Raw genomic sequence first — 72,089 nt, forward strand, 5'->3', positions numbered from 1 at the left:
GTATTTTTAAATGTCCTCAGGTAAGCTGGGCTCCAACTCAGCATCTCCAGAGCAAGTTTTTGGAGGAAATATTGGATTTCCATGAGCTGACCTGCCCAAAGCCACTCACCAAGGGTCCCATTCCAACGTCCCCTTGCCCCATGGGTGCAGCCAGTGGGGACGTGCCACTGCACCACACACATCTTCTCACAGGGTGGTTATCCTCCTGCCTAAACAATCTTCTCCTTCTCCTGGTTCCTCACAGCCTGGATGATCCTGGGGGAAATAAAAGGGGAAGGGATCAGGGCTTGGGAAGTGAGTTTTATTGTCCTGGGGTGGGGAGAGAGATATTGCAATGCAAATGGATGCAAGAGGTTTGGGTGAATCCAAGGTGGGGCAGGGAGCTGGTTTTCATTGAAATCTCATAAATTTCAAGGGGACCAGTTTCCTTCCTCACCAGAACTAATGGATAATTAAGAAAAAAGAAAATAAATTTTGGCCTTTTTTTTTTTTTCCAAAAAATTTGAATTTCTTCCCAAAATTCCCCCTTTTCAGGGCTGAACTGCTCTGCAAAGCCTCCCCATCCCATGCCAGCCAGCATCACGGGCAACTTTCCCCACTCCAACCCTCCTTGCTCTTCCTTCCCCCATCCTGGGCAGAGGAAGCCATAGCCACTTCCACTTGGGGGGTGTGTGTGTGGGAAACAAGGGTGGGTGTTTGTGGGATTTGGCAGATCCACTGATTTTCCAGCTTCTAAAGGTCCATAAATGTTCCCGCAAATTCCTGTTGTTGGCTTCTTCCCATCCCTGCCACTGAGATCTCCTGTTTGTCCTCACCCAGAGCTCTCCTGCTCCTCTAAATCCCTTTTCCCATCGAATCCCTGCAACGTTCCTGTTTACCCCAGAGCTTCATCCTGGGCTTGAAGGGCAGCAGAGCTGCTCTCGGGCTCTGTTTATAGGAAGGAAAACCCATCCTATAAACGATATCGCTTCCCCTGCCCTGGGTAAAATAAATCACCCTCCAGACAATTTTGGATTTCCATGGGGGAGCTGATCCTGGCTTCATCCCAAAGCTCCATCCCAAAGCATCCGACATGGGCTGGGATTTCCTCCAGCATCTCTTGCCATGCCCATGCTGAAGCCATCTCCTCCCCAGAGGAGAAGAAAAGCCACCTTTGCCAGTGCTGGAGCACTATCCTAAGCATTTATGAAGTTATATTAAAAATAAATATGTCATCTTATGGAGCAGAAAGTTCAGGGGGAGGATGGGGACGGGCAGATGTGCCTCGAAAAGTCTTTGCTCTCCACTGTGCTGCTGAGAAGACCACAGAGGCAGCAACATCTCACAGCGTGAATGAGAACAACGTGTGGTTTGGCATGATGTTTTGAAAACCTACCTACATCTGGGAAAAAAAAAGCCCCAACCAGCCCATCTCTGGTGAGAGCCACCAGCCCGGACCAGAAACACAGAATTAAGGTGGCTTTCTGAACTAAATTTGGAAGATTAAGGCAAGTTTTTCAGGCCATGGAGCGTCATTGTTTCTCTCGTCATACCTTGCCTCAGTTTCCCCATCTGTAGAATGGGTGGGTTTAGGTGGGCAGTGTCATGTCGTGCGGGCTCCACGAATCCAGCTGTGGCTTGGGGAGGTTTTTTTAGGTCTGGTGCCATCTCCTTCCTTCCAGCCTGCCTGCACAACAAAGCAGCCTGTGTCTCCTCTCCCCCGTACCCCTCGCTGGGGCCCGGGCTCTGATAAAAGCTGCTGAGTTTACAAACAGGGAGGCTCTGGTTTCCTGAGTCACAGCCGCGAGGCGAGGGGAACGCGTGGGAGGCTGCGACGTGGCTTTGTGCAGACGCCGGGATGTGCAGCGAGACCGACCTGGAAGACACAGGGTCTCCCATGGGCTTTGGCTGATCCGAGAGGAATTGAACCCCACGGCTGTTATGGGTGTAGAGCTGAGATTTATTTCTTCATCATCTCAGGAGAGGCTCTGGAGAAATTAAGCTTGCATGCCCCAGTCGTTTTGTCCCCCAGGTGGCTCAAACCCCGCTCACTCAGCGTGGTGAGGACGTGGCACGTGGGACGAACTCCACCCAACAGCCACTTTTGCAGTTGCAGAGCCCTTTGAAATTGCTCCCGTAGTTTCAAGGGGCTGATTTCAGAGACCTGCACCCATGTTCCCACAAAGTCCAGGGCATTTGGAGACGTCTCAATGCAGGGTGACCTGTACCAAGCAAGGTGGGTCCCACCTTTAGCAAACAAACATGACTGCACACCTCGCCGAGTCCAGCCTTTCACCCAGAAGAGCAGGAGATAAAGAAACCCACAACTTGCAGTGTTTCTTTCCAATGACCTGAATATAAATAAAGTGAAATTTCACTTCCCGTACCTGCAGCCTTGGTGCCTCCACTAACCAGTCAGTTAAAGAAAGAGATTTTCCTTTCCAATCACTTTATTTCAGGTCTTTTTAGATGTTTAATATGGATCCAGCTGGGCTTGATGTCCTGTGGTGTATGAAGGCTTTGGGAAGTCTCCTTTGGACATGGAAGAACTGCAGGTTTTTTTAATTACACCATCAATGCGTGACCCTCTCTGCTTCTCCTTATTAATTAGGGATGGAGTTTAGGGAGTGTAGGTTTCAGATCCAGGTAGGAACTATATTTTTCCTCCAAATGAGGGAGAGATCAGAAAGTGATGGGGTGATCTCTGGAGACCTCATCAACAGCACCAGGACCATTGATAAAGTCAAGGACTTGTGTAAGGACTCAACCAGGACAGCCCAAAGGAATAATTAATGCAGGGAGGAAATACTTGGGGTAAACCCATGGTAGGATCTCAGAACTCTTTCAGAAGCATCCTGGCTACCATCTGAAGGAAGGTGGGTCTCCAACCTCAGCTACACCAGCTGTAATTTCCCTGCTTATTTGAGGAGTGTCACAAGCACCACCTTTTCTTTTTGTCCTGAAAAAAATGCACATTTCCCAGCTGTAAATTCTCATATCACACAACCCCCTTGTTCCTTGACAGACAATTTCTTTCACCCAAAAGTGTCACCTGGCTTGCAAGGAATTGCTTTCCTTCCCCAGCTGCTGCTTGTTCACAGGAGGAGTTTTGGGGAGCTGAAGGTGATACAGGATGGGATTTACACCAGCAGATGGATGCACAGTGTTAAAGGAAAGCTGATTTTGCACTGACGTTTAGCTGATGAGTAAATAGTCACAGCACCAAGAAACCTCAGCCTACGCTGGCAGCAGGACCTTCTGCCAGGACGTGGGTGGGATGCTTTGCAACTGGTTCACCAGCTCCACCTCAGAGATGGTGACATCCAGAGGAGGGCTTTCCATGGAAAACGCACACACTATTTTCCTTTAGAATTAAAACAAAATTCAAAATGAAAGCTAAAGTCTAGTTTTTTAAAAAATTTTCTCATGACATCTGGTTTTGCCCAAACCAATACATTAAAAATCATACTGGGAGCTGCTTCAGTCCCTTTCCTACCAGTGATTGGTGAAACCTGTGGAGTGTATGGGCAAGCCTTTAGCTGGGTTTCCCCTGTGCTACGATCCTCAGCAAAGGAAATTCATTTTTTTCACGAAGACCAGCTGTGATCAACACAGCCGTGATACGGTGACATTTCTGCTGACTCCTGTACAGGGGATTATTCCTGTTTTCCATCCCTCTCCCCTGCCCTGAACACCACAAATAGTGATATCAATGACTTAAGAAGAAAGCATGTGAGATTTTATTTTGATATTAAATATTGATTAATAAGTTCTCTATGGAATTCTTGGGTTTTGGCTTGGTTTTTTTTATTTTTTTGATGAGAAAAATCAATGTTTGCAGGTGGCTGCTCCCTCCACCCCAGCCCGGCTGAGTGGGCAGCCAGTGCTGAAAAATCTGAAAACCTTGGGCTGGGCTCTGGGGTAGGAAACATCTGGAAATATATTTGTTTCGCCTGTCATAGCCAGATAAAGAATAAGTGTTAAGTGACAGCCCATGGGCTCTGCACATCTGACAGCCCAACCGGGGCTCCAGGTGGGATTTTGGGGGGTAATTCTCCATCAGGACCGGGAAAAAAACCACAAATATTGGAGCTTCGTGAGCCACGGCAGCGGGACCAAGGGTGACGCAAGGCTATTGTTTGCACACTGCTGTTTGCACGTCGGAGGGGGAAAAAACTACTCGTGTTCCTCCAGCGATGAGTAGACGCGGGGATTGACGTCCCCACCTGGACCCAGAGGTTGAAGGCTGGGGAACCGGCAGCAAAGATAATTATTTATACAGCGTTTTTGACTAATGAATGGCTTTGAATGGGGGTTTCCTGCAGCCCTCGCTCCACCCAGCTTTTGCAAGGGTTAGATTAACGCTGGGAGGGTTCTTGTTTGCCTTTGTTTAATTTTTGCTGCTGGGGCTGTACAGGGAGGTTTGGGGCTGCGGGAGGGGGACCGTGCTGGCGAGGATGTTTGATGGGGAACGGAGTCTGGCCCTGTGGGTAACCTCTGCAAACTATGGCATTAGCAATGTCTCCCTTGAGGCAAAAAAAGTGGGAAAATTGGGGATAAAATCCCCCTGCGCAGAGCAGGGAGGACGAGGGTGGGGACGGACTACCCTTCTGCCCAATCTGCTGATCATAAGTTATTCAGGGTAAACCCAAGGGCTTGTTTTCCTCCTTTTTGCAATTTTATCCTCTTTCTGGCACGAGTAAAATGCCCTTTTCCCTGTGCCTTGGCTTTTTGCAGGGATGTGCCTCCCACAGCACCGTGGTGACAGCTGGGGTACCCTCACGCTCATCCCCCCACCCAAGGAAAAGCAGCTGAAATTGGGGTCCGGCGCTCACATTTTCTCCACACACCTTTTCTCATTAAACATCAAATTTTTTTTTTCAGCCTGAAGTGAATCCCTTCAGCAGAGAGAAGCCCAAACCCCATCCTGTTTTGGCCCAGCTCTGTCGCAGAGGTCACTGGCCAGGGGGGAACGCCTGTGAGGTCCTTTGCCAGCGTTGTTAATCTACCTCCCCCAACAATAAAAGATATTTGGGCAAAAGGTCTCTTTTTGCTGTAATAAACTGTTTCACACGCGGTACCAGGGCAGAGTGTAGATATTTTTTTCCCCTTTCCTAACACAGCATACATACAAGACTTGTCTGTGCCAGGGCAGGGCCACGGTCATGAATGACTGAAGAAGGAGAGAAGAAAAAGCCCATTTGGGGCTCAAATCTGAGCCTGGATGTTGTTTTGGTGCTACACAACATTTCAAGGAGGTTAAAGGACTTGAGATAGCCTATATCTCATTGCTTGGGGCAAAACACACCTGTCCTGGAGGAAGCAATGAGCGCAGAGAGGGTTTGATCCTACAGACGGACAAACATCATGGGAGCTGCTCTCCCATGGACAGCATCCATTTTTCCTCTGCAATGGGTGATCAGTCTCAGAACAAACCCATCAGGGTTTGCAAGCTGGTGGCATGCATGACCTGTTTGCAACGGCAATAGGATGTCTTACAGTGCATCCTGGCCTAACCTCTCTTTTTTCCCAAATTTCGGGGGCTTTATGGATTCGCTGGGCCCATCCCAAGCCGCCCTCCCTCTCTCCGCTGGAAGGATAAATAGGATTTTACGGAGGTCTCCGAGGAATGGCTGCGACCGGCTCCTCCTGAGCCCCGTAAACAGGAAAAGGAGGAAGTGAGGAGTCGAGGCCTGGCTCATCCAGGACGCGGGGTGCGCGCCGGGGCTGCCGGCACACAATGCCGTGCCGGAAAAGGGGGGTTATAAATACCTGGGGTCAGGGCCGGGCTCCGGCAAACAATAGGGAGCGGGAGGATGGAAAAGGCTGGTGAGGACGAGCCGTTCGCGCCGCAAGGCCAAGGCCGCCGTGTTGAGCAATGCAGCTCAGCTCCTGGGGGTTTGGGGTTGCAACCAGCCACTGTGGGGTGGGGAGCGTTCCCTGAGATGCACTGTGACACCCCCCCATCGGCAGAGTTGTGCTGGGTTTTGTTGTAGGGTTGGGTAGTTTGGTGTGGGGTGGTCTCTGAGGGTTTTTGGTTTGGCAGTTGGAGCTCCCCGTTGCTGGCTCTGGGGTTTCCATGTCCCAAAATGGGGTGCAGGCACCTCCATGGATGCTGGCTTGCCATGGCAATGGACACAACACCCTGCTGATGTTGGACAGGATGATTTAGATGAGATCTCAGGAAGAAATTTTTCACTCCGAGGGTGGTGAGAGCCTGGCCCAGGTTGCGCAGAGAAGCTGTGGCTGCTCCATCCCTGGAGGGGTTCAAGGCCAGGTTGGATGGGGCTTGGAGCAACCTGGTCTGGTGGGAGGTGTCCCTGCCCAGGGCAGGGGAGCTGGAACTGGGTGGTCTCCAAGGTCCCTTCCAACCTAAACCGTTCTATGATTCTATGATCTGAGACACCACCACTGTTTCACTCTGAGCATCCCAACAGCCTGGAGAGGAGTAACACCTCCTGTTCCACACCAAGGCTTGTAGGACTTTGCAAGGACACCCTAAATCTATCCAGGACCTTACATAAATGCCATTTTAAATAGAGGCATCTGGTAGCGAAGGAGCTGCTCATGAACGTTGTGAGCATCTTAGGTTGCTCTTCCAGCACTGGCTGGAGGCTTTGCCACCCTGTTCCAGCATCTCATGGGTTGTCTATGCACCTTCCTGCAATTCTTGAGGAGGCAGGAGGCTGGGATGCTCCCCAGCTGTATAGTCCACCCCACAAAGCCACCTCAGCTCCATCCTAATCGAAAGACGTCAAAGGAAGCAAGACCCATGGGCAGATAAAACAGCATAAAGGGGGATGCTGCAGCCCGGCTCGACTTCAGCAGGGAAGGTCAGTGAGTGCTGAGCATCAGGACCTCACTCGATAACGAAAACCAGGTCAGGGCCGGCAAGAATTGCAGGAAACATCTTGGCCGCTCATGACCCCTGGCCAGAGCGTCGTGTTGGCGCTGGAGGGGGAGCCCAGCCCCTTCCTGCCCCCCAGACGCGGCATGGTCCCCCGGCGCGGGGATGCTGAGGAAGCTGCTCCGCTGGGAGCTGCCTCCAAGACATCAGCCTATCCTTCAAATATCTTCACAGACATCGATTTTCCATGCTGGCCCTTCAGAGATGCTCTCTGGGCATTGCGACCTCCTCTGGGGCTTGTACTCCTGCCTGAAAGGGCTTTTTAACCACTGAGTGTGAAAGTGGCTGAGCACCACAGAGATCTCAATCAATTTAGCCCTGGAAATCCCCTAATTTAGGTCAGAAGCTGGGCTGGGGTGATTGCCCGGGTCTCTGGACCGTGCAACTTGAGGTCTCCTGCAAGAGCATCTCTCCCCTCATCCCCTCCCCTATTAAATATTGCATTTCCCATTTCTCCTTCTTAATGGTGTCCCCAAGGAGGTGCCGCTTGCTCTTAATGACTTTGCCTCCCCCCTTCCCCGGGAATTAGCTGAAACCACAGGGTTAATTCGGGATGCTGGAGGTGCAGATATCTATTAGTGATGACAGATGGGAATGGCTGGGGATAACGTGTCCCGACATCCCCGCGTTGGAGGCATTCCTTTGGGTCCTTGTGGCAGGAACACCCAAAATACCCCAAAGTGGGCTCCTGTGGGGTCTACACCTTTATATTTTGCAAGTTGAAACCCAAATATCACAAGGGAAGAATGGCAGGAGCAGCAGTTCCCTTTTTCACTTCATCGCGGGATGTGGAAAAGCGATTTCAAAACCCCAAGAGAAATAACCATCAATTTTCAGGCGCAGCCGCCTGGAGCCGAGGGGGTCCCACAGCCCGTGGGCAATAGCCGTGGAAGGAGGGTCAGTGTGGGGCTGAATTCCACCCCTGAGAAGGGGGATTACATCCAGGCAAAGTATATTGATTAAAAAAAAAACTTTCCACAGGTACAAATATACCGAAAATACAGATTATAAATACAGATAAACATAGTGGCAACCGTAATGGGGTCTGAGATAATGCTGTTGTGGGAAACTTGGAGGAGTCTCTATGGCAAAATCCTTTGAAATTACCACTGGTACCGATATAATTTCAGGTCTTTGTTTTTTTTTAAACTATGATTTTTTTTCTGTAGGGGTTGGGCGATGCACAAACGGCCCTGCCGTTTTTAAGGCACCAGCATCACTTGAAACACTTTTTGGGCCCTCTAGTGGTGTTGGCTGCGCTGAGGGTCAGCTCTGCTTCCAAGAAAACCACCACAAAAAAAAGCAATTTTAATATTTTCCCTATTATTTTTCCGTAAAAGAAGAGAAAAAGCCCCAATCCTTAGGGTTTGTGTTTTTTTTTATTTATTTTATTTTACATTTAATTTTCTTAAATCACACCTGTGGAAAGAGCTGTGAATCCGACCGGTTGAGACCTTTCTCTCTGCACCTTTTGAACCAACGAACAGCGGGCGAACACTCATTTCAAAACTGAAAAAAAGCCCTTTCGAAAAGCTAAAGAAGGAGCGATGCAGCGGGAGGAGAAACAGTCCTATGTGGGGACCGGGCTTTTTTTCTAACCTTTACTTTTCCCCCTCTCCGTTTCCAAAGCAAATGACTTTACAGGGATCTTTGGGAGATGACAGGGACGGTGGATTTATGAAGAGCTTACGTGTCCCTTTCCAAGCTGTGTTTCTAAAATAAATAAATGTTTATTTTGGTTGCAAAGGGAAAAAAAAACAACTATTTGAATTAGATTTCCTGGCTGGAAGCTGCAACTTTTTTAACAAAGGGGAGAATGGGAAAAGCATCCCATTTGAAAAGCATCTTCCTTGGATACTGGGGGTTTATTTATTAAATAAACCATAGATAATAACATAATCCCCAAAGCCACCCTGTCCTTCATGTCCTATCCCAGTTTTCCATAGGAAACATGAAGATTTATCTTCTGCCCATACAGTAAGGACCCACCCCCTACCCCCCACCCCCCGATATTTGTGCTGTAGTTTTGTCAGTTTAGGGGTATGATTTTTTTTGGCCAGAAATAGCTGTTTCTAGGGGTGGAGGTGGGCGTAGGGAGAGGCAGTTTTTTTAATCTGGGCTGTGAAAGGTTTTTAGGGTGGATTTCTGCTGTCTGCTACCCAAAAATCCCTCTCCAGGGGCAGACAGGCTTGGGCAGGAACCTGAAAAAAAAGGATGGAGGGGGGATTTTGGTGGGGATCCAGGGGGAATAAACCAGGTGGAGACTCATAGCCTGTGCTCAGAGTGGCTTTTAGAAAAATCTCCCATGTTCATATTGAGTTATCAGCCTAAAAATGTCTCTCCCATCCCTTCTGATGCGAAGGGGCTGGGTGGTGCGTGCCACGAGTTGGGTTGGTCCTCGGTAGCCTGGCAGCCTCTGTGGGTGTTTTCTTGATGCCAAAAGCCACAGTTTTCCCCCCACGTAGGGGTTGCAAAGGTCTGGAGGCATCACCTAACGCTTGCTCAGGCTGGGGCACAGATAAGATCAGGTCACAGGGAGGGTGGAGCAGAGGTGCGGGGGACCGGGACGGGGCTGGGGGAGGTGGTACCCTAGGCTGGGCAAGATTTCCAAAGTCAAGGTCGTTCTTAGGTTATTTTGGGGAGATATCTAAGCTGCAGAGTTGATGGACTTGTGTGAGTTTGGCTTCAAAATGTACTTTTCTGGTGCAATTTAGTGTGTGAGCATCGGTGGAGTGTTCTGCATGAGGGACCCCAAGTTCAGCATCCTTCAACTCCCCACCTTGAACCCCAGCCTGCCCTTCTTACTGGTTTGCAAGACCAACAGCACCACTCCAATGGTCCCTGGGGCTTCATGCCCACGTCCTGATGGTGCTCACAAGGTTTGGATGCTGGATTTTGAGAAGGCCACGCTTAAAATAATGCAGCAAGACCTCAATGTGTGAGGATGGAGGGATGCCTTCCTCTCCTTTATTACATTATGGGTGATAATAATATTAATACTGATGATTTGTACGGATGAATGCAGAGGTGGTGGGGCTGTGCTGAGCACCATGTAGACCAGATGAGTGATGGTGCTCAGCGTGAGGCAGAGATGGTGAGAGACGAAGGACACGGCGATGCCAAAGGGCATCCTTCTTTTTATAGCTTTTTCTCTTTTCTGGAGGAGAAGGCAGGTGGGTGGGGAGGGGGAAGGCGACACCAAGGCCTAGGGTGAGCAAAATGGAAAGAGAAGATAAGGGAGATGGGGTGCTGAAAAGCATGAGCCGGAGGGGGAAAGCAGATTTGCCAACACACCCACTTCTTTGGGAGGAGAAGGTGGTTTTGCTTCATTACTGGCTGAGGCAGAGCTCCAGAGATGAGTGGACCTGGTAACCTGCAGCTCCTTCACGGCAGGGTTTGGTGGGACCTCATGCCTGCACAGGTACCTGCTGGGCTCTGAAACACAGCAAGTTTAATAAAAGTTGAAAAAAACATTAGGAAAAGTACTATTTTAAGTGCATATAATCCACCTTGTGTTGGAATAGAACAACGTTTCACTGGATTCATCATTATCAGGTGAATTATCAGCATCTGCCTGCACATCTGGATGTGGGTCAGGCTCTGAGCTGTTGGCCACAGGGTGAAATAAAAGCAAACAAGACATTATGCTTTTCCCCTCCTTTTTTTACAAGGAAAATGCTGCCCAGCTCAGGTTCCCTTTCACTAGGGTGAATCCATAGGGTTGTGCTGCTGGCCCAGCATCAACCCTGAAGCACAACTTTTTTGGGGGAATAATCCAGATACAGATGTTGCCAAGATCTCTATGGGGCCAAAGCTAGTTTAAGATGCTCCCATCCTCATCCACTTCATTTTTTAATAACCAAGGGTTTCTTTAAGTATGTAACCCTCAGGAACAGAGCCTTGGGGATAAATGTACAAATATATATATATAAATCTTCCTCACAAACCTGTGCAATGCTGGGCCTGCACCACAGGATGGGTGTTTTGGTGCAGGGCTTTACTGTCCATCTCCATTTCTCCTGCTCTCCTGCCACATTGTTATTTTTGGATTGCATTACACATCTCCCCAGATGGAAAGCCTCACTCCCCAGGGGGCAATAAAATGGATTTAAAAAAAAAAAAAAGAAAAAAAAAAAGGTCCTGACCCCATCAGTAAAATAGTAACTGCACTTCTTGAGGAGAAAAACCTTTTATGAGGCGGGGAAGAGGAAATTTGGGCCAGGGGGGGATGGAGCTGGAGGGAAAATGGGAATCAAATGCAATAAATCCATTCATTTAGAGACTGTTGAAGATTACGGTAGCATGAGGAGGGGATATAATTACACCAGGCTTCATTAATAAACTGCTTTTCAATGTGAAGATGGGCAACAAGGGGATGAAGGCGAAGTCCTTGGTCCCCAGGATGCTGCAGCCCTTCACCACTTGGCAAAACAGGCTGAAGAAGGTGGAGGCTCTTTGCTTTTTTTATTGATATTTGGCTTGAATTGAGCCCAAGTTGCTCCTTTCTTCTGAGACCTTTAAAATATTTTCTCATGGAGGGGAAGGCCTTGTGGCTGATCAGAAAAAAAATGAATATATCCATGGAAAATCAGGATTTTACTCGATGCAAATTGTCACTGGAGTTGGAGGCTTTCTTTCCAATTTTCCCATAAAAAGAAAGCAGGGAAATCTGAATATCTCTGATCCTGGAGGTTTCTGGTTTCCAAAGAAAAGCCTGTTTTGGGAGGAAAAGTGAATGGAGAGGAAGGGGAGAGTTTATTTTCATCTGAAGTTGCTGATGCTCCTGCACAGACCTCTCCATTTGACTGAGGGACAGAGAAGGACTCAGCAACAATGCCAATATATCTTCTTAATTGAACATATTCTTCATTATTTATTTATTCAGCCTTTATTGGGATAATTGAACAGGGAAGGAGGCTCCTCTTCTTAATGGGGAAAATACAACCTACATGCAAAAACATCAGCTGCCTTCAGAAGAAAAGGGGGGCTTTGTCAAAATAGACAATAGTTTGCATTTTTGGAGTTGAACTCGACCTTTTCAGCACCATTTCCCCCCCTGAGTGATTGTCAGTCAAAGTTGCCCTGGACATGAGAATATTTTCTTACTGGTTTATTACCAGTTCCTGGTTTACTCCACCAAAATCAGGAAAATGGGAAATATTGTAGCTGGCCATGATTTATCCCATCCATGTCACGTCCCCATGCCCTGCCTCAGTTTCCTTGTTTCTACAGGCATGGGTTTTTTTCATCCTTGCAAAGTGCACCCTGACTTTGTCATCCTCCAGTGAAAAATGATGCAATTAAAGGCTCTGATCTGCAAAAGGATTAAAATCTCCCAAAATAAAGCTCATGGCAGCCTCTGGGCCATGAGCTCTTGCCTTTTCCTCTCCTACCTCCACTCCTTTCAATAGATTTGCATTGCTCTGCAAGTTTTTATGGGAAAGATGCTCCATCCCTATTTGCAAATGTAATCTGGAGGGAGGACTTGAAGCTCATAAAGCCATTTTCGGCTCCAGCTGACTTGTCTTCCAGGTTTCTCTACCACAGAGCTGCTCAAGAGCCAGAGCACCAACCCAACCACCACCCCAGTATTGACTCTTGTGGTTCTTTGCTCTCTACACCTATTTATTTTGTTCTGCCTATCACAGAGTCCTCTGTTGCTGTTCAGCCCTTTATCTTGATTCCAGCGCCTTGCTCAGCTTCTGGGCAACCACCTGCAAAATAAAACAAAACATGAAAAAAAAATTAAAAAAACAAACCTGCCTTTAAAAAAGGAGCTGTTACCAACCCAACCCGCAAGCAGAAATGAGACAGGGAGCTCTTTTCACATTTACCCGAAACCGATATCACACATACCTCTGAGTCACCGCGCTGTTTGCCTTGGGTTTTTTGGGGTGCACATGGTAACACTCAGGATCTCAGCATGAGAGGACTCGTAGAAATCACTTTGCTGCATCTACACACTTTGCTTTGCAGAGAGATACAACCTAAAAGAGATGTTTGAAACAACTGACTTGTCTCGTTGCATGGAGAGCACCCAAAAACCTCCTCTGCTGCTGAGCATCACTTGCGATATGGCCCAATACGATAAGAAATGTGGGTCCCTTATTGACTCCTCCAGACACAGATTAATGGCCCAAGCGTGAGCTGCACCCCTCTGAAAAGTTTCAGTTTGCAGTAGCAGAAACTTTGCTTTTAACCAGATTTTGGCTATTGAAACTTTGCTCTGATGCTGGACCTAAGAGTGGTCCCAGGTGCTCCATCACCAGCTTGAGCTGAGCAGCTTCATCCAGCTCAGCCTGTCTTTTTCTCTCTTTTTACCCTCTCTTATAATATTTTCTTTTTTTTTTTCCCCTTTGTTTTTTCTTAGTAGCAAACTACCTGCAAGGTGGTTTCACAGCAGCTGAGCCTGGGTGCGTGAGTCAGGCGCAGGAGGACCTTCTTTCAGTGTGTGGGCAGCCAACTGCTCCTTGGGCGTTGGGCTTTCAGAGGCATCACCGAAAGTTGCTTGGACTTGGGCAACGAACTGCTGCTTCCACCCCTGCAACCCTCCCACGGGGCCCATGGGAGGGATTTTTTTGTGAGACCGTTGCTTGTGGAGCACGGGTTCACTCAACTCCATCTGAGTGAGGTTCAAGCTCCTAAATCATCTGCTTTGAACTATATGGTCTTCATAATATCCATGATTTATTGCGGAGTTTTATTTCTGTCCTCAGGGTGGATAAGTCCCTTTTATTTTCTTTATCCTCCCCCTGGTCTGCAAATATCTACCCAGGGCTTTAGACGTGCCCACGAGAGGGCAGAAGGTGTTGGAGAAGATTGTGGGAGAAGGGGATCCAAGCAGAAGAGCCTGAGTTTTGGGCCTCACTTGGATGAGTTTTGCTTTTGCAGCCTGGGCAGCAAAATAAATCCACACATTAATGGGATAAGAAACATCCTCAATTAATAAGAAATATGCTCAATTAATAAGAAACCTCCTCAGTGGCATGGTCCAGGGGAAAACGGTGAGAAGAGGGTAAGATGCTTCTGATATTTGCCCAGTGGACTGCTGTGCACCTTCCTAATGGGATCTGATGGGATCCATCTCCTGTGGGATCTCACGTTAGCCCTTTCCCTGCTGCTGCTCAGGATCCCAAATGCTGTGTCTCCAACCAGGATGATCTCAAAATCCTCTTTGCATCAGGAGATGCCAAAAAGCCTTTGCAAAGCCACCCTAGGCTGTGCGCAAGGGATGGACCCAGAGTATCGACCTCGCATCTCCACCCAGACTTGATTTTTTTAGAAGATGTTTTTGTACCCCCTACATGCCTACGACCAGCCACCGAGCTGTGCAGGGAATCAATCACAGAATCACAGAATCTTCTAGGTTGGAAGGGACCTTAAAGATCAGGCTGTGCGCAAGGGATGGACCCAGAGTATCGACCTCGCATCTCCACCCAGACTTGATTTTTTTAGAAGATGTTTTTGTACCCCCTACATGCCTACGACCAGCCACCGAGCTGTGCAGGGAATCAATCACAGAATCACAGAATCTTCTAGGTTGGAAGGGACCTTAAAGATCATCTTGTCCAACCGTCAACCTCACTGACAAAAATAGACACCCACACAACAAACAAGGAGCATCATCACTAAACCAGACCTCCCAGCACTACATCAACCCGTCTTTTGAACACCTCCAGGGATGGGGCCTCAACCACCTCCCTGGGCAGCCCATTCCAATGGCTGAGAACCCTTTCAGTGAAAAATTTTTTCCTAATATCCAGCCTGAATCTTCATGGTTGGAAGGGACCTTTGAGATCCTTGAGTCCAAATTGAGATCATCGAGTCCGAATCTGCCCTGGAAAGGGATTCTTGGCTGGAGGTTGCCACCAGGCAACATCAGCCAAACACGTACATTAATTATGGGGGAAAAACATCGATTCCTGCTTATACCTATTTGTAAAAGCCTTGTCTCTACAAAATCGAGCTGCTGTGCTGGTTTTCCGAGGGGATTTATGTGTCTCGCCTGGCTGGGGATGGATGCTGATCATCTCCAGGATCTTGGAGGACCAAGCCTGCAAAGAAGCCAGTAAATCCCGCCTGCGTCTCTCCAGCCGCTGCGGGGAGGCCGCGACGGGGCTGGGGGGGCCTGTTTATTGGCAGGGTCCTGACCTCCCCCCCGCCCCGTTTATGACCCCCCCGGGACCTCCGCATGGAAAGGGGATTTGTAACGTAACACTAACAATAACACAGCGCAGACAGCCGTGACAGGGTCGTTTTCTCCTACACGCCGCAGCTGGCTCCCCGGGATGGAGACGTGCGGGCGAAGAAGAAGGGGCGAGGAGGGAGATGCTCAGCACGCAGCTTATTAAGAGAAGGGGTTTTCTCCTTGGGTTTTGGCTTCAAGCTTGATCTGCTCCTTTTTTTTTTTTTCTTTAATTTGCTTTTAAAAGAGGAAAAGCTCCTGGACACCGGGATGTAGCAGCACGGCACAACTGAGCCATGGGGGGCAGCTGCTCCGTGCTGAGCTGTATCAGAACGTGAGGGGCAAAAAAAAAAGAGACTTGGCTTGGTGGACAAGTTCAAGTGGTTTCTTCTCTGGAAACATGTTGCTCACCCCCCCCTTACTGATTGCAGGATAAGGGAGGAAAAAAAAAATGAGAAGGAACTACCCCTTTCTGGGAATGATGTGGATGGACAATCCAGCCCAGCGCTGCTTTCACATCCATTTTCCAGCCTGGATGGTACAGGATGAAGAAAGCAAATCCCAGGAGTTTGAGAAGGGAAGGAGAAGGGTAAAAGGGGGCCTGGAAACACATCCCCATGCCATGTACTGGTTTTTCAGCTCTGTTGACTGACTGCAGGCAAGTCCTGAGAAATGCCCATGCTGCAGGGGATTTTTTTCTAGCCTCTTATGATGAAACACGTGGGGAAAGGGCACTCAGCACGTTTACATCCAGCTGCCAGCTGTGCTGCACATTTCCAGTACAGCTAAATCCTTCCGTGCCTCAGTTTCCCCAGGAAAGCATCATGAGTGGTGGTGTGAATCCCATCCCTTCATCTCTATGTGCCCCATGGTGTTATTCCTTGATATTCATTGTTGCACAGGAGATATGGGATGGTGGGAAACCCAGCATTTCTGCCTTTTTCTGCACTTTTTGGCCCTTCTCCTACTCCAGTTTAAAACAGAAATATTTGCATATGCAATGAGTTTGGCCCATTCAACCTGGCTGGCTGTGATGAAGCTCGTCTCATGGCAAATGAATACGGAAAGGCAGATGGAAACGGCATCACGAGCCCTCCCTTCTCCCCTCCCCAGCGTGGAGAGGACCTCAGGGTTCATGAGCTCTTTTTTATATGTCCTCTGGGAACAGGCAAGAATTTTCTGAGCCTCTGAGGTGCCCCGAGGTCATGTTTTCGAGGTGGAGTCAGGCCTAGAAATTACCTCAATTGAAAAGAAAAGAAAGCTGAGGTTCAGCTGCAGTGATCGGATTCTGGGAACTGGGGCTTTTAGGAGAAATACAGAGACACAGAGACACAAACCCAGCTCAGGCAACCTGGCACGGACAGGGAAATTCAGCGGGGCTGACAGATACAGAGAAACTTCACTCGGCTTTTATAGGTTTTTTTTCAAGCTTTCAGCTTTCATTGAAATGAAGCCAAATGAGGTTGGCTTTTGATCTTTGAAGCGCAACTGAGAGATGCTCCCCAAATCCTTCCAGGCCTTTTGTACCCCAAATTTACAAGGAGACTGTAATGTCTGCAGGTCCACCCAATGCACCTACATCTCCCCCAGCCCAGCAGTATTTCCATCCGTGCTTTCTCCTGCAGCAGGAGCCTACAAGGGTACTGGTATGAGCAACCTCAGCATGGCAAACCCGCAGTCACGTCTCTGGCTCTTGATTCAGCTGAATTTAGGTAACGTGTGGCCTGAGTGATGTGCTCATACTTTATCAGGTTTCTCTGAAACGTTCCCCTGGAGCTGAAGATGCGTTGGGTTTCTGCAGAGGTTGGGCTTTGATTATGAGTGTGCACAAGATGGACATCAAGATATGACACAGCGATGGAGCAATGACCTGAGGAAAGCCAGGAGCTGATTTCAGAATAGCTGTGGGGTTTTTTAGCAGTAAATCATTGGTGAAGGAGAACTGGGAAGACAGCAAGACCTGCAAGAAGAAGAGCAGGGATGGCTGTGGAAAAGGACCTCTGGCTGCAAGGGAGGAATAAAGCAGATGATACAACAGATTGGCTTCAAAAGCAAAGGTATTTGCAAATGAAAGATCTGCTGATGACATTATATGATCCACCTGAGTCTTTTAGGTTTCCATATTATGTGTCAGTGGAAATAGCAAGCTTACAGCTCACAGATGGTTGTGGAGAGGGCAGTTACTCTCTAGGAGCCCAGCTAGCAGGAGAAAATCCCCTACAGTGCAGGGAGCACTTCATTTCCATGGGTGTCTCCATAGATAAGTAAGCCAGGACCCTTCTCACCATAGTTACAAGTTTCCAGTCTGATGGTAGAGATATCTCCCTCTTTCCATGCATCACGTCTTCATTGGTTGAGGAAACCAGGGACATCTGATGGGGACAGAGATACAGAGATGGTGCAAGCAAAAACGCGTGACATGAAATCAGCCTGCAAACCCAGTATAAACCAAGGGTTTTCCTGCTCTACCTGCATCACCCAGCGCAGCCATTGGACATGTCCTAAGTGCTCCACAGCTGGGGTGAAGCCTAGCACCTCCCTATGGACATATGGGAGGTCTTCAGCCACTAACAGTTCGTTTCTCAGTGCGAGGCTTGGCTCGGCAGTTTGCAGTCGGTTTGGCAAGACTCACATTTGGCAATGATGCTCAACATCCCACATCCCCACTGAATTTTTGGTGGCCTGGATGCCCCCCACCTCCTTCCTCCAACCATGGTTTTCCCACACTCTTTCTCTTGGCACCATCTAGTGGTTACAGGGGCAGAGATGTCTCCTTTCCTTTTGGGTTGGGGTCAGAAGGCCACCTTCTCCTCCTCTTCCTCCTGCCTCCAGCCTGGCTTCACTCCTTTGGGATGCTTTAGGACATCTTTGGGATACTGGAAACATGAAACCCAAACCCTAAATGATGAAAGGTCTTAGGGAAAAGGAAGAACCCAACCCTCCTGGCTCATAGGGTCTTTGGGAGCTATTTCCAGCTGACCTGAGCAGTTAAATTTCAATGCTCATGTAAGCTGGTGTAAAACACTTACTCCTTGGGAAACATCTCTTTTGATTTCCCTCTCTCTCCCCCTCCACCAGCCCGTAAACAAATTCTTACTGATTTCTGCAGAAATAGAGTTTGCACTTGGATAACTGCTTAAGATTGTGGGGTGGCTGAGTTTTATTGTGGTGGATGTGTGTCTGGGGTTTTATGTGCAGACCAGTGCATGCTCGCTTCAGCGCCTGCACAGTCCATCCAAACCCTTGCAGACTGGTTTTAGGGCATTTTAAACAGCAAAAAATCAAAAAGGCAGTTTCCTCCATCCAGCACTGAATTCTGTCCGCAGTTAAATTTCAATGCTCATGTAAGCTGGTGTAAAACACTTACTCCTTGGGAAACATCTCTTTTGATTTCCCTCTCTCTCCCCCTCCACCAGCCCGTAAACAAATTCTTACTGATTTCTGCAGAAATAGAGTTTGCACTTGGATAACTGCTTAAGATTGTGGGGTGGCTGAGTTTTATTGTGGTGGATGTGTGTCTGGGGTTTTATGTGCAGACCAGTGCATGCTCGCTTCAGCGCCTGCACAGTCCATCCAAACCCTTGCAGACTGGTTTTAGGGCATTTTAAACAGCAAAAAATCAAAAAGGCAGTTTCCTCCATCCAGCACTGAATTCTGTCCTTCCAGAGTGGTTTTTCTATTAAATTAAAGGAAAACTACCCATTTTCTTATGAAAATGTATTTCTTAGAGTCAGTATTTGCAAGTGATGCCAATTTAGGAGCCTTAGGAATAAGACTGCAGCCCTTCCAGAGTGGTTTTTCTATTAAATTAAAGGAAAACTACCCATTTTCTTATGAAAATGTATTTCTTAGAGTCAGTATTTGCAAGTGATGCCAATTTAGGAGCCTTAGGAATAAGACTGCAGCTCTTAAAAGAGTTTACACTGAAAGATGCTGGTTGCTGTCCATGTAGGACTTTTTTTTTTAAACGAAACCTTTAAAATCTTCCAGCAAAAAAGTTTTCCTTAAAGACACAGAACTGAAGAGATCAGTTATAATTTTTCAAACCGTGACTATGGGTTTCTGTGCTGCTCTCAGGAAATTCCAGATGAAGGAACATATTTCATCCAGGGAAGAAAAGCCAAATGTGAAAGGAGAAAGCTGCTCGAAAATTTTCACTTCACTCAGGGACCTTGAAACCCCCTGTGTCTCTAGTTCTTATAATCCTAGCATAGGACTTCCACTTATCCCCAAATTAGAACACTGACAAAAAGGCCTAGGGATGCATTTCTATTTGCTGTGACATCCTCCAGACACAGAGCATCCTTGCTTTGCTGCTTATGCTCAGTGTAAGCAGTAGCTCTGTAGCACCCAAAATCCCCTGCTGAACATAAAATGGTGATGGGTGGTGGGAATGTTTGCAAGGAAAGGATTTTTTTTTTTTAAACCGAAAATGTGATTTCTGCTGTATCCAAGGGCTGGCCAGGGGCTTGGCGGGGAGGAAGGGGGATTTAGCTGTGTGTCTGCAAGGCATCAGGAGGATGCTGTGGGCAGAGAAGGCTCCCACAAGTGATGGATTGCCTACAGGGGCTGGATCCAGGGTGATGGATGGAGGTGGCCAAGGGTGTCTGCAGGCAGGCTGTGAAAGCTTCATGAGTGTTCTCATCCCAGCCCTTGCACTCCACATAACCCAAAACTGAGCTCCCGTCCCCCCTCCAGACAGGGAGATGCAGGCAGGGAAACATCTGAGCGAGGGGAGGTGGGATCTGTGACTCTTCTGCACAAACAGGGTGGAGAAGATCCTTCGTTTAGGTGCCAAAACAAGGTCAATTAATGGATCCCGCCGGCCATCACCTTGCCAGACCTTTCTCCCATCTCCATCAGGCTATTTTAATCGGTCACTAAACTGTGGCAGAAAAAACCCAATTCCGTCATTTCCTATTATTCAAAAATAAAAAACAAATGTTGGGCCGTACAGCCCAGAGTTCAGATCAGGGGAAAATCCACAAATCTTTTGGCCGTCTGGGATCTTTTGTTTATCACTGCACTTAATCCCATTTTTGGGTCTCCCAGGCTCAGGCTTGAAAGAAAGATAAATGAGGTGCGTCAGAAACTCACCTGATTAACTTGGCTAATTCAATGATTTTATTTTTTTCCAAGGCTAGTTTGGAAAGGGAGCGGGAGGAATTTGTGCCTGCAGAGTCCCAGCCTCATGAAGGCAAAAGAAAAGGGTTTTTTGGGGTTGTTTCTTTGGGGTTTTTTTTTTTTTTTTTTTATAGGGCAGTCTGCAGGGAGGATGTCAGCAAAAAAAAAAAAAAAAATCCTGAGTAAAGACTGGATTTTCATAGCACTTCAGTTTTGGCCAGAGCCAGCACATCGGGCTGCCATCCCCTGCACCATGAGGTGCTGCAAAAATAGCAGCTTTTCCCACAGATGCCCGTGAAATCTGTGGTGGAGATGGAGATCAGCCATCGCAATGACACACCCGCCCCATTTCCTCTGCTTTTTCTGAACTAAAAGGTAAAAAGAGGAAATTTCATCGTGCTTTTTTGAGGGGCTTTTTCTGTAAGAGACAGCCAATGTTTTGCACGGCCATGTAGCATCCTGCCAACCCCAAAATCCTTCTCAACTTGTCCAAACAGATACATGGAGCTCATACAGGTATTTTCTCCCATCCCAGCCAAAAAATAAACCCTCAAATTTTCCCCAGGACTGAGGGAACCAGGACTTCTCCTTGTATTTTTTTCCCATGTGAAATCCAAGCAGTGGCCGGGGAGGAGGAAGATGCATTCACACCTCGCTCCCACTGCAGGATCTGGGTGAGGGATGGGGAGAAAATAGGAAGGCAGAGCTGGGGACTGTCAAACCTGCCAGAAGTTGGGTCTTGGAAAGGAGAATGGATTAACTCTGCTTCCTAGGATGGAAAAAAAAAAACCCTACTCTCCAGACATTTGACACACACGCATGCTTTTAGGCAGCCCTGCAAGAGCATCCCTGCAAGGGAGATACAGCAAAATCCCCATCACTGGAAGCTTTATCCCCAAATTTATCCCCCCATTCCTGGGGCACCTCAGTTGTCTTACTGCAGATGATCTATTTTAATCACTTTATCTCACCAGGTCCTCATTCTCTCCCTGGAAAAAAAAAAAAGAAAAAAAAAAAAGAAGCCATCCTTTCCCATCTGGTTTGGGTTAGGAGTCCGTCTGCTGAGTGCATCACCCGGGGGGGGGCTGCAATTTCAGGCCCCCCCCTCAAGTGACGGGAGCTCTGGGTTGCTGGTGGGGGCTCAGTCTCAGCCTCTTGCACCCCTGGCCATGCCCCGTCCACCCCCGTGCAACAAGCTGCTGCCTCCAACATCTGCTTCCAATCGCCTCTTCATCTCACCGGGGCTGGGAAAAGCCAAGCTTTCACTCTGGTTCGGGGTTTTAAAGACACCCTGTGAGGACAAAACCCACCCTCTGTGCCTGCTCTGGAGCCATTCAGCCTAAAAAAACCCCACTTCAGCAGGTTTTAACCTTTGTTTAATAGTAAAGTAGGGTTTTTTTATTCCAGGTAAGCAAGACAGGTTTGAGATTATATAAAAATTCAGCTTTTCTCCTCATGTGCTGGTCCTTAGGCTTTGTGGAAGGTGTGATGCAGGTGCCCATGCAGGATTTGTGCCATTGCAATTCCTTAGGGACAGTCTTGCACTGAGAAGGCAGATCTTAGAGCCGCCTTTTATTCTTGCCTCATGTCACGACAGTCCCTTCGCCTTCAACCCATCCTCGGTGCGGAGCTGAGACCTGATGTACTGAAAGCAGCATTCCCAGCTCCTTGCAGGGAGCCAGCTGGAAAGCCGTTCCAGGCCAGTCACAAGAGGGAGACAAAAAGCCAACAGCAGCCACAGGTTTGGGTTGGAGACCTGGTTTTGGGGGAAAAAATGGAAAACGTTGCATTTCTGTATTAAGAAACACAATACTTCAGCTCTTCTTTTATCGAGGGTTGAAGAGGGTCCCAGCCAGCCTCTGGAATTCAATATTCCTTTTCCACTGGTGGATTGAGCTGGATTCTTTTTCTCTGGGAGAATTAAATCCCTTACCTGAGCAACCCAGGAGCCTGACCCAACTGTTAGAACTGCAAGGATGGAGACAGAGGCCCTTTTTTCTTTGCACAAAATACACTTGGCCTCTGTTAAAGTGAATTTATGCAGCTCTGCAAAAAGCAGGCAGCTGAGCTTTCATCAGCTTGATCTTCTCCTGCACCCAGGGATGCTCAGCAGCACCCATCATCCTCCTCCAACGAGAAAAATGGTCCACAGCATGGATCCTGTTTCACGGTGCAGCATCAGTGCATCTGAAACCACCACAGCCCCATCTCCCACAAGCATTAGAAGCTGGAGAGAGCATAAAGGAACTGTCTTTAAAACACTCAAGATGTACTCAAAGCATGGCTGCAATGAGCTGTGAAATCTCAGGGCAGAGCCAGGGCTGGGAAAGAGAAGGGGAAAATCTCTTCCAGAGGTTCAGAGGGCCCAAAACTTCCATTTTTGTGGAAAAAAAAAAAAAAGAAAACAGAAAAAAAAAAAAAAAAAAAAAAGAAAAAGCAGAGAGTGACTCCACAGCAGGAAAACTCTTCCTTCCCCCCACCATGAGTAGGATTAAGCTCTGGAGAAACCTTCTGGTTACTAAAATTAGCCTGGAGAGAGCTCGGGAGATGGGAAAGTGAGAAAGTATCTACATTGCTGGAAGAGGTTAAGCCGACCGCGGGCTTCGCGTGCGGGGTCCGAGAGGGGCTGGAGCTGTTTGCGTTGGCAAATTTTGCCTTATTTTCCCCCAAACTGAAATGCCAGCAGACGGCTGGTCCTACCCGCTGCCTGCCTGCTGATCCAGCGGGGAGAATTACTGTCGATATTAATAGCTGCCCTTGATTTCAACTTGCTGACACCGTGAAGATGGTTTTAATTAAAACTCATTAGCAGCAACCTGTTCCTGAAAATGAGCGTAGCTAACCCAATTACAGAGCTGGTTCCTTGATGATGTTGCTCTTCCCAGAAACCCGCCCTGGGCACACGTGTAAATCCTCATCCCGCTCCTATTCCTAGGGCTAGGGAAGGTGCAAATCCCGAAAGGAAAGACAAAAATTTGGGGTGCTGCAGGGCTTGGGGTGCTGGAACACAGGAAGGGATGATGCTGTCACATCCAGAGGACAACCATGCCCATGGGACCAGGCCTCCTTGGAGATCTGTGGTCTGTGCAGAGCAGTGATTTGAGCCCTGCAGGCAGTTTGGGGTGTGGAAAGGCTATTTTGGGTAAAAAGTTGAGCTTATCTCCCAGGCATGACCTTGAGGCTGGGCTGGAAAGCACAGCCCTAGTGCTAGATGGGACCTCCTCTGTGCAAAGCTTTCCCCAGAGCAGAAGCAAAGGGATGCTGTCAGGAACCAGCCTCAGAGCCAAGACTCACTGGGGAGAATGGGAAACCCCACCGAGCTGGAAAAAATGACCCCAGTACGTTTGCTGGCTGCAACTGAGACCACAGAGCAGGTGGAAAGATCCCCAGGTCTGGCTCCGGGGGGTCTGAAGATCTTCAGCATCCCCACTGCCGGGCTTTCCAGGTGCCTCCTCCCCATCCCTGCCTCACGCCGGCGCCTTGGGCAAGGAGCAAAAATTATGAATGGTTCTTCCCCCCCCCTCTTCTTCCTTCCCACCAGCCCCTTTCACTTCTGCTTCGCCATCCCCCACGAGCAGCTGTTTCCTATTACCATAAAAGCTGACAAGGTGCAGGGCTGGAGCGGAGCCTCCTTTGGCAGGTAATTTTGACGAGAGGCAGAGGGCCAGAGCTGGGTGTCTCTGATGGGTTTCCGGGGCTGTTATCAGCCCGGCGCGACCCCCTCCTGTCTGTGTGCTGGACCCACTCGCCGTGCCGGAGGGAGGAAAACCATGGCAGTTCAACGATTCCCCATGGGAATGGGGATGGGACATCCCCAACGAGCAGGATGTCTCCAAACAGCGTTGCTTTTTTGGTTCAATCCCCACCGGTGAGTGTTTCACCTGTCTTGGGGAAATATATCTCCAGCGTACCCGGCTCAGACATATTTACAACCTTTTATCTCCCGGCGGCAGAAATAACACAGCTGGGTGCTGTGTTATGGATAATCTGCTCAGGCCTTCAGCCACGCCAGTATTTCTTGTCATGCCAAGAACATAATACCCTGCCCTTTCCCCTTGGCCACGCACAGCATCCTCACCCGCACCGAGGGATGCAGGCGAGCGGGTGCTGCCGTGGTTGGGATGGGATTTCCAGCCCAGTCGGCTCTCCAGCTTTTCCCCAACAGAGCATCTATTCATGCAGGAGGTCAGCTTAGGCTGTGAGGCCAGCCAAGGCTTAAGGATTAAAGATATTTATTAAATAAACCAAATAAATAGATGCCCCGTCTTCTGGGTGCCCGCTGATTTGCTTCCAGAGACCTGGATGAAAGCAGCACCATCGCTTGAAACACGACCAGTACCCCTGTGCCCCCAGACAAATTAATAACCTCCTGCCCAGTCAGACACATTAAACATCATTTTGTAGCTCTGCCCAGGAACTAGGAGACGTGATTGAAGTCACAGCAGCTGGAAAAAGCACCATACCGGGGGCGGGGGGGAGGGGGAAGAAGGAATCACTGGTGGGATGCGGGGGTAGCAAATGCAATTTGTCTTCACCCTTTTTTGAGCTGACTGTAGGAAGTTGTTGCCTTCCTTTAACCGAGTTTGGGGGACATGAGGATGTGTGTGGTGGCTCTGAGATGGGTCGAAGTTGGGGATCCAGAGTCAGAAAAGGCATCATCCACCCCAGCTTGACTTGGCAGGGGTCTGCATCCACCCTTTCTCCTCCTCAGGTATTGTTTCAGCTGACATCACGACAGTTTGGTCTCCCTAGAAACTCCGTGGTTGGCCTCATTTGGTTTTTCCAAGCACGGCTTATCCATTTCAATTGTCCTTCGTTAGCCAGTAATCATATAATTGCCTTCCCTTTAACTTCAGCCTGGGCTGTGCAGGAAGCTCCCCAACCCACTGCACGTTCCCCACCCCCAGCCTCATTAGCAGGGAGATGCCATCCTTCTCTAACAAACTTTCCAGCTCCAACCACCCTGCTTAGACCCTGGTCCCTCTTCCAGTGCCCAACCAGCAAAGCCCAGATGAAGCAAGGGCAGATTTGGGGTTGCTTCAACCCCACAAGCTCAGTGATGGAGGGGTTAATGTGCTCTTTCCCCCAAGGACATCTCCTCAAAGCGTGTCCTGTTGCCCCAGCCACACACACTCAAGTCTCCGTTACAATCCCATTTCCATTTTGCCAATAAAACCTGCTGGTCCCCGTCCTGCTTAACATCAGCCAGACCCCATTTCCACATGCCTGACAACTTCCAGGGCTGGGCAATACCTGGGTGTCTGGAGAAGGGGGGAGAGCTCCCCCAGAGAGCTCCGGCCTCATTTTTCTTAAGATTTAGTTCATTTTTCCTAGCAATCCTGCCTTAAATTACAAGGATGCTTCTGCAGAGCCTGCCTGGGCACACGGTGCTCCAGAGCATGTTCCTTCATCACCAGCACAAACTGGCTCTTTCTGGTCCCAAAAGCATCTTCTCCCACCTCTCAGACACCGGGCAAACACCTCCCTGCAGCCCAGCGTCGAGAAGAACAAGGATTTGGGGGCCAATCGCCTCTTTGTGGTGATTTTAAGGAAAACAACAGATTAAAATCTTGCTGAGCTGGAAGGATCGAGTCCAAGTGCAACATCAGAATGGAGCCTTTTTCACTGAACCCTCTTTGTGTGGCTGCTGTGACCCGATGCCGCTCTGGAGGTTTTTCATACCGGTGTTTGTTGAGTGTCAGGTTTAAGTATGGGGTGGGTTTTTTTATCCCAGACTTTATCTGCTTCTCAATAAACAGCATTACAGGGAGATCCAAACTCTGCAAAAAATGGGGTGGGCTTCTTCATCTCACCTACACTGGGGTAGAAAGAGGAGTTTAAATGCTTGGGTCTAGCCAAGGGCAGACAGATGGGAAAAACCAAATGAGTCCAAGATCAATTTATCCTCAGGAGGTGTCAAGCGACATGTTGTGTTGCCCTCACCCTGTCCCTGCATCCTTGTCCTGGGGCAGACTGATGGTTTGGGAGCTCTTTCACCTCTAAAACCCAGAAAGCATCACTCTATCTGGAGACAAAGTTGCTCCAAACCTAGACTTGTGTAGGAATCAGTTCTAGGAAGGTGGTTGTCCTGCTTTGGGTATTATTGACAGCAACACCCTGCCAGCCTGTGCTCCAGCAGAGTATTACAGAGCCAAATGCAATGTTCTGTATATTCTTGGCATGTTTTTTCCAAAGGCCCCACTTTTTTTCCAAAAGCAGGATCGCTTTCTGGTGCTCCCAACCTCTTTGCAGTCGCATCGTCCTAGCTGCATCCTCATGGATGTGTAACGTGCTGAGCTCTCGTTGATTTTAGGGGGATGGAGGGTGCACGGGGGTCATAGGATGATGTGGGATTCGGTCCTTAGGGAAAAATCCTGCTGCCCAATGAGAAGTTAGACTCCAGTGGTGGTCGTGACTTTGAGAAGCACTTCAGGATGAAAGGAGTGATAGAAGTGTCAAATATTAAGCTAAATAGCTCTGGAGAACTCCTGGATGTTTTAGGAGCACTGCCAGGCGGTGAGCTGAATAAAGCCAAACTCTTCCAGCGTATTTATTTTTTGAAGGCTTCAAGTTGTTTAAACAGTAAGGTCAGAGCAGATAACAAGGCTGGGAGCACAAGCACCCGATTCCCACTCTCTGCACGTCGGGTGATGCTCCACATGGAGGGGTGCAGAGCTGGTACCCCCAAAAAACAGAGCAAGGGCAGAAAATCTGGGGTCTATCTAGCATGTTGCTGCATTATCCATGATGCACAAGCACAGCAGGTCCTGGGTTGCCCATAACCTGTGAGTTGCAGCCCTGAGATGCTCCCTTGGGTGGCCCAGGAGCCCCCAGCCTGCTACTGCTACCTCGGGCCACCTCGGGCCACCTCGGGCCGCCTCGGGCCACCTCTTCTCCGAACAGCGGGGTACAGAGATGTAGTTTGAGGAACTCAGAGGACACGGAAGCAGCCGAGTCGGGCTGAGGTCGTGCTTGCAAAGCTCCCTCCTGTCATTTACTGATCCTAATCAGGCTGCAATAAAACCTGTGATTGCACATCTCATAAGCGAGATCACAGGGAGAACAGGAAATGAGCTAAGTTAATCAAATTAGATGAAAGACAAGGAAAAAGGAGTCTGAAAATCCCATCTGGGGAACAATTTTATTAGTGCTTTGCACTCCTGTAGAACATTTTTGATGGGGAGCGCTGGAGCATTAACTCATCCAGGCAGTGCCACTCAGCAACCGCACTGTCCGGGGCAAGCAGATGAAGGTGAACATTGTTTCCACCACCAAAGTCCTGCTGCTTTGGGCTGCACAGGAGAAAATCAAGGCATATTTCTCACTGTAACATTCTCCCTTTGCTAAAATTCAAATAAACCTGCACTTCTCTTCTTGTGGATCAAGAAAGAGATTTTTGTCTCTCCCGTCAGTGCCCTTGTCCTGCTTTTGCTCTTTGCTTGTGCTGCTGTATTCAGTACGATGATGAGGAGACAGACTGCTCCTCTCCCTGCTCTGGGTTACAGAAATGCAAATGAAATGAGCAGGACACATCTTCCCGTCTTGATCTCACATTTGGTTCCTTCTTCCTGCCTTTCTCTGAATTTCCTTAACAGAAGGAATGAATATTTCATTACATTCCTTCTGACATTGACTTCTCTTGCAAGTCACCACAAAAACCTGGCAAAAATAGAGAAGATGAATGCAAAGTACTGGGTATGCATCATATTAATCCCATAACTTTCAGACCACCCAACAATAAAGAAACCAGGCTTGATGCTCAATGGTGATTTCACCTTTTCCACTCTTATCTGGTTTGGGGTCCTGCTGCCCCACACAGGCTCATTTGTGGTTGGTGGGTGATACTGAGCTTTGACAGAGCTGGGATCTCATGGAGACTTCCCATAGCTTTGCAGATGCAATGCCCAGGCCACATTTAACAGCCCCTGGAGGAGACATCTCAATGAAGCATCTGCTCTTTTGGCATTTGGAAAGCTGGGTGCTTGTCCTCTTGAGGACCAGGTGAGAGCCAAGCAAGGTGGTGACGGTTTGAAGCCACACCAGGATGTGCTGGTCCCATTTGTAATAAAATAAAAGACTAATGGCTTGCAATACCTGTGCCTGTGTGTAAAAGAGGTTATTTTTCCTGTCCCCATATTGTGAGGGAGCCAGGGCTGGTTAAGGGACTCAGAAGGCAGGAGACCTCTTTGGAAAGGCTGCAGCTTCATCAATGCATCCAGGTTAATGCGTTAAGATCCAGGATTCCAGAGACCCTGGTTAGCCCTTTGGCATCAATTTTTGGTAGTGACATGGCTTGGATTTCATCCTGTTGCAATCCTATCCAGAGCTCAGGTTAAATACATCAGAGGGGCAGAGGAAGAGGAGCCAACACTTCATCCAGGCTTGCAGTCCCGGGTGGTCTGTGGAGAACCCAGCTCATTGAACACTGCAAAGCAACCAGGATTCAACAAAGCCTTGAGTACCTTCCAGCCCCACCCAAGAACTCCTACGCTTTAGCCCACTGTAACCCCCCTCCGACCCATCTTTTGTCCCCTTGACCTGCCTTAGCCCCATTTCCCTTTGCGTGCAAAGAGGCGAAAAGAGTTTGACTTGCAAATATTGTTTCAGTTCCTTGTTGAGAGTTGAGCATTTTGAGCAGCACTGTGTTTCACCAGGTTTTCTCCACCACCCTCTGCCACCTCCGTTCCCTCCTGCATCGCACTTGCACCCAAAAAGTTGCCACCTGCCTGGTTTTGGGGGTGGACAAATTCATTTCAATGACTTGCCATGACCTTGGTCTCCAAATATCAACGTCAAACCTCCTCATCCCCACCACCCAGTACATCAATCTTGACATATTACCCATTTATGTGCTTTTTTAGGGGCAGAAATCCACACCCACCTTCAGTACCGAGGAATCTAGCAGAGGGGGTTTTTTAACTTTTTTTTGTGTGTGTGGCATCTTTTTTTTTTTTTTTAAAAAAAACTAACCTCAAAACTTTGTCAGAAAGTGCTAGTTTTGTCACAACTGAAAGCGTTTGCAGGAAAGGGCTTTCAAACGAGCTTCCTGTTTCAAAAAGAAAATAAAAAAAAGCTTTTAGAATGTCCTAAAATTGTCAAAAACATCCTGTTTTGACATTCAAAGAAAATTTGTCTTTGGTTGGCAGTGAGTTTGTTAAAAAATAATAATTTTCAGAAAGAGTGGGGGAAAAAAAAGCCACCACCCCACCCCAGACTAAAGCACGCTTCAAAGATGTGGGTGAGTCCAATTCTGAGCTTGGGCTTTTTGATTTATGGGTGTTGAAATGAAACCTGCTCTCTTTAGGAAGCGACAAGGTGTTTGGTGTCTCAAAATACAGAAAAAAATACCATCATGGTGGGGTCACGTGTGTAGTTGACTCATCTGATACTGCTGGGATCCAGGTTTATGGAGGAAAAATCCAGTAATAAACGCGTCTGCTAACCGTAGGTCCCAGTTAGCAATGGGATAGTGCTTTATGCTTGAAAATCAGTGCAATTCTGCTTTTTAGGAAATGGAGAAGAGTTGGGAGAAGCAGGTTCTAGGAGCCTGAATATGGGTTTGCTGTATCTAACCCTGCCAGTGCTCCTCCTAACCCTGAAAGCATCTCTGGGATGTTCAAGACCACAAGTGCTTTCGGATCAGCAGGAATCTGCCAAGTTTTTACACCCACCTTAAGTCTGGATGTTCATGACACCCATATCAGAGCCTGGGTGAGAGAGATGTGGTCCCAAGGCTGCCAAGCCTTGGTTTTGCAGCCATCCATGAGATTTGGACAAATCCAGAGGAGGGAAAGCATCAGCAAATAGCCAAGCAAAGTTCAGCTCAGGTCAAAGCAAACGGAACTGGTGTTATGTGCCAAATTAATTTATTTTCTGAAGCTAGTAAATGGGTTTTTTAACTTTCAAGAGGAGTTTTTTCATAAAGGAGTAAACCCTGCTGTGCTGGCTCCATTTTTAAGACCAAAATATCCTTGAAAAGTAAAAAAAACCCACCAACCCAACACCCAAACATCCTTTTGGAAAATGGCAAGATGGAGAAGGGATTGTCCCGATCTCTTTTTGCCAAATTTTGTCAAAATTGTAAGTTCTGAGCTGGTGAATAATTTCCTTCCTGCACCCCACCAGCCTCCTCAAAATCTGCTATGTTTTAGCAAATTTGAGCACCTTAAAAACACAGCAAACCTTAAGATGAGAGATTATTCCCTATAGCGCCATCCCTGACGGATTTTAAATGCCTTTGTGTCACTTTGAGGTGTTTGGTGGTAAAATGGGATGCTAACAGTTAATGAATTTAATGATTTATAAGCCCTGACAGATTAAATTCATTAGAAACAGTGGACAAAATGCAAATATAGGACTAGGGAAGGAGAACACGTTGCTAACCGGATTTCAGATGATGAATATCTGAGTTCACATGTGATGAAAAAGCAAAGCTATGAAAGGTGTCTGCAGTCACAAAACAAAGTCTATTAAGCCTACTTGTTCTGGATAGTATTGAACAAAGCTCAGGAGAAAAATTGGATAAAATAAATGCTTTTGATTTCCTAATGTGTTTTGAGCGAAGGCCAAGGGCTCAGATGGTTTTCCTAAGAATTACGCTCGGTTGTTTGCAGGGAAATAGCTCTTTACACTAGAACAATCTCTGGAGCTGGTGAAATGCGTCCCAGCTGTGGGCTGTTGAATTCAGATGTCACTTCAGTCTTAGCAAAGCCTTCCTCCTTCACGGATGCAAATGGATTTAGTCTTCAGAGTGCTTAATATTAAGCAACAGCCCTAAAAAAGTGTGTTAGGGGCTGCGTAACGCCCTAAGTCCTCTCTGTCTTAGAGATGGTGCCATAATTCATGGGGCTGCACAACCTTTGAGCATCTCCCTGTGTTGTAGGAGCAAAAAGAGGGGATCAGGAGGATGCTGCAAAGCAACCCTGCAGCAACAGGGCAAAGCTGCTGTTGGAAAATGGGGCAAAACCAGCTGGTTTCGTGTGCCCTTGGGACATGAGCTTTGTTATCTCTGCCCTTTAAGGGTGCCAGCTTTGCTGCAGTGGGCTCAAGCAATGTTGCAGCCCTCCAGACAACCCCTAGTCTCATCTATTCCACATTCTCCTTTTGAAGCTTTGTTCTTCTCTCTCATTTCTTCTTCCATCTTTTTTTTTTTTTTTTTTCCTTCTCTCGGGCCAAACCCTTTTGCCAACATGTTTCCTGCTTGCGAATGAGAGCAAAAAGGAGGTTTGGGGGAGAGGAGAGATCATATGGACATTTTTGGGCCTCTGATAAAGGGATGGGGGGTGCTGGCAGCTCTGTCAAACCGTGGCTGATGGTTTTGTGATGTGGGCTGTGTAATGTCCCATCTGGGAGGGAGCTGAGTCCAAACTCACCCACTCACATATTTTCCAGAGATGTGTTACTGCACATATGTTCAGAGGACAGCAGAAACCTGTTAAAGAGATAACCTCGCCACATCCCAACGCCACCCTCCTCCGAGGTCTGCTCTGCTCGCAGGATCCTTATGCTGCTCTCAGCCCTGAGGCCAGGGAGATGGACAAGTCTTGCCAGAAAAAGAGAAAAGAAAGTGCTTGCTGGCATCTGGCCCATGTTAACACCCCGTTGAAACCCTGAAGCTGCTGGAGATGGGCAGTGTAGGGAGAGAAGTGGGGTGACACCAGGGCTCCATGCAGCAAGTGGGTCCCTACAGCAGGTTGTTAAGGGGGTGGCAATGCCATCCAGTACCTATTTGCTAGTTCTAGGCACTGAGGGCTGAATCCTGCCCTCTTAGATGGCATTTGCAGGTTTTACACCCGTATCCTTGAGAAAATGACATACAGGAAAGAAGAAAGGCTGTAGGTAGTGAGTGACTCTCAGAAAAGCACCATCTCCAGGCTGTAGGGGGGAAATGGTCTGTCAATGGGCTCAACCCAACACGATGAGGCTGAATAACGAACAGGCTATTATTCATTTTGTGTCAGAGCAACATCTCTCAGGTCTGGACTGAAACCTCCTTGCCACAAATACTATCCCAACAGATCAAGAAATATCGCGTATTCCCCCAAAGCCTTGGAAAACCCCTCCATTTTCTTGAGATCCTCGGCCAAGATTGATAAATCCCAATTTCCAGCAGCTTTTTGCCCCTACATCCCTCCAGTTTGGCGATGTAATGACTACCCCAGGACATGGTAACAACCCAAAAATATTTAAGGGATGTAAACAAGAGGAGGGAAGGCATCAGGGAGCAAGCCCTGATCAATGTACAGGAGATTGGAGAAGCCCCACAGGGAGGATGGGTATGGCAAGGTTGACATCTCAGATTACTCTGCTGAAGAGCTGCCATGGATGTTTTCCTCCTTGCACTTGAATACATAAATGTGCATGGGTTTGTATGTTCTTCTGCAACCCCTTGATGACCCAGATGGTCTCTTCTGTCAGACAGTTTTAAGCTTTACAACTTCAGGAGATGTAGGAGTTTTAGGTTCAGAGCTAAAGCTTTCAGTGGACCCAAAATTTTCTTTTCAGAAAAGCTGAGTATCCAGTGAGGCATGAAAGATGCAGTGAATGCTTCAGCACATGGATCACACAGGGTGCTTTCACCTACTTCCATCCCAGGCTGTGGGTAGTTGAGTTGGTGGTACCTGCAATGATCGTATCCAAGAGGTGTTACCCAGAGTGTCTTTGATGGAGCCCGTGGAATTGGCTTGGAAATGGCCCTGGGGTGGCCTTGGGGGGGAAACCAAGTACTTGTTGCTGGATAGTCCAGACAGAACTGGGAAACAAGGGCTTGGCAAGAGATTTTATCACCTCTACTCATCTCAGGGACCAGCTGCCAGACTGCTCAAAGGTCAGGGAATTAGAGATGAATGTTCGAGGACTATCGTTTGCATCTCTCGCTCTGTTATTATGGAAAAATGTTCTTGTTCATCCATTTCATTTTACACCAGGGTATAGCCTGGCTAGCCTGAAGTTGGCAATGACCTCTTCTTGAAGCGCCAAGACTCTTTTGCACACATGCAATAAAATAAATCACTTGAGCTTGTTGCATTGCAACTTATTCTCTCTCTCCCACCTCAGCACCAGGAGGCTGGAGCCAAAAAGCCATCACGGTGGGGTGCTCAACCTGCAAGCCATTGGCCGTGAGTGGTTTTTGTGCCTCCAAGGCTAGTGATTTTATAGCCTCTTTGCTACAAACCATTAGAAGCTCCCCTGTGCTCTTTCCTTGCTCTTAATTGACCATAAATCATCCTGGGCTGATCATTGCAAGGAGAGGATCCGTGGAAGGTGAAGGTAACATAAAAAGCAGGAGGTTGCTTAGGGAAGAGACTTGGATAACATGGATAGGACTTAGCTCCAGGCCACTAGTTTTAGCGATATATTTGCACTTTAGGACAGTCTTAAAGAGGATAATATCAGGCATGTACCAAGCCCTGGCTGCTCCCTCCCACTGCCCCGAAGTACTTGATCAAAATTTGCGATGGAAATCCAAACAAGGTGATAGTCCCTCTAGCCGGGGACACACAGGCGGGTCAGGGCACAGGCACCCAACCAGCACAGCCTGTCCCTTTCCAAAGTAAGTTTGGATCCCATAGGTGTACGTGCTCACATTTATTATGCACTGAGTTGGAACGAAGCAGTGGTTTTGGTGTTGGCTTGCTCTTTGATTGGGCTGAGAGGTCCCACCTTGCAGCCTCTCCAGCTATCCCAGCAGCGATGCCCAAGGTTGCTCTGGGAAGGAGCAGGGCTCCACAAACCCCAGCTCCAATCAGCAGCAGCCTCTTCAGTGAGTTATACTCTGCTGATCACCAGGGACGTATCAGCTCTATCCTCAGGAGATGCTGTTAATTACTCTAATCAGCGAGCAGAAAAACAAATTCCTTATGGGCACTGGAAATGCAGCCTAGACCCACCAGGGCTCACAGGCAGTTGGATGCCCTGGTATTATGTGGCTGCCATAGAAAATAGCACCTACTTTTCCTGAAATAGCTCTTTTTGATCATGATCTCTTCAAGGATACAATAATACAGGAGAGGAGGCGATGTCCTGGGACACTGAGACTCATCCTTGTGACTGCTGGCAAACCCCCTACATGATAAATTTGGCGGTGTCCATACTGGGCTTTTCCATAGTGCTTAAAGATCATGATTTTCCATATCAGGAGCAGATACGTACCTGTTTCTTCACGATAGCACATTTGAGCTGCTTCACATACCACTCAGAAGCTCCCTGACGTGCCCCTGCATTAACCCTGTTCATCAGGGGCTTAGCATTGCCCCCTCCACCTTTGCACCAGCATCCAAAAGGCTCCAAAATAACTCCTTGGCTTGCTCTGCATATCCATCAATCCTTACTTTTTGGAACACCGTTCCAAACCTCCAGCCTCCAATATTTCTGGCTTGCTGGAAGAGGAGCAAGAGCATCCATTAATAAAAGGGTTTCAATGCTTTTTCAACAGCATCAATACGAGTTAGCAACCTGCTTTTCCTGAAATAGCTCTTTTGGATCATGATCTCTTCAAGGATACAATAATACAGGAGAGGAGGCGATGTCCTGGGACACTGAGACCCATCCTTGTGACTGCTGGCAAACCCTCTACATAATAAATTTGGCGGTGTCCATACTGGGCTTTTCCATAGTGCTTAAAGATCATGATTTTCCACATCAGGAGCAGGTACATACCTGTTTCTTCACGATAGCACATTTGAGCTGCTATGGGAATAGTTTTCCCCTCATACACCCCTCAGAAGCTCCCTGCCCCACCCCTGCATTAACCCTGTTCATCAGGGGCTTTCACATACCACTCAGAAGCTCCCTGACGTGCCCCTGCATTAACCCTGTTCATCAGGGGCTTAGCATTGCCCCCTCCACCTTTGCACCAGCATCCAAAAGGCCCTGAAATAACTCCTTGGCTTGCTCTGCATATCCATCAATCCTTACTTTTTGGAACACCGTTCCAAACCTCCAGCCTCCAATATTTCTGGCTTGCTGGAAGAGGAGCAAGAGCATCCATTAATAAAAGGGTTTCAATGCTTTTTCAACAGCATCAATACGAGTTAGCAGAACATTTTCACATCTTGTGCTGCAGAGAGCAGGGACTTTCTGCAGAGGAAGGCAGTGTCCTTGGATGTGCAGATGTTCTGGGGCTCTCTGCTATGCTAATAGTGCATGAAAGCAGCTTATTAGCATGCAGTGGATAACTGCAAATCTGGGATTTGTTCACTTAGCCGCCTCTTAATACATTGATATCTGGTTTGTGAGTTTGCATTAGGCATTCTTTGCATGCATCTTGAATATGTGCAGAAATGTGCTCGCACAGGCTTTGATGTCTGCAATATTTAACATCATCTGTTTTCTGATCAGCTTGTCTTCTGAGCTCAGAATTTCATTGGGGGATACTTCTGCCTGATGCCTACATTTCTTCCGACTTTGAGCAACATCTGGGGAGTTTAACACATGCTCAGGAGGGCAGCACGCTATTAATTGGACATTAAGTGGTGGGCCATGTCTGAGGCCATTGCACATTGTATTAATTACTGAGTGGCTAATAACAACCTTCTGCCCCTGGTATTTATAGAATAATAAAATCTGTCCATGACACTGGCCTCACATCTGGTGAAACTGGCAAACACATTTTCATTTACCTCCCTTTCTCGAGCGTGCTAATGGCTTTCAGATTTCCAGGGGGACAACTGGAGATCTTAGAATCTTACGGACACATTGCTAATGGCTCCGGAGTGAAGGGTGAGCTGAGATTTGCACTTCAAACAGGACTGAACCCGTCTATTCCTCCCCTTGCCCAACATGGCATCGTGGCTCTGGGATAAAAAGCTGGGATTTTGGTGTGCTTTGCTGACCGAGCTGTTTACAAACACTGCAGCTCTGGTTTGGAAACTTATCGCTGTATCATTTTATAAGATAAAAGGTTCCCTGTAACCTTACAACACAGGTGCAAACGATGCTGAGCACCACCTCTGCAGGTGAAGGGAATGGATCTATATAAGGCAGACATCAACTTTTGCTTTGGTAAGGAAGATTTGGGAGGAGAAGGGCTTTTAGGAAGGGCTGAAAGAGGATGCAATGTGATTTAGGGGACATCTTCTTGCTCTAGGAGAAGCTGTACCAAGCTCTACCTTGCAAGGGACTCCACCCTAACCTGTGAAGGCTCTGGGAGAAGCTGTACCAAGCTCTACCTTGCAAGGGACTCCACCCTAACCTGTGAAGGCTGAGAAGTAGAATGAGGGGTGGCAGCAGGTAACTGCAAGACTGATGCTGCTTTGTGATCTCCAGGGCAGGCCCTCAGGCAGGGGCTGAAGGACGTTGCCCAGCAAGGGGAAGGAGGAGGGCCAGGGGAGGTTGCTGAACTTGGGCATCTCAGCTGCTCCAAAAGAGAGGTTGGAGAAGGACCAGTAGTGGGGAAACTCTATCTACCCCCTCTCAGTCTTCAAATTAGTTGTTGGAGATGTAAGCAGTCTCTTAGAGTGTGTTCTTGGCTTGTGCAACTTTGAAACCTGACTGTAAAACAACTGCTGAGACACTCCTCCTGTGCCCAGCATAGTGTTTTGCTCCTGTTTTGGTTTTTAAAGGCTCTTAGCAAGTCCCAGAGAAGTGGGCATCTCTGTGCTAGAGACAGACAGGGGGAAGTTGCTCCAGGGATGCTTAGGTGGTGTGTTTAACCTGAATTAGTATGGACAACTTATAGGATGGTAGACACAGGGAATACAGTTTTATCAGGTGAAATATTATTGACTGTCTTGACCAGTTTTCTCCTGAGGTCAATGCTACTCATGCAGGAACCCCAAGGAAATGAAAGTCCCTGGGGCAGCGTGTCGTTTGCTGCAGTTTTATGTGATAGTTGCATTCCTCCAGAGCAGTCTCACTGGTTCCAAGAGCCTGAACTGCCTGTCTGCAGGCCCAGGCTCCCAAAGAACCTGAAAGCAATGGGGTTGGAGGACAATGGATGCAATTACAGATATTTGCCTATGCTTGTGCAAGGGCTTAGTTGGCCAAAGGGAAGCTCTCCTCTAGAGCTCTTAGAGAAAATCTACTATGGGATTTATTTCTGTACTTGTAGGGGCAGTGGGGAATAGGTTAAGGATGGGATGTTCACAAACATGCAGCAAAAACTCATTTCCCAGGAGACTGCTAATAATGTCCAATCTGTCCAAGCTGCTCCATAGCTAGGAGGATGCGTCCTGCCATCTCCCCCCCTCTCCTCCCTCAAACAACCGCTGTTCTCTGAGATAGAGCATCAGTTTGTCTCTGCTATAGCCCTGCATGAGCCTCACTTACCCGGAGGAAGTTATATCACCCTCCAGGAATTGCTCGGCGAATGCGATGCGCCGAAGGTATGTGCGGCTCGTAATCATCTTTGGCTGTGGGCCAGAGTCCCCCCCGCCCCGTTATCAAAGCCTCTCTGTCTTATCGCTGGCTGGGAGGGCATGATGTCATTCAGACACCAAAGCAGGAGCCACAGGAAAATGGAGCATTTCTATAATCCCCTCATCTCTTGGTCGAAATCCGGCAGTTCCTAGCAGAAGGCTTCCCATGACCCTTCAGAGGGTCTTATTATTGGAGTAGTGGCCAGAAATAACCTCCTTGTTCCTGCTCGTAAGCTCAAAGGTCACTGAGATGGGGTGAGCCCCTCCACCAGGGAAGGGAAAAGGCTCCCAATGAGACCTGGCACCCCTGGGTTTCCGTGGGATTGTGCTCGGCTCAATCTTGGGTTTTGCTTGAAGCCATGAGATCACCTGGAAGAAGTGGGGAAAAGCTTTATATTGCAAAGAATGAGCAAATCAAGCAAAACAGTCTTCTGAAAATGTAGCGCTATCCATCCAATGGTGCCAAAAGCTGCATGATGACTCCTCTCCCTTGTTCCTTGGCCTGAAGGAAACTTTATTTCAGCTTGCAGGAAGCTCATGAGCTTGAAGACCACTGAGGAAGACCATGGTACACTGTAGAAGGTGGGCAACTTCTTCTTGACCACTGGAATGATGGCTTTTGGGAGACAGTGAAACATCTTCTAGCCACCTCCAAGCACCTCACATGTTCGTGCCCCATAACCTGGTGAGCAGCAGGATGAGATTGCCATGGGGCATCAGGGAGCACTTTGCACCAACGTTGGTCCTTTGAGGCTTCCCCTTTCATCTGATTCTCTCCCAAATGCCTTTCCCCACACACACACTTGTCACCACTTCTTCTCCCAGCTCTAGAGACATCTGCTTTGCCCGTGTCCTCTAGAAATGCCGAGGGGAGGGTGAGCTCGATGGGAGAAATGTCATAGTTCTCGCTGCCTTTAAACAATAACTTCTGAAAACATCTGAAACAGACATAATTCTCCTTTTCAAGAGCCCTATCTGAGCAGCTCCCCAAATGCTTGGCTCTCGCTTCAAAGTTGGCGTTCAGCTATAAATAAATAGCATTTCATTAAAAAAAAAAAAAGGAGAGAAATTAGCCAAAAAAACTTATACAAGCAGAAGCTTAACCAATGCCAGATAATGGGGCAATATGGATTTTTATTTTTATCCACATGGGTCCATGTGCTCTTTATCTCCCACTGTAATTTATCCTTATAAATTAGGTTCATGATATTAAAATAACATTATAGCCTTTACCTACCACAGAGAAAGACAGTGGAGTTTCATCAAGTGCTTTGAGATCCTTAGATGAAAGGGACGATGACCTTGACCAAAGAGCTTATTGCTAATAGTTAAACGCATGCAAGCACTTTGCTGAGTAGGGAGAATGAATTTAAAGATGAACCTTAATTGGTCCTTAATTGGCAAATTTGTACCCATTAGGCAGATGCTGGGTAAGAAGAGCCTACAGTTACTGCTAACGTCTGTCCTGAAGCTGAGTTTTAGTCTCCCAGATTAACTACGTGGTCAATCTCAGCATCCGATGGTGTAGTCTTCTCCCCATGCCTTGTGAGTGTAGCATCTTTCCCCACCGATATGTCTGGAAGCTTATTCCCACCCCAAGGGCTCACAATGGTCGTGCAAACCTCACTCCACCTTCTCTTGTATCACCTTTTCTCTTGGATTGTTTGTATGACACCCATCCAAGATCTTAAATCACTACGGTGCTATGGAAGAAATTATCTTAAGCAACCCACCATTTCCAGCTGATTGTCCAAGCTCCACAGTTTGGAATTGTCCTTCCCACCCATCCAAGGCAACCCTCTTGCCCAAGTTGGTCTGTTCATCCAGCGGGATCTTCAGGGCTTTTAAGCAAACATCTCTTGGAGTTGGGCCAAGATACATGGAAGCCAACGCTACTGGGTCAGAAAAAAAGCACAGGGGTTGCAAAGTCAAGCCCTCAAAGCTACAGATAGCCACAAGCCTGGTCCTGCCACTTGATTTTCCCCTCCCTGAGACTTTTCTGGGTGTTTGGGTCTCTGTTACCCTCCTGTTTGAAGGTTTTTTGACTCACTATCTGCTTTTGTGGATGTGGCATCCACAGCATTTGTTTTTTCTGCTCCATACACAAGCTGAATTTGCTGCTGCTTTCTCCAAGCCTAAATTTCCTCTAGCTTTACCATTCCACAAGATCTTTGATGCAAAGGAGTACTTGTATCTGACTACTTGCAACACAAACATGTTAGTGTAGGATTTTCCCTTCTCAACCACCTTTCTGATGCCTTTGTCCAAGACACATCTTAGCCACTTTAACTTTTACCCATCAACTGTGAGAACTCAGACTCAAATATTAAAATAGATGTTTCATTGGTCATTTCAAACTGCTTGAACGTAACCACTGATTGACCCTGGTCCTTGACCCTATAGATTTCACACCTTTTGTTAGAATTCCCTACACCCTCTTGTGGCAGTTCTGTGTTTCCATGACAATGCACAACCCAAAGAGGAAGGACACCCCACGATTTACCCTTTCCATCTGGAGATAGCCGGTGTATTGTTGCACGGTGCCATGTGTTTCCAGCTCAGTCTCTGATCTCTTCCAAACCTGGGGAAGTCCTGGGGGTTTTAACCCCATCCAGATGCCTGTGTGAAACACGGCCACCACTTTCTCCCATGTTCATTCCCAAGGAAAGGTATAGTAGTTCCTAACTGCAAACACAGCTTGGGCTATTAATATCCCAACCACGGAGATGTGACTGATGTTCTGTAGAAGATGGGCTCTTTGCAAACCTGCCCATCAGCAGTGCCTGCACTTGTTGCCTAAAATAGTTGCCCTCTTTACCTTTCTTCCTCTTATTTCCCAAACTATAGAGTATTCTGGTATCAGAACGACTAAGTATGGACTCTGTGGTGTGGTGCTCAAAGTAGCATCAGACGGTGTTTGAAAGAAGAGCTCTAGAGGAGGAGCATCGCTAGACAGTGGGGATTTCCAGTGACTCATATCTAGTACCAGAAATGCTTTAAGATGTTGAGGGATAGGGAGACGAAGGGCTCTGTGTTGGTTTTTACCTGCAGCCACCTGCTTATCAGACATGTCTAGGATAGATTTTTGGTTTTTCTCTGTAAAAAAGTGTTTTTTCTTCGAGTGCACCGCAGACGTGGCTGTGAAACCCCCAGGAGCTGTGTAACAGAAGTATCTCCTGATGTCAAAGGCTTCCTCAGAGCTTTCACCCCCCCTCCCTGTGAGCCTCTGCCTTCTGCAGTGCCCCAAAGGAGAAACAAAAAATGGGTCAAGATGGGCAAAGAAATAGTCTGCATTCCCTCCTCTGCATAGAAAGCATTTTTCATCTTTGCTTAAACCCCCCCAAGCACCCTGTTCAGGATAGTAATCGTGTTTTCTTTACCAGAAAGATACAGTCCCCTCAATTTAATTTAATTAGAGCTGCATTTGACCGTGGCCTTCAGACCTGGCAGACGAGTGCCACATGCCTTGTGTTGCTCCTAACCCCAGCAGCTCCCCTGCCTCCTCGGGGACTCTGTGCAGGACAGACACAAGATTAGTGCCTGAGAATGCCTCGTCCAGCCTGAGTGCATGGAGATAAGAGATAAAAATAGGTCTGTCTTGGGTATGTGCCTGTTTTCCTCTCCTGCCGGTGCTAATAATCTGTTTTTTGCTGGATGGCAGTCTGTCAGCGCCACCTCTTGGTCCATGGCTTGCTGGCTGTGCTCATTCCACCACTGTGGGCATCTCCATTCCACCACCATGGGCATCTCCATCCCACCACCATGGGCATCTTCATCCCACCATCATGGGCATCCCAGTCCCACCACCATGGGCATCACAATCCCACCGCTGCAGGCATCCCTATCCCACAGCTGTGAGCGTCCCACCACCACGTGGCTGCTTCCCACCTCCCTCCTCAACGTGGTTTCCCTGGAGGGTTCAGGCTCGGGGTATGATAATATACCTGAGGTCTGCAAAGCATTAAAGTGAGGATATTGTCAGATATATGAGCTCATCGGGGAAGCAGGCCAGACACATTTGTTACTGGGAGAGAAACTACTTCTTGCCCTGACCCACTTCTAACTTGCTTTGTCTTTATTGTTATCTATCAGCACCTTCTTTACTCATTTGGAATAGTTGCTTAATTCCTGTCCTTGACCACCTTCTCCCCTGTATCCTCAGCAGCTGCTGTAGGACCTGGCAAGTCAGGGAGAAAGGGCAATTTTTCTCAATAGAGTCAGCTTTCTCTTGATTCCACAACATTAAGAAATAACAGTTATTTCCAGGCAACTTACTTTGCCTTGTCATCAGTGGAGATTTTGGCAAAACCTGAAGATCTCTCCAGTTTTTCTTGTTTCGTTGAAGGAAAATATGCTATGGAAATTGAGACCAGGCTGCTGCAGCAAACCAGAAAGGGCTCGGTGCAACGAGGCTCTGCCTGGCATCGTTGGTGTGTGGGCAGAGGTATTTTTCTGGAAGGTCTGAGCAAAGTCACTTTGGTGCAGAGACCTCAGAGGACACCCGAGTTTCATCTCTTGCTGGCATCTAACCCTTGAGCTTGTGAAGCTTCTCCTCCTCACCAGAGTGCTGTTCCCAATGGATGTTTTGTTGACTCCCCATAGACTTTGGGAGAGGAGGAGAAGTCTGGATCCCCCATAATGTTTCAGAAGCAAAGGAGATGATTGCAGCTCTTAGACTGCAGTGATGCCCAGAGGTGGGAGAAGGATACAAGCCCCTTTGAGTGACGGAGTTTGTTGCATCTGAAGCTACAGAGAAAAACAGCAAGAAAGCAAAATTATGGAAAAAACTTGGCAAACTGGGCTGAAACACAGAAATTTTTCAATTTATCCCCAAATGTATTATCTCCTTGAGGAGAGTAAGAAACCTCTCCGGGTCTGTGGGCCATAAATGATGGAAAGAAGTGCCATTTTCATCCATGAAATCAAGGAAATGAAGTCAGAAGACATCAGCAAGGGCCCAGGGATATAAAAATATCGTGAAGATGGCTATGGGAATGGATAAATTATTCCGATTTCAAGTAATCCCTGCCTTTTTGGAGATTTCATTTCATCCTTATCCTTTTTCCTTCCTTTGTTCCTGCCTTCTGCATTTTTCTTTTCTAATTTTAATGGGGACTGAGCACAGCAAAGGGAGGAAAGGGGCAAGGGCGAAAAGCTAGTGGGGGTGCAGAGGTTAATTTTCTAATGAATTTGGCTAATGGGAAAGACGCCTTGGAGAAGATCGCTCAATGGCAATTTAAAGGCAATTTCAAAAGCCAATTAAAGCATTTTCCAACTCTCTCACCCATGACTCTTTTAAATGCTTTTCAGAACTCTGCTTGCTTGAGTTTTCAAGGCAGGAAAACAGACTCAACCAGAGAGAGCCCCAGGAAAGTGAGACCATGCCCACGTGCATTTTGGCATTGTTTCTTCCAGGAACTCATCCTTTGCCTGGGGTCTTGCCAAAATAACCAAATAAAAAAAAATTGCAGAAAATAGCAATAAAGAACAAAGCTGAAGACCTCTCTTGTTTCATAACCATCTCTTCCCTTCCTTGGTGGGACCCAAAAGATGGGATTATCTAACTGGAGCTGTTGGCATGTCCTGGAGGATGCACAAGGAGGGGAAAAATAAGTCAGAGGGCTCATGACTCTTCATCTTCTCTAAGTCACTGCTAAATTAACTTCCAGACAAATCTGGGGACCTTGCAGAGCCTGTGGAGGGGTGTGGTGAAAAAGCATTTGGGATCAGCAGCTGATCCTTCAGTGGTTTCGCCTCCACAGAAGATGTTATGACTCTACCAACTTGTGCAAAGCTTCAGCTGCTTCATGGTCTGGTTAGAAAAGTTACCAGACTCTCAAAAAAAGGGGACTCTTGATGATTCAAATCCCCAACATACCTGTTGAGTTGGGGGATTTGAGGACTTACACTGTAGTCTTTGGACTGTGAGGGCTGGGAAATGGGCCATAAAACACACCCGTGTGTGCGTACACCATTAAGTCACTAAGTGACATATATAAATATAAAATTTAATTAAAAAAAAAAAAAAAAACTTGCCAAAATGATTCTTTGGCAGATAGTGACCTCCTGTGCAAAGCACGTGTTTGGTGCTAAAATATTTTTGGCAAATCGGGGTGGATTTGAAAGCTCATGCACTGTTTCATTTTTTCCTTTTGGAAAGAGGAACAGGTCCAAACCCCCGCAACCGAGCAGCTGCCTTTAGTAGTTATGACAGTTAATGCTTTTGACAGGGCAAAACCATCTGGGTTAAAGAATACAGAGAACCTGAGGACAGAAATGAAGGGAAAAGGGTTTGGAGTAGAGACGTGGGGTTGTATAAATCAGTAGGTCAGTGGTGAGATCCTGCTGGGTTGAAATGCTCTGAGCCGGCTCCCAGGAGATGTTAATATTGAACGTGAAAAACATAAAATGATCAACAAGGTGCAGAAGGCTGGGGAGCAGAGGGAGCACCTCATGAGGAATAAAGCTGCCAGGGTGCAAAGGTTAAAAGCAAAAAAGCAAGGGTTCATTTCAGGATGTTCATTAAAAAATACGTTGTATTTTACATCCCCAAACCTGCAGGATTTTGCAAGCTAGGACCAGGGAATATTAATGCTTTTTTGGTGGTTTTGTGTTATGTTGTTCTGGAGCTCCAGGCTTGAGCCCAGGAGCTGTCTCTGGATGGCAGCTCGTGGTTTGCTGAGTTGAGATATGGAGCTCTCTGCTTTCTCGTGATCCCAGCTGCATCGTTTGTAACTGGGAGAATCCTCTTGAATACAGACAAGGAAAAAATTCTAATTAATTGGAAGATAAATGAGCAAGTTGTTTTGAACCAGCTGGAGACACAATCCCTTGTGTTACAAAGTCAGCATTTTCTCCCAAACTTCTACTTTAGGCTATTTTTAATTTGCGATGCCACATATCATTGCTTTTCTTTTTTTTCCCAGTCACAAAGACAATGTGTATGAATGGGGTCAGGTTCAAAAAGTGAATAAGAGATTGTGAAAGGGAGAAAAAAAGTCTCAAGAAGAGAGAAGGACCTCCAGGAACTGAACTCAGCACTGACCTGGAGCACGTAGCTAACCCTTTCTTCGCTTAATTTAGATCAAGCGTAGGTGTATTCCGGGGGAATATTTGGATCTCTAATTATGAGTAATGATGTAAAAGGAAGTGCAAGCATAGTGAAAATGGATCAGAAAAGAATTAATTGACTGATATGGGTGTTCAGAGCACAGACTCCAGGCTATTTCTGTTGCTTCTTGGGCTGGAGTAAAGCCAGTTTAACTCAAGGGGCAGGGAGCAGACGGCCCCATTGCATCGTATGCACATCCAATGCCAAAGCCACTGCGTTGGTCTCGTTCCCAGGTCATTTTTGCACATGGATTCAGTTCAGCCTCTAGTCCTCAGACCCTCCAGTGAGCGCTTGTAGGAAAAAAAGAGAACTTCCTATAGAAAATCATGAGTTTGTCCTCAACACGGGTGGAAAGCCCAAGCTTGAGACAATTCAGCCGCCACAAGTCGGGGTGTATCAGTGGGGTGCTCAGGGACCCACACAGAAATAAATACTGGACAACCACTGCTCCTCAAATGATCCTTTATTTGTTGGCTGCTCGTCGCAACCGCTGACCTCAGAGCACTAATAATCCTGAAGGGCTCTGGAGGCTTTTTAGCACGTGCATTTTAATGCAATAAGCTTTGGCATCTAAACTGTTTTTTCCCCTTTTGGCTTCTCCTTTGGGCTTGAAAACAACAGGGTCAGATCAGTCTTCGAGCAGAGGGACGAAGACAACCCTCGCTTTAATGCGCAGAATTATATCATCGTCGGCCAGAGGTCACATCCTGCCGTCTTTTTAAAGATAACTCCAGCTTTTTCTATTTCCCTGGTCCCGTATAAACCTGGCTCGACCCATACCCCGCAGCAGCACGACTACGCAGCGCAACATCTTGCATTAGTTACGAGCTTTTCAGATGAGCTCCAACTCATATTTCATATCATTCTCCACCACCCACCTACCCCCCCCCCCCCCCAAAAAATGCAGCATGTCTCCACTTAAACAATAATGATTTTTGGTAGGATTAACCCTACTCGTTATCTTAGTAATTTCAAGATACCTCAACATTTTCTATTCCCCCCCCCCCCCCCCCCCCCCCCCCCAGCCATAAGATTTGAGTTTGTCACATTTACTGGAGACTAAAGTACAAACATGTTTTATTCATTATCTGTCCTCTTCTCCGCAACAAGCACCTGCAAAACATTTCGGCTCTAGACCGGATCAACAAGGTTTCATTAGGCATGACACTTTCTCCCTGGCTTGGATGATGAAGCTGCATTTTATCCCTGCCCTTCTAGGCTGTAAAGTCACCTGGAGATCATCACCCTGGAAGAAGGCAGACTCTCAAGACCTCACGATTGAGGTGGGGAAGAAGGGATTGAGGTAATTACTCAGATGGGATAGTTATGAGTTGAGGGACGTGGCGTTATTTTAGCCTTGTAGCATCCAGAAGAAATCACAAATCACAGTCCTACTTTAGCAACAGGGAGGTGGAGGAGGACAGATTTTGCACAGCCTCATACAGAGAGTTTGCAAATTTGGGAGCAGACAGCCTCCATTATTATCTTTATTTTAACCAGTAGTCAATACTGGAGCAGCGGTTCGAAGCTCCTTGGCCTCTGCAGCCCCAGCCTTTCCTTCTTGCTGACTCTTCTCTCTTGGCCAATGAATATTTATTGGATGCAGAACAGAAAAGCTTCACCAGGAGAGCCAGAGAAGCTGTTTTGCTTGCAAAATTCAGCAGCTCGGGGTGAGCCTTTGAAAGAAGGGAGAAATAAGTCCCTCCTCTGAATCAGCCACAGTTGAGGTTTAGGTGCTGCTTGTCAAGCTTAAATAATTAAGAAGAGGATTTGTGAATTATCTTCAGTCCCACGATGTCTTGGGCAGAGTGTGCTCCTTGGACCACGAGCATCATTTCTGTCTTTTAGCTATTTTTTGCCCACACAGAGTAGCTTGACCAGACCCCACATCTGTCCTGCCAGCCTTCCCCAGGGACTGAACTGCTGCCAGCAACTCAGCTCCCAAATAATCTCAAGTCATGGGGCTTTATTCCTTTACATGGATGATGTTGCGTTGCTCTTTGCTTGCTGCCCCGCGCATCTGCACCCCAGGAGTCTTTGTTACGTTGCTTTCCTTTTAATTGTCTTCACAAACCTACATTTTTTCTTGCCGTGCTTTTCCTCTTTCATTTCCAAAGTCTTTAATCACTTGTTTTCCTTCCATCTCTTCTTGAGTTTTCTGACATGTGCAATAAAAACGCCAGTAAAATATTAATGAAGAAACACCGATCTAGGATTGCTGAGATCCCGACGATGAGATGCCTATTGTTATGTAATTAAAAGACATCACCAATAAAGCAAGATATTGTGATGAACTAACAGCCTACCACTGTTTGGGAGGGGTCAGGGAGATGCAAAATCCGATTTCCAAAGTTCTTTAACATTACAACAGCTCCTGATTAAAGCGCTCCAACGAAACAGCAGGTAAAGACATCCCCGTGCCACGTCAGTTGGTGGCAAAGAAGTGGCATATATTTATTCACTGCTGAATACAGAAGTGAGGTCTGAAATACCAAAATTTCACATTTTTAGGGGGTATAAAAGCATGAAATAATCCTAAGAACTGCTGCACTTCACTGTCAAAGGCCTGTAGGTAAGGAATGGAGTGTAGTGGGGATGCAAAGGCCAGGCTGTGCTGATGTCTTCAGCATCTGCAGCCTCCCCATCTCAAGGGCTTCCACAGCTTTTTTATGAAGGACCATTTCTTTCTCCCTTTTCAGCCTTTTCCTGGTGGTTTTTTCAAGCGGTTCCCAATTCTTGCAGTGGCAGAGGCAGGGATTAAAGGGGAGAAAAGTGTTGAATAATCTCTTTGAAAAATGCCGCAAGATTTGTCACATCAATTATTCAGCATCTGGGCGCAACCGGCTCTGGATGGAAGATGCTGCCAATGCAAAAAAACCTTTTTCTGTGCAGTTTCAGAGCAGGAAAGGGTCGTTGCAGGGTGAAAAAACTCCCACTTTGGCAATGTCCAAAAGCACCTTCATGTTTTTCCTGAGGCTGCCATGGTAAATCATTGGTCAGATCCTGGCTGAGGAAAGGGAGGGTAGAGATTCATCCATGCTCCTGCAGCAAGGGAGGATGGATCTGGCAGCCAAAATCTACTCCCTTCTACTTTGGGCCACCTTCATCCTGATTTCCAAATATGATGAGCAGAGAAGGAGCACGGGAGGATCTGGCCCCATCCCTTTTCACCGTGCCCTTGAGCCGGCGCGGCATAGCGCACGTTTTGCTGGAAATAGGTGAATTTTCAAGGCGGGCGAGGAAGGGAAACAGCCTTTCATCCTTTTGCCTGCCTTCCTCATTACTAACCTGTCTGCACACAACCGGCTTTTTCATTGTGCTGCTCCGAATGGTGTTTTGCCAGGTTAAATATCAGCCCTGCGGCCAGTCCTCTGATTAGATGTGTCCCTGGGGGTATCGTTGAATTTTGCTTTTAACCCCTCGTTACTCCCTGCCCTTCCCTCCCCATCCCCTGGTGAGGCCTCCCTACCCTTTCCTGTTATTGTCCTGCCTGCCTCTGATAAGATTAAATACGTGCCCTTCAAAAAAAAAGGCCTTTTTTTCTCCCCTCGTACCTTATTGTTCTTCAAAGAGATGGGGAAGACAAGATCCCGCTCCTAACTCCCGCTAAGAAAAGCCCGTGATCTATGAGGCTGAATAAATAACCCCGAGTCCCTGCGGTGCGTGAGAGCAGCGTTCACCTCGGTAATTGAAATGCGTTAACGGAGAGACCTTGGATTTAGCTTTTCTAATTCAATGCCAGGTTGACCTTTTTTTTCTTTCCATTTTTTTCTTTCTTCTTTTTTTTTTTTTTTCTTTTTTTTCCTTCTTTTTTTTTCTTTCTATTTTTTCCTTCTTTTTTTCTCTTTCTATTTTTTCTTGCAATTTCTTCTTTCTATTTTTTTTTATTTTCCTTCTAGTTTTTCCCTCTTTTTTCCTTTAATTTTTTTTTCCTTCATTTTTTTTCCCTTCATTTTTTTCCCCTGTATTTTCTATTGATATTTTCCTTTCTACTTTTTTTCTGTGTTTTTTTTTTCTGTTTTTTTTCCAGGTTTTTTTTTTTCCTTCCATTTTTTCCCCCTTCTATTTCCCCCCCACCTTATGCAAAGTGAACCGACACCCTGCAAGCCGTCTGCGAACTATTTGCCCTGTAAAGCCCTTTGATTCTGATGATGCCAAAGGTTTATGATGACTGAGGGTAGGGGACACATATATGCATTATGCTTTTTACTCGAAGCTGTATCTGGAAAACACATACCTACAGCAAAAATAAGGAGATGTTTTGCATTTTCACTAAGACATCCCTGACAGGGCTGGCTGGCAGAGGGGGGGAGAAAAAAAACTTCGAATGAGCCTCAGGTGACCCAAAGGGATGAGAATTCACTTTGGTTTAATATAAAGTTGATGGTGAAACGTGGTTTTGTTTCCCAGGGCTTTGGGACCGCTTGGGCGGAGGCACGAGTTTATTTATAGGGCTGTTTCCTATGGGCTTCAGTTGAGATGATGGCAATGGCCGTGCCAAGTAAAGTGATCACATTTACACAGATATCTGTATTTAAAAAAATAAGGTTTTCACCCTAAAAAGAGGAGACAGGAGGAGGCTGGGGTCTGGAAAATGTTATTTTCCTTGTTCTGCAGTGGGAAAGCCCAAAAGCACTGGGAGCTCCTCGCCTTGGGTCAGCCCTGGTTCTTGTGCTACCTGGGGAGCCGGGTTTCTCCCCCAAGATATGATATAAAACAACCCCTTAATTTAACACTGGCACATCACAAGACCCCCTAAATCCATTTTATGGGCTTTTTTTTTTTTTTCTTTTTGTGATACCCTTTGTGCAGGCAGGGAGGGGTGCTGGAAACTTTTTGGCCATTCCTGTTCTCAAAGCCGGGAGTCAGGGTGTGGAGCGGAAAAGCAGCCCAAAGCCAAGGGTTTGGCGTGACAAGGGCCGGATCTGCCCCCGGTGTCAATTGGCACCGCCACCATCAAAAGGGCCTCGAGGAAAGGGGTTAGGGTCCAGCCCTGCTGTTCCCCCCAAGAATCCCTACCCCAAAATGCCTGGTCTCCCCATGGATCAGGGGAGTAGTTTCCTCCTTAGCTTGGACAAGTTTGAGTGGAGAAATAATTCTCTGTTTCATTATCATTGAGATAATAAGCTAAAAAACTCCTTTTCCTTCCTATTTTTTTGCCTCCCCGTCGACTCCAGCAGTTCAAGGGACAGCAAAGTTCTTTGGCCTCATCCTGCCTCTCCATCTGGGCAGCATCCAGAATTTCTCAGCTGAGACTTGACCGCGCTTCCAGCCCTCGGTGGATCCCACTGGTCTCTGCAGGGGGCTTGGAGCATCCCCACCTCTTTCGCCCTCAGATGGCAGGTAATAATTTATCACCAAATAATGCTTTGCAGGATAAATCCAAATGCATCCCTCTCCGAAGAAGCAGCCCGGCACTCCCTGCTATAAACCAGATTGGAAATTACAATTACTGCCCCATAGGAAAGCCCAGTGTTTATTGCAACCCTGCACTGGGGTAGGAGAATAAGACTAAACCAGGAAAGCTGGTGTTTCGGGGAGCAAAATGCCATTTTTTTCATTAAAATCACCAAACCATTTCAAATCCTGTTAATATTTATGACTGCTCTTGCTGTGTGTGGTGTTCCATAAGCAGAGATGTCACATGGAAAGCATCTCCCCAAAGACATCACGTCCTCTCCCCCTTTCCCAAGGCTGGAAAAGTTCTGCCTTCTCCAATCCCTGCCCAAATCACCGTGATTTTTACAACAAAGGGAAATTTCCTTTCTTGTCAGACAACGGGTGCAACCTCCTCCTCTTGCTGCTGCGTTAAAATACCCCTTTCCCCAATTAAATACCACCTTCCCCAATTAATGCATCTCTCCCCCAGCCCGTAGGTAAAAGCCCAACATCTAATACTCCCCAGAGTGTGTCCACGGCTTGACAGCCTTCAATAGGTTAATTTTTCAAAGCAGTAAGCTGATATTTCTGCATAAAAAGTACATCTGCAGGGTAAATGCTATTAAGTGTCTGTGAATTATGGTCCCAGAGTACAGATCACTTGAGCCTTAATGCTACAAGCACCTTAATGTTTTTTTGAATGAAGTTGCTGCTAATTGCTTCCATATGATCTCTTCTTTTTCTCTTTTCTTTTTTTCTCTTTTCTTCTTTCTCCTCTCCTTTCCTCTCCTTTCCTCTCCTTTCCTCTCCTTTCCTCTCCTTTCCTTTCCTTTCCTTTCCTCTCCTTTCCTTTCCTTTCCTTTCCTTTCCTTTCCTTTCCTTTCCTTTCCTTTCCTTTCCTTTCCTTTCCTTTCCTTTCCTTTCCTTTCCTTTCCTTTCCTTTCCTTTCCTTTCCTTTCCTTTCCTTTCCTTTCCTTTCCTTTCCTTTCCTTTCCTTTCCTTTCCTTTCCTTTCCTTTCCTTTCCTTTCCTTTCCTTTCCTTTCCTTTCCTTTCCTTTCCTTTCCTTTCCTTTCCTTTCCTTTCCTTTCCTTTCCTTTCCTTTCCTTTCCTTTCCTTTCCTTTCCTTTCCTTTCCTTTCCTTTCCTTTCCTTTCCTTTCCTTTCCTTTCTCCCTAAGTTTTTGTCCTACCTACAAATAACGAGCAGGGGAATTAGACTTTCTTTAAACTGGGATTGATGGCCACTGGTGGGTGGAGTGCTTGGCATGGAGTTGTCCTCACAAGGTAAGAGCCTGCTCTTAGTCCTAAGCCAAAGGAGAGTGAAATATGGAAAATTCAAGAGTTTTTCCCACAAATCAGGGGATCTAAGTCCCACCTTGATGCCCTGCACCATTCCTTAGGCAGAAGCCTGTCTTTAGCCTGTCCTAGCTCAGTTTTTCTCAATGCAGGACTCAAAGGTGGCTTTTTTCCCCCAAGGTAATGCCATGCTCTCCACCAGCCCCATCTGGGTTGTTTCCTCCTCCAGGAGTATCCCATGTGGCTGGGGCCACCGGGAGCAGGAACAAAACCTTCCCCTGCAAGAAAATGGGAGTGAAAAAAGGGCTTTTTGGTAGCAAAGCTTCTGGATCTGATGTAGGAAAGGAGGACACAGATCCCTGGAGGATTTGCGGTATTTTCTGGTCCACAGAGGTGTCTCCAAACCCACAAGGACAGCCACATGGGTGACGGCAGGAGCAGGATGTTGAGCATTTCTCCTCTCATCGTCTGGGTCTGACCACTTTCTGCATCAGATCTGAGTAAATCCCTGGGAAATCCTCCCCAGACATTTCAGCCTGCACCTTGGAGGCCCTAAAACCATTTGAACATCAACCCAAGTTCCACCAAAGACATACTTTTGCATCCAGGGCTTCGTACTTCCAGCAATCCTCATCTCAGGAGAGCCTTCATTCCAACGTTCTGCTTTTCCGAACAGCAGAAAATGAACCAAACCTCCCCAAAAAAACCTTTCTGAAGGTTTTCTGGGAAACAGGAGAGAGAAATGATCCTGCTTTCCCCTGCAAAGACAGAGGTAAGCTCTGGGCTGGGGGTTGCTCTTGGGAAACTCATGCGCTGCCCACTTGGAGCTGGTTGTAACATGAGGATATTGCCTTGCAAAAAAAAAAAAGAAAAGAAAAAAGGACTTTTTAGGAAAACCATGGCTCGTTAAGGAGCTGGAGAGGTCTGAGTTCAAACCCCTACATGGCTCCAGTGGGAAGGCAGGAGGGCAACGCGATGCAAAGCAGAGCTTTGAAATAAAGCAGAAGGTGCTGGGTGCTGGGACGTCTGATTTACAGCCTGCATTTTCTACCGGCACGTCTCGGGGGCTTACTTTCCCCTGCAAAGACAGAGGTAAGCTCTGGGCTGGGGGTTGCTCTTGGGAAACTCATGCGCTGCCCACTTGGAGCTGGTTGTAACATGAGGATATTGCCTTGCAAAAAAAAAAAAGAAAAGAAAAAAGGACTTTTTAGGAAAACCATGGCTCGTTAAGGAGCTGGAGAGGTCTGAGTTCAAACCCCTACATGGCTCCAGTGGGAAGGCAGGAGGGCAACGCGATGCAAAGCAGAGCTTTGAAATAAAGCAGAAGGTGCTGGGTGCTGGGACGTCTGATTTACAGCCTGCATTTTCTACCGGCACGTCTCGGGGGCTTACAGTAGAGCCCCAAAGCAAAACCAAATTAATTAGTATAACGAGAAGCCCATGGGCTGCTGGAGGCTGTTACTATGCATCACACCTTAATTAAAGCCTAAATCCCTTATTCTGGTCATGCATAGGTGCACCTCCGCTGTCTGTAACATGATTAACCTCTATACCAGTGTAAGAGAGAACAAAATATGCCCCAAAGGATTTGGATAAGGAGATTTTTAGCTCTTGCTGGAGTTCAGTTCAGGCCAGGCTGTCGGTGGGGACTGTGCTGCGTCTAATATTTACTCCCCTCCAAGCAGAGCCAGAAGAGGTGAAAGCATTTGGCCCCTGGGCACAGAGAAGACACACGGAGATGTTGGGATCACCGAGCATCTGCCATGCTGCAGGGACTGGAAAGAAACCTGGGTGTATCTGCAAAAGGAGGGAGATTGATCCAAAACCTGCCAAAATCTGGATTACAACCTTTCTGAGCACTGCAGCAGTGTCGAAGCGCCTTCCCCTGGGTGGGAGAGTAATTGTACATCCCATGGAAATGCTGACCTTGGGTTGTTTTTTTTTTTTGCAATCAAGAACGTCAGAGGAATGGGAACTGCAAAAGGCATTTGCGAACTGAAGCCAGGGAATTTCTCCTGGCTTAATATGAAACAAGCCCTTTCATTCATGAAATGTATGTTTCTGCCAGGACTAGTTTTTCCTCCACCTGTGCTTGTGTCACTTCAAATCTCAATTCTCTCCCAAAGAGTGATTCTGCGTATGTGTATATATATGTATACGTGCCTGAGAGTATATACGCATGTGTCTATATTTATATATAGTCGTGTCTTAATAGCTATGCAAAATATTCACTTTTAAAGGGAGGAAAAACATGCACGAAGAGTTAAGTCTTTTCTATATAAAGAACTTCATTTGAATTAAGGGAAGGAGTTAATTGAAAGCAGAATTGCCCTCCCTGATGAACTCCCTGCGCGGATGTTCCCCGTCTGAACCAGGAGCACTGGATTCACACTGCGAGCAGATCAGGACCTCAACAGAGGCTGCCGAGAGCCATCTTTGGGTTAGACCAGGCTTATTGTGGCCAGACTAAATGTGGCCATGTAGAAAGCTGTGAATGAATTAATCTGACTTCAGTAATTAGCCAGAAGGAAGTTTACCCCAACCAGTAAATGTTATTGGAGAGAGAATTCATTAAGCATCTCTGTTTTGCCAAGCAGAGGGCTGATTTTGCAAGTCAAAGAAGATTTTATTTTTTAGTTGTGTTTTCTTCAGTGCTTATGCCAGGAAAAAAATCCATGCATGTGATTTCCAAGCTCCAGCAGCTGAATGCAACAGAAACTTCCGGCTTTCCTGGATTTAACTTCTTGTCTTTTAATTCAGGAGATTTATTGGCTCACATGTGATACGATGACTTTCAAAGCAAGAAATGAGGAACTTGAGGCTGATACTGAACATTGCTCACTACTGGGGTTTTGCAAAGAAGGGCAGAAGCCTCTGCTTTCAAAGCAGAGAACGGAAAATGCTATGTTAGGGACTTTTTTTGGCTTTCTCCTAGGCTTTCACATGGTTTTCAGATCCCTTTTTGAGGAAGACATGGCACAGATGAGATGCTTTCCAGCTCTTTGGGGCCAGCTGCCTGCAAGACCTGAGCTTTCATTTCCCAGTGGAAACCAGTGGCGTTCTCCTCCTGGTCCTGGTTGCTCACCTACTCACCAGCTTCATCCCAAACCATGTACCAGGAGCTGGCTTCATCCTAATCCATGTGCCAGGAACTGGATTCATCCTAATCCATGTGCCAGGAGCTGCTTCATCCCAATCCATGTATCAGGAGCCGGCTAGATCCCAAACCACGTACGTGGAGCTGGGTCCATGCCTTCCTCTCTTGTTTCTGCAGCATCCTGGCTATTCCTGGAGAGGCTGATGGCATCCAGATGGCTCAAAAGCAACAGCACTCTCTTGGCTGATGGGGTTGCATCTACATGCAACTGTGTGGTTCATCGGGTGGGTTTGTGCAGCTTTCAGAAAGAGCAGGATGCCACCTTCCCCTCTTGGCTACTCTATCATCTCCAAGAAGCAGCTCAACCAGAGACTGGAGAACATTTATTCAATTTTCCTTGACTTCACTCTTTTGCATTTCTTCTTCAGATCAAGTTTCTTGGCCAGGTCTACAGCCTGATACTGGTGGTGGCTTCCTGAGAGGCTGTTTTGCCAGCAGGTGGAAAAGGGAGTCTACAACTGATGGGCAGGCAATACCTCGCTGCCTCCAAACATCCCAGCTATCAGAAGAGAAAACACGATCCTTGGCAGCAGATGATATCAAAGTAAATGTGGTCTTCTTCAGGAAGCCCTTGCTGCCTGCTCTCAGGTTCTCATGGACCATGCCCTGGGGAGCAGAGGGAGACATTGAGGAGAATCTGGAGGCTTAGCATCAGGACTGCCATTAAATCTTGTCCTTGGTGGGCTGACCTAAGTGGAGGGCCTGTTTTCTACCACCCCTCCATCTACTTTGAGAAATGCTGTGGGGGATAAATAATATGTTGTTTGACAGGAGGTCAAGGCAGGTCACCTTCAGAGACCTTTAGGGACATGTTTGCTCCAGCTGAAGGGGAGCCAAAGGCAGCAGCAGGACACCATCCCATGCACAGTGTGGTATTTCCCTGTGTACAGGTGATTTCAGAATGTGCACACGATTCATATGAGCTTGAGATCACACCAGGGGTCTTAGATGTCTAGGGTACAAAAAAACCTTCCATGATGCTGGTCCCTCACCCCCAGCTGCTAATGCAGAAAAAGGCTTTTCCACTGGGTTGATGAACCTCTTCTTTGGGGTCATGACCACTCTTTCAGCCTGATGTTAGAGGGAATCCCTTTGCAAACACCTTGAAATCCTATTTTCTCTCTGTTCCTGGAGAAAAAAATGGCTGAAAATTCCCACTTTGTTGGGTTTTCACATTATGAAGTGTCAGCCCTGGACAGAGCTGCAGACAGGCTGGGGCTGGGAATGTTGGGGCTGGGTTTCTCCCGGTGTAAAACAACATGAAACCTCTCCACTAAAGCCAGCAGCAAAAAAGGCTGCTTATATTTTCTTAACCATTTTCCCCTCTGCTTTTGTTCTTGGGGAAAAAAAAAAAAAAAGGAAGAAAAGTTCCCTCTGCTTTTCTTCTTGGGAAAAAAAAAAAAAAGGAAGAAAAGATGCATTATTGCCCAGGGCAAGCCCAGATCCCTCCAGCCCTGAAGCAGTGAGAGCTCAACCCTCTCCTAAGCAGCTCCAAATGAGATTTTTTTTTGGTAATGGTTTTATAATGTTAGCTGTTATCCTTGCAGGCGATCTGCGCTGAGGATTCAGCGTGCCTCTGCATGCCTTTATTGCATTACCTGTAATTATCAGCCTTATTTTCCAGGTGGGGAAACTGAGGCACTGAGCTCAAGCTATTTCCAGGTCAATTCATAGGTCTGGCTGCACCAACACTGATGGAGCTTGTGTTTTCTATTGATGATGATGTGCATTAATTTAGGAATTTAGGGTTTAGGCATTATGAGTTGCTGGCCTGGATGGTGAGTGCTCCTCTCTCCCCATCCCAGCTGCCCCAGGAAAGCCCATCACAGATCTCAGTATCAGCATCCCATGGGCTACACTACCTTGTGGCTCTGGGAACAATCCCCCCCCAGCTAATGAACACGCTGGAAAGTCTCCATTTTCAAATCCAGAAAGAAAATAAAAATTGCAAATTAAATGATGCTCTGGAGAATATCGATGCCAACCCATCTCACTTTGGGACAAAAAGGGTGAGGTGAAAAACATGACTTTATTTGATGGGCTTGATATGTGTCTGTTTGGTATCAGGGAAGCCCTTCGATGATTTAATTCCTCCTGCCATCACTCTCCTGCACTTCTGGGCTTTCCAAGGGGGATGAGGAGTGGGGCTCAAAAGTACCTTTAAAGTCTAGGAACTCAGAAAATTAAGCTTTTGATAAATTAAATAGAACTAGAGTCCATTAAAAAAAAATTTTAAAAAAACTTGGTCAAATCACTGCCCAGGATTTAAAAATTCTTATATTAAATCATTTGCTCAGCATAGCTGTGTTGTACAAGATCCAAAAGGCATTTTTCAGCATTGATGGCTTCCCCGTGGCAATTTATATAGATATTTTGCAGCATAATATTCAGTTGGGACAGCTTCATTTGACTTCATCGGGGTTGTGCAGAGGTTGGTGACAAGAGGTTTGAGGATCTTTTTAGTAGCTCGTCCCCCCAAACCTGATGTGTTCTTTTCAGGTGTGGAAAACCCCACAACTCGGCAAAGTTTTCATTCTGGGAGCCACAGGGAAAAAGAAAAAAAACTTTGGAGGAAATTAAGGTTTTGGCCATGGGGGCTTGCTCCTGGGATCTCCTAGGAGAGGGACTTGGGCTGGAGGTTCTTCATCTGAAGGGCTGCACTGCCATCTCCAGGTCTGCCTGCACAGCCCGAGAGACACGTCTGCAAGCTCTAAATTCATCCCCGGTTAATTCCCCAGCGGCTTTGCAAAAAGACCCTTAAAATAATTTTTTTTTGCACCTTGTTTAAACTCAAGCTCCTCTTTTATTTTTTGTTTCTGGAAGAGAAAATCCAGCCGAGGTGTTTTTCTTCAGCCCATGCAACCTGTGGATGCTCGCAGTGATGGCAGGATGCACCAGCAGAATGCTCCCGTTCCTTTCTGGATCCCCCAAATTTAGGGGAAAATCAGCCATTTCCATGAGAATTGCAATTTTTTATGATTTTCCTTTTTTTTTTTTTTTTCTCTGGGTGCAGAAAATCCTGGTGTGACTCTGTGCTTCTTCTCCTCTGGTGCCACCATCCTCAAATAGAGGTGTCCCCACGTTGTCACACACACCTGCTCTGCTTCAGACAGGCACTGCTGTTGCAAGAGGGTCTGGATCCAGCTAGAAAGCATCCATCCATCCATCCATCCATCCATCCATCCATCCATCCCTGCACTGTGCAGGGCTGCAGCATCTCAGCATACCCATGAGATGGCACTGGAGCCGCAGCATTGGTGCCAGCCCCAGGCAGATGCTCCAGCTTGGATTTGGTGGGCAAAGCTACACCTTTTTTTTTTCCCCAAAAAAAAATCCAGTTTAAGGGTTAGGTCCCCAAAATGTTTTGCACTTCTGCATCTGACACAGGGCTGGGATGTCTCATCTTCCTGGGGACCCAAGCGAGGTGTGGAGCAGCTCATAAACAGAGAAGACATTGGAAATCAAACAAAATGAGAGATGCAAATCACAGCAAGCTGAGAAGCACTTTGTAAATTCGCTGCTTGCCTCCAGCCCCTGCTTTTATACCCCACCAGTGGCCATGGAGCTGATGCAGGAGCTGTCAGGCTGAGCTTTCCCATGCTTCGCTGTGCTACAAAACCTCAAACCAGCCAAAAAAGGGGCTCAGCACACAGGGGAGGTGCTGGCGTGGGGCACAGAGTGGCTTTGGGCTGTGCATAAGTGCAAATTAGTGCATTTTTTAGTGTATAAACAGTGATTCATTTGTACAGAGCAACACACCAGGTCTCTTGCTTTATGATCCCATCCCCTTTCAGTGCCTCTCTCCTCCTAGCAGGTGTCTAAGCATTTATTTCTGCCTGGTTACGCTCACAAACCTCCTTCAGGACTTTTCCTGCTGTGGAAGGATGTTGAGATGTGCCCATGGATGTCCCAAAACAATGCACATCCCTGCTGGCACCTCCAAAGTTTCCTTTCAGCTTGGCTGGAGTGATTTCCACTGCTGGGGCAGGACCTGAAATGGTGTTGTGACCCTACAACTTCATGGTGTCCCTTGGGTGGTTTTTGGGTGGTTCACTTGGGTGATTCAGGCCCCACTCAAAGGGAGCTCCTTCGAGATGGAGCGGTTGGACCACCTCAGCTGATGTTAGGTGAGAGCAAGCAGTGGTGGTGCTGCCAGGCTCTGCCCGTGTTTTGAGTAGCCGTGATGGGCAGGTCAGGATGGGCACCTTGAAGAGTGGCTGTTTGCAAACCCAAGACTTGTGTTTTCTTTAAAAAAAACCCTAATCTTCACCAAAGATGTCTTTTAACTGCCTCATGTCCTTCCAACCCACAGGCTGGTGCTGAAGGGCATGGCAAGGTGACATGGGTGTCCATGGTGTGTTGCCTTTAGCTGTGTTCCACAGATGTGTTTGTTCTTCCTACATCCATGGGGTTATTATCTCCCCACAAACACAAACACAGAGACTTGACTTTCTGAGATTTGGTACCGATGACGCAGCAGAAATAAGTTAACAAGCCCTGTGCTCCACCCCAACAAACATTTTCGTGTTGCATCAGCTCCTCATCTCTAAAATGAAGATCATTGCTCATGGGTGATGGTGGACTCAGGCAGCTGAGGTCAAGAAGAGACTTTCCCAGGGATTTAGGAGCACATGGCACATGGGCCTCCACGGGAACACCCATCCATCCACCCCATCAGCACAAGCTTAAGGGATCCCCTTATCCTTACCATCTCCTTGTTCTGCATTTCTACAGACCCTCAGACACCCTTGCACTTGACCAGCAATGGGATTAAAAAGTCATTTTACCACCGGGCCTAAACAAATAAATGACACCCCCCCAAAGACTGACACCAAAGCACACGTATTAATATCAAAGTCACTGGAAAGAAGAGCAGGAAAAACCTGGGAACCGAAAACCCACACGAGGAAATCACCTCCAGGAACAAATGACATTAGATGTTGCCTGCACCGAGCTTTGCTCACCATTCAAGAGCTCTGAGGTTTACCACACGCTGCTGTGTACCCGGGAGAAAACTAATGTAATTCTGTCCAGGCAACCCCTCTGTCCCCTTTCTGCATCTCAATGCAAAGCAGGTGAAATAAAGACATTTGATGCAAGCAATATGCAGGGATTTTCGTTCCCTCAAATCCTCCTTTCATCCCTGTGTTTGACTCCTTGGATTCTTCTGGGCCATAAATACACCACGGCTTTCATTTCTTAATACATATATACACACACACACACACACACATCTATACATCCAGGATGCTCTGCAAATGGAAAATCAGCAAGCTATATCTTGCAGATAATGATTTGTATTATTATTATTGTTTATCAAACTCCGGGAAAACAATTAAAACTTCTCCTGAAAAAAAAAAAGAAAAAAAGAAAAACTGCAAGAAATCAGAGCCCACATTTAATCTGCAGTCTTCAAAAGTTTCTTGGAAAGCTTAATTAAATGGTAATTCATCTGTGCATTGGCTCTGTCTTGTAAAGCCTGATAATGCCGGAGTCTTAATTAAAAAAAACTAATGCAGCTTTTAGTTTTTATTCTGCTAGTTCAAGGGGAAAAATCACCAGCCAGTGCTGTCAATAGAGCTGAAAGATGCCTTGGCATTATATTGATTTTACTCTGTTTAAATTCCCAGTGTCAGTTCAGGTAATCGTATTAAAAGTTATTCCAAATTTATTTATTTATTGGCTCTTACGGGAAACGAGAGGATTTTTAGCGTCTATAAATATTTCACCCTAAATTATGACCCCAGGGCTGAGCATCTCCCATAGGGAAGGATATTTTCCCTCCACAGATCCCAGATTATTTTAGTGCCTATATTTGGAATCCCAAATATCCATCAAAAATCATCCCGGGATTGGGTTCAGATCCTTATCCTTCAAGTGAGGGGGGATGTGTGTGGAAAATTGGAGATTTGGGTTCATTTGACCCATTTTAGCTGTTCCTGTTGAAAGGGGCTTTTCCCCCTGCCCTCCCACCAGCACCATTTGCCATCACTCTGTCACCCCCAAATTTTCCCAGCTCTGATAAAACCTGGACACCACCCCAGGACTTCCCACCCCCTTTCTTTCCAAAACCTCCAGCTCAGCCCTTTTTCTAACCCATTTTGGGGGCATTTTGCCTTTTTTTTTCAGCAGCTTCTCAGTCACCCAGGAGTAATAAACCCACCCTAAGTCAAAGGAGTGCTGTTCAGAGCATCTCCTGGGATGTCACCTGGAAAAAAAGAGCCCTTGTGACAATGGTTCTGCTGCCAAAAAATACCAAAAAAGGGCTGATCTTGCTAAAGATCTTACTCCTGCTCCAGCCCCCGAGGAAGTTATGGAGAGTCTTAAGTGGATTTACCAGCTTTGGTGGGTTTAGGTAACATTGTGCTAACAACATCAGGGCTTCAGTGTCTCTAATCACTTAAAGGGAAGAAAAATGTTGATGGGGAGAAAGCAAACCACCTCCTTGAGATATTTTCTGACTATACATTGGGATGCTTCATTGCTGCAGGGAAATGGCTTTTTTTTTGGGGGGAAAAGCCTCATCCGGATGTTTTTCTTCCACCCTTGTGCCGCACTATGATAGGGAATATGGAAAACTTTCTCTGACTTTGCTGCCGGATTCGGTCTCCTTGCAGCTACAGACAGTGATGTAAGGACCTCTTTAATGCTAATTAATGCAATGACACAATGAATTAATACTGTATTAGGCAAAGCTGTTAATTATACCCAAATAAAACAAAAGAAAAAAGGGAATCAAAGCGGGGAGAAGTGACAACCGGTACTTGGCTTCCCTCTCAGCATCCTTCCCAGCCTGTTCTGGCTCAGCCAAGGGGAAAACCAACCTCAGGAGCACTTTTCTGGCAACCCCAAGGGGTGAAGGTTTCATTTGGAAGGTGAAAGAGGTGTGCCCTGCCTTCCGAAGGAGGTCGAGGTGCTTTGCCAAGGATAAAGGGCTTCATCCTCATTTTATAGATCAGGAAACAGAGGCAGCGGGGCTTTCCCAGGGAGATTTGTCTCCTCCCAAGGAGTAGGTGGGATTCAGGTTCAGATCAGCAAACCCATCACTGGGAAGTCCATCCCCAAAGCCATAATGGGTGGTTTAAAGGCTTGAAATCTCATCACTTTGAAATTCCCATTGCTTCGAAATTCCCATTGCAAAAGGGAGCCCATCAGAGGGACACAAAAGCAGAATCTATCCCCTTCTGTGCCTCAGTTTCCCCACAAGATGCAGTGCCATCATGTCCCCATGCCACCTCTTTAGCTTCCCAAAATGCCAGTTAAAGAAGCATTAAAGAAGCAGCCATGTCTGGCATCCTCCTGACATGAGCGCAGTGGGTGATGCCTCTTCCAGAAGGCACATAATTTGGTTTAGAAACGAGAAACACATTTGTTTTGGGTTTTTTTAACTCTTCTTCCTCCTTAATTTCCGGAAACAAGAAACACTTTTTTTTTTTTTTTTTTTAACTCTTCTTCCTCCTTAATTTCCAGGCTTGGCGTTAATTCAGGAATAATTGGAAAATGGAGAAGTTAAAGATTGATTTCTTTTCCCCCTCTTGTTTTTTTACTGCTTTTCATTGTTAAACTAAACTGGGGTAAAATATATGAATTTTTCAGGGTATTTGGGACTCGATGGGGCAGGTGGCTGTTGGGATTTGTGGATGTGGGAGGGAGCAGAGGGTTTGCACTGGGCTGTCTCTGCTCAACCTGATGTTTTTTCCAGACACACGTTACCCCAAAATTGGGCTCAGGGAAATCACTAAGAGAGCTCATGATGCTGAACACAGGGTTTCTCTCTGGTGTGGCATTTCACACTTTGCAGCTCTCCCTCTCCACGGATTAACCTCACCCAGGTTTTTTCACCCCTCTCATGCCCTGGGAAAAGAGCAAAATGAGCATTTTCCTCCCCAAATGCAGGGGTGAATGGGTGGCTGCGTGACCAGCAGCCTTGAAATGACTCCTTGAAAGCAGAACGGGCGAGCAAGTGGCTGCAGCATCCTTCTGCCAGGCTGGATGTGCTTGGCTCCTGCCTCTGCTCCCCACAGCTGCCTCCAAATGTTTGAGGAGCAAAGGAAAGGGTGAGCAAAAGCTCTCATGGTCACTCTGAAGCTTTCGGGCTTGCAAAAACCAGCAGAAATTTTGGGCTGTGCCTCTCCCTTGCACCTCTTTGTTGCTCTGCCTGATGCCAAGAGCTAGTAAAGGATGCACTGAGCATTTGGCATTGCCACATTGGGGTGTTTTTTGAGTAAAACTGGGTTATAACCCTACGTAAATCTACCTAGAAGGTGCAGAACAACCCTTGGGCTCCTTCTGCCCCCCTGCAGCCAAAACAAACATGTCCAGAGGGATTTTTTGGGGTTCCACTGATAGATGGGGAGCAGCTTGATGCCTTCTCCCATTTGCATCCTGGACCTTAATGGGAAACAGGGGAGCAGCACCAGCCAAAACCAAACACAGAGGTCAGAATGGGCCAGTTTAATGCTGTCAGTGGAGATACTGTGGGTTGCCAGGGCAGCTGAGTTCAGCCATCAGCAGCTTAACCCCTCCAGCCCACCTAAAAACCTGCTAATAGGAGGGCTTGTAGCAGTCAGCTCAGTGCATAAGCTTCTCCAGGCTGTTTTTCCTTCCTCTCCTCTTCTTCCAAGCATCTATCGTAGGAGATTATAGCCCTTTAATAGTGTCCTTTCCCCCTTTATTTACTACAGGAGCTGGGATGAGCCTCCCTCTCTCTTTTCAATGCCATTAAGTACATCCCTCACCAGCTTTTCTCGTGTAAAGGGACATGGTGCTTTGGAGAAACCATCTCAATGGCTTATTTCTCTTAACTCATTTTTGCTTCCCCTCTGTCTTCCTCTCGCCCCGCGAGGTCGGCTGGGAAATCAAATCTTGCTGCAGCAGCCGCTCCGCTTTCAGGGAGGAAATTTGGGGGGTTTTGGGTTGCTTCGAGACTAAGCTGGCGGCTGCTGAGGTCAAGAGGATTTGGGTGTAGAGCAGAAATGGGCTCTGGCCTCTCGGTTCGGATAAGCAGCTTTGGTGTGTCTTAGAGGAGGAAAAATGAAATGGGCACAAGCTCCCGGAGTAGGTATTACATAGGGGTTATCAGGAGGATGAAGGCAAGGGGAAAAATAATACGCCTAATTCTGGCTGGGTGTGGATAAGGGCATAAATAATACCTCTTTTTGGTAAAAACATGCAATGCAATTATATATAGTGCATTAGCAAGAAACTAGACAGGACAATCAGACCCTCACAGCCCCTCTTCTTCCTACAGCTCTTCAACAACCCTGGAAAGATGAACGGCCTTGAAAGGGTTAAAGAGCAGACTTGCCAAATTGGAATTAAACTGTGCTAATATCGGCTAAGTGACTGTTCAGGGTAATAGCGGGAGAGAAAAATTATGTGGCATGTATTTATAAATAATAAAGTATAATTTATTAATAATCTGGAATTGAACAAAGAGTCTATGAAGCTTAATTAATTATAACTTGTAAAGTGCTTTTGAGATTATTGGATAAAAGCTGCTACAGAAGTGAAAGGTATTGCAAGGAAAAACGTATCAGCATCCTCCAGGAGCCGTCCCACGCGACCACAGCCCCAAGACCTGGCAGGACAGACCCAGGTGAAGTTTATAACTCTGGGGACAAAGTTTTTTGATGTAGAGCTAAAAACATTTCTTTGCAGCATCACGTAGCCCTGCATGGGGACAGAGGATTGGTGGGACGCTGTGTCACTGTCACCCCATCCCTCAAGCAGGACGGACCCTCTCAGTAGGATGCCGTGGGGTCCAGGGTCTGATCCTGCAGGGAGCTGGTTGCAGGCAAGAGGATGGCTGTTTGGGTTCACACTTCAGCATTAAAGCTACCATGAAATTGCAACCGTCACTAAAATTCATCATTTTTTTTTCGCTGAAATGCAGTAAAATTGAAAAATGAGCAGTTCCCAGCACCCCACCCTCCTGCTCCCCAGTTTTAATTGTTCTTGAAAGGAAAAAGGGGGAGAGAAAACCTGTCTGAAAGCTCAAAACCTGAGGAGGTTTGGATGCAGGAAACAAATAATTCCCACCTTTTTCTCTGTGACACAACACACCCATCTGGGGCTGAGTCCTGGAGAAAACCATCTCCAACATCCCCAAAATGTTGCCCTGCTCCAATTAGCTCATTCTTACGGCTCCAATTTGCTTTCTACCCGGAAGAAAACACAGCCCTGGACAATTAAAACCACATTAAATCCAGTTCATCAAGCTTTCAGTGAGTTCATCTCATTAAGTACTCCTTGCAAAGAAGCTCATGCGTGATACCCAGCCAACCGTTCCCTACATTGGGAGCTTGCAGGGTCCTTCATCACCCACCTACGGGTTTTGGATGAGTTCCAGTCACTGCATTATCCTGGGATGGAGAGGGGATGCCAAGGTGCCCCAGGTGCCCTCATCCCCCTGCACCTACAGGTCCTATAATCTCTGCTTGCACTCAGGTTGGATTGCTTTGAAAATGCTTTTTTGAGTTTTATTTGAGTCCATGGACTTCAAGCGCAAACTCATTACTGGTGTGCTGTGGTTGATGGCTGGGAGATGGCTCCTTAGATCCCACTTGAAAGATTCATGGGCTCTGGGGAAACTGAGTCACAGAGTAAAAACTTTCCTCATCCCAAAGTGAAGCTGTGGATCATCTCTGGTAGGTGGGGGAAGCAGAAATCAATGGACATGCCAGATTAAGGACTAGAGGTTGTTTCTGCTGCAAACACTTTCTGTGGTGAGGTCAGACGTGAGCTGGCCACTCTTGCTCCAAAAAATCAGTGCAGTGCACTCAGGCGAGCTCTGTCTCTCCAGTATCACCCCCAGCATTGCCAAAGACCTTCCAAATACAGGGGATGGAGTGAGTTCTCTGCCTCATCTACCCCACCCTAATCCCCATCAGCATCTTCCAGGAGGTGATGTCTCCCTTCCCAAGCACCATGACCCACCTCCAGGATGACTGTGGTCGTAGCACCTCGACCACCCCACTCATACCTAATGATTCTGGGACTGTCCCATCCTCTCTCCTACTCTAAATGAGTTTTGATACCCATTCTCTGTGTCTATTTTTATTAAAAACTTAATGCATTGCCAGTCTGCCCTCTCACCAGCACCGACAGCAGCAGCAGCCGCCGTAAGTATCCTCCAGAGAAATAAAAGAAGGCATCGTTGAATGATGTACAAGCAACAATTATTATCTGGGTTACATCTTTTAAAGTATATATAGCTTAAAAGGGAAAGCTTGGCAGAGCTGGGAGGGAGGAGAAAGATTTCTGCTTGCTGGGAGAAGCTTTGATTTACACCAGGGAAGGTTTCTTTAAGCCCCTCGCTGCTCCAAGCAAGAGGGAAGAGAGGTGACACACTGAAACCTCCCAAAACTTAAGATCCTTTGCCTGCATAAGCTCCTAGTTCATGGTCATTGACCAAAACTTCATTTTTTAACACCAGAAATACGCAATTGGAGCTGCATCAGTGAAAGAAGGGTTGGTTGTCGATCACTGTCTCTGATCCATGCTATTTTTGTGCTTTTGCTGTTTGACAGAGAAAGAGCTGTTGATGGGATCTGTCTTCTCACTAACCTTGATTTCTGAAGGAAAATAAGTATGTGCTTTATAATAATCATAGTTTTAAAAAACAAGTAAATCTGTCTAAGTTAATGAAGGCCGCACAATCAGCCTGCTGGCATAAATCATGTTATTTTGTAGAAGATGTTGACAAATGACACCCAAAAGTGTTGAAGGGAGGAAAACAAACACCACCGCCCCCCTCCCCACGGTTTTGGGGGGAACGTAGAATTTGGCAAATGCATCAAATTTCCATCTCGTGCCGTTACGGATACACCAGATAATGGGCCAGATTTAAAAAAAACCACCCAACACTGTTCAAGAAGAGGTGTTTGCAATTGATTTAATGCCAGCATCAATTGAAATGTGAAATATCTGGGCTGGAATTTGTCTGCCTTTAAAAGATGCTGCTTTAATTTATGAATCCTCCTTGTATTTCCCCATCTCCCTTGTGCACATTGACGGCTCCGTGACTTCTTCTGCAGCTTGAACCATCCTGAAGCGAAATCTTTCTGTAGCACCGAGAAACACCGTGGTCTTTGGCTCTTTTTTTTTTTTTTTTTTTTAAATGCTTTTTAAAGTGCCACTGTGTTCTTTTGGAGTCATATTAACCATGCAATAAATTTGCATAATGTGGATCCATAATGTTTAATCAAAGCCTCTCTGGAAAGCTGTTATTGTCCATGAGCTCTCATAAATTCTCACTATCACCTCCATGTTAAATACTAAAGCTGCCCGGGGTATATTGTGCACTAATCACCTGCAACATTGAGTTTGAAAGAAATTATCCTTTTTCTTTCCCTTCCCTTTCCGCCTGAGCAACCTAAACCTCCAAAAACCCTGTGTGGAGGCATTTTTAGCAAGAAATGCTCCTCGAGGTGAGTGGGTCACCCACATCTTTTTAAGTCTTTTTGAGTGTGTATGCCTTGATCTTAGGCTCCCCCCAGATTTCCTTGCCAGAATCCAGAGGATGGGTTATCTGTCTCCATCATGGTGAGAGCTCCTGCATCTGCATGCCAGAAAGAGTTGGAGAGCTGAGTGTCAAAATCATTTGCCCTCAGGAAATTATAGGACTCAATTACCTCCTGGGTTTCTTTTTTTTTTGGTTTTTAATTTTCTTTTAATGAGTTACACAATAAGGTATGATGGGAGGGAGGCTGGAGACCTGACAGTCATACCTGTGCGGGGAGCCATAAGAGCCAAACCAAATCCCTCCCAAAACAACTTGCCCATAAAAAGCCCTCCCCAGGGCCACAGGATCTGGCCCATTAGGGCAATACAGGATGATCAGAGGAGGAAATTGCCCCACTTACCCTGTTTGTATGAAGTCCTCCTGCCCTTGTCCTAGGCAGTTGGACTAGATGATCATTGTAAGTCCCTTCCAACTCAAATCTCTTCTCTTCTCTTCTCTTCTCTTCTCTTCTCTTCTCTTCTCTTCTCTTCTCTTCTCTTCTCTTCTCTTCTCTTCTCTTCTCTTCTCTTCTCTTCTCTTCTCTTCTCTTCTCTTCTCTTCTCTTCTCTTCTCTTCTCTTCTCTTCTCTTCTCTTCTCTTCTCTTCTCTTCTCTTCTCTTCTCTTCTCTTCTCTTCTCTTCTCTTCTCTTCTCTTCTCTTCTCTTCTGTTCTCTTCTCTTCTCTTCTCTTCTTCTCTCCTCTCCTCTCCTCTTTTCTCTGCCTTTCAATGATTTGAAAAGTTAGACCTGAAAGACAAGAAAAAAGAGAACAAGAAAACCCAACACGTGTGGTTTTCTAATTTCTGGAGGTTACCCGATGATGAGATGATCTGGCCCAGTCCTTGTGAGTGTATTCGCCACACAAAGAGGGCTACAAATAATAGTAACTTACGGGAGGTGACGTCTCCAAGCTTCTTAGGAGGCTAATTCTATAACAACATTAATTCAACGTAATGCGTTCATGAATAGAGATTGGGCTAATGCAGGTTTTGAAAGTTAGGCGGCTTATTCTTGCCGATCTTAATTTAACTAAGTGCCTAGTCCTGAAAGGCATCCTGGTTCCAGCTTATTTCAGTGCTTTCCTTGGAAAAAAATAATAATCCCTTTTTTTGGTGCTTTCTCCCCTCTTGCTCCTGAGGTTAACTCCCCAGCTTAAGCAGGCCCAACTTTTTATTCCTAGGCTTTAGGCTCAAACCCAGATCAATCATTTGATACATTATCTTGTGCACTTGCTTCAAGGGCCAAATGCAACAGGATCAGAAAACTTCTACTGGGAGCAAACCCGGGGCACTGCCTGTGAATCTGAGAGGCTCAACATTTTGTAAGAAATGGGAAAGGACTGATCTTATTTTTCTTGCAGCAAAAAAAAAAACAAGGTGGAGGAGAAAATAGCTAGTGGTAGCCACAGCTGCAATACAGATCCATGCAGGAGCAAGAAGGATTTGAGCTTGGAGAGGGTCGTGCTGTAGATCAACAGCAAAACCAGGTGTCCCTGGGGCATCAGAGGTTGGCACGTGTCATGAGAAGGTCAGGCATCAGCACCCATTTGGGAGAGCCACAGCTGCCAAAATCACTTGATGAGAGCATGTTTCCACTCCCCATTCCCAGAAAGGGAGTGGATGGATCCCTCTGCTTGGGAATCCCCAGGAAACCATCTTGGTTGAGTAGCCACTGCCAGGCAGGGAGGGGTTGGAAGACCTCTAAAATGGGACAAAATAAAAAAGAAAAAAACAAGACAATTGTCCCGTTCTCCCTTTTCTCTTCAATATTTAGGAGCCTCCCTGTTGATTTGAAAAAATATCCAAATCAATTCTATAGGCTGAGGATGATAATCCTCAAAATATATGTGCACTTTTTTTCCTTTCATTTTTTAGGGATTGGAAACCTTTCTTTTTTCACTGCCCACCCGTCAGAGACACATCTGGACTGCGCGTTCCTCAGGCTGCTGGCAGCCACACAAACCTGGGAGATGAAATAAATAAATGAAAAGGGAAGTGACTGACCTGCAGTGGAAACATTTCTTTCTTGTGAGAAGACAAGAACACCTTCTTTCACCCTGATCAAAAGGTTTTGTTTTGCTTTCCTGCTTCCCTTTCATTTTCTTATTAGTTATTTGTGCTTAAATTACCTTTGGATACGCAGGGTCTCAAACCCTGCCTTTGGAAACCAGAAGTGCAACACTCCTGGATGATTACCCATTTTTTCATCCCCCTTATAAACTGTTTGCCCCCCCCTTTATAAACTGTTTGCCACCTGCCAGCCAGGTCAGTGGATAACTCCAGCCAACACGAGGTTGGGCTGAGCATCCACTCGACTGCAAGATGTTCATCTGCCCACCGGGGGAATTCCTCTTCAAAGATGCTTTCCTCCACCAAAGGGACCAGCTACAACTTTTCATCTTCCAGTTTTCTCCCTTTTTGCTTCAAAACTGGGGTAAGACTAAAAATTTCTTTTTTCCCCAGCAATTATCCTCGAGCAGTGGGCTTTAATCCTCCATTCATGTGTATTTTTACCCAAAAGCCATGTAGCATCCCTGGGTCAACCCAACCCAGGGGACAACCCCTTACAGTAGATGTCGGTGCTGTTTGTGGCATCGGCAGCAGCTGGAGGTATTTCAAGGTTGCTTGGGTGTAAGCACGAGCATATTTTAGCACATAGTTTCTAGGCGACCGATGATGTTGCTTTAATTACAAAAGCGGGGAAATAATTCTGACTTTGGAGCCGGGAGCTGGAGAAGATGAACAAGCAGCGATAAGGTTCTACCTCAAACACAGATAACTTAAAAGATTAGCCAGGCAGACAGTCCTGGTGCCCACTGCTGAATTGAAGTCAAATAGATGGCTTAATGTTGGCATGGAATTAAAAAAAATGTTATTTAAGGATTTAAATCTTGAAAGACCTCATTTCCCAGCTGGCCTCCTAATGGAATTCATGTTAGTTTGGGGACCAGATCCTGCACACAGCAAAACGCATCCATCACAAGAGCATTAATATAAAGCTGCCGTAATGCATCAAGAGCCGTTGTATAATGTGCCTGAGATGGAATAATCAAGAGCAGGGCCAATTTCTTTTTATATACAGAAGCTTTTTAGAAGATAAAAAGCAAAGGCCTCTTCCACCACCCTCTTGACCCCTGGGGTCTTTCTTCTTGTTCCTCTCCTGCAAAAATCACTGCTCCAGACCCCCATTAACAACCCCAGGACCTGTGTCCATCTCTCTGGAAGGCATTGCATTACTACATTTCCTTTCTTTTTCATGAAAAAAAAAAAATTTTGGTGTATTTTTGGCAGCTCTTTTCATTAAGGCTTAGGATCTGTCTTTAACCTTCCCATGTGGCTATTCCAGGTGAGAATCCAAAAACTTCTTGGGTTTGGGGTGCTGGGGAACCTCTGGAAATCATCTGTATCTTGATCTTGAGAAAAAAAGAATGACCTTTTTTACTACATTAGCTTTAAAAGATACTGTTCCTGGAAGGATGATTTGCAAACCTCTCTGAAATTTACCATCTGACCATCCCCCATGCCTCTGGCCTGCGCCTGATTACGAGCCAATGATTCAATTTAATAATATCTAATTTTTATTGCAATATCAATAAGGAAAACTGCCAGTCAGCTGAGCAACTCAGAGCGTATTAGTGCATTAGCCTCCTCCAAGCGAGAGCATCCTTAATGCTTGGCGATGGAAAGGCAATTGGGTGCTAACAGCATCGGCTTTGACATCGTGTTAGAGCAGAGCCCACAGCCAGAGCCGGGTGGGGGAAGCCCAGTTGGGGACATCTGAAATGTTGCTGGGGTATAATTTAGAGATCTTTAAGCAAACCTAACTCAAAAATACGTTGACTCGAAGGTAAATCTCAACCAGCACTTCTGAGCTGCCACACAGAAGTCTAAAATGGGCAGATTTTTTCTAAACTCATCAGTTTTTCAGCAATGACCTGGGCTTCGTGTTCTGCTCCTCTCCTCAGTCCACCTTGTCATCCCTCTTCTTCTAAATCGGAGCTGGGGAATCTTGGCCAAGGTGAAGGGAGAGCTTTTTTGGCACAGTTTTGGGAGGGATAACTTTCTCTTATTGACCTAATCTCCCTGCTCAACTGTCTCACAACAAGAGAGTGATGGAGCTCCACCAGCTTAGACTTAAATAAGTTTTCCTCCGTACCTTATCCAGCATCCCAGAGTGATTTAAAGGATTTGAAGGTACCTGAATTATGACAGATCAATGGACTTGGATAAAGAGACCCTCTTCATCTCAAGCATAAGAAATTGGATATTCCCGGAGGCGAGAAGCTTTCCGAGTTTGATGGATCTAGTTGGATCTGGTGGAGCAAATCCCAGGAGCCTAAAGGTTTAAATGCCTTAAAAGTTTAAATATTAAAAAGCACAGATTTATTACACAGTGTGACCTTTAAAACTTGTCTCATTAAACTACATCTTCTGGCCCTTCTGGGCCTTGGTGCCTCTGAAGAGGAGACTGGGAAGTTCAAAGCAATGAGCAAAAATGGTTAAAAATGTCACCATTTTATAGACTTTTCTGTAAAACTGAAGCTTGAAAAACGAAAAAAACCCACTGTCTTAATATCCCTTTGGGCTTCTACATCCCCTGGAATAATATTTTCTGTCTCGGTCATTGTTTTTCACTTGAGGAACATCCCCAACGAGGAAGAAATACTTCTGACCCTCAGGTGTGCAACACGACTTGCTCCATGTCATGCAGAAAAATGTAGAGAATTTTAGAGTGCCCATGTCCCTGGAGAAGCCCACCCCCAGAGAGATTTGGGAGCACAGGGGAATGGAATGTCCCACTAAGGTTTGTCTAAATCCATGCCCACCGTTGTGTTAATGAGGGAAAAAAACCCTGAAAACAAATCAAAATGCTTAAATTCCTTCTACACCTGGCTGCGGAGAGTCATGCATACATGATGGAGGCCAAATGATTGATCTCCAGGGAGTTATGTGTGCATCTCTAATTTGAAGCAAAGGGTGCCATCGAATTAGGGGCAAGACAAGATATAGGGTTGCATCACCCCTGCGGAGGGATGGAGAGGATGGACTCGATCCTGCCCCTTCCCACCGCTTCCCTCCCCAAATCCAGCAG

This window comes from Calidris pugnax, unplaced genomic scaffold (genome assembly GCF_001431845.1).
Source record: "Calidris pugnax isolate Ruff unplaced genomic scaffold, ASM143184v1 scaffold269, whole genome shotgun sequence".
In the NCBI taxonomy this organism is placed as follows: Eukaryota; Metazoa; Chordata; class Aves; order Charadriiformes; family Scolopacidae; genus Calidris; species Calidris pugnax.